Here is a 63,415-nt window from a genome sequence, read left to right on the forward strand (position 1 = left end):
AGACACAAAGAATTTCACGCAAATAAACAACTTTAAATACTATACCTATCAACTCAAGAACTTCAAATATACCACAAACACAAGGATCACCCAATTTAAAGAAAACAAATATCACATATGGACTGGATAATAAACTATCACAATAAAGAGAAATGCAACTCACAAAATGACTCAAATTGACACTAGAAAGATTAACATAAAGCAAATAAACAACTCTATGGAAATAGAAAACAAACATAATTGACTGAAGATGATGCACATAGAAAACATTAAAAACAATGCCAATTAACTCAAGAATTTTATCATATGTCAATGAATCAAGAAACACAACTCTTAATGTGCACAAAGGATACTCAATCAAAGCATCAAGATAAACACTAGAAAGAATCAGTACCTTCATATTTAAATTAAGCTCCTCCCTGATAACTAAGAACTTTAGGTAGAAAACTTACCTTGTCAATGGTTAATTGAACAATAACAAATTTACCATGTGTACTCGACTCAATAAACCATTGATCAATAATGTCCATGAGAGAATTAGTAGGCATATCACCAAGACTAAACCTACCTTGTAGCACATTCATTAGTCCTCTAATTATTGAACATATCTCAACGTACATTGCTTCAAAACCTGCATTCAAAACAAAATAATCAACTTTCAATGTTCTATCAAAAATATATAAAGACAACAAAGGTACTCTAACTTGATTGAATCTAATTGATAGGAACGATGTAGCTGTGAACTCTCTCCAAGGTAGATGTCCATCAACTTTGTTAGATAGGACGGTGATTGTCATGATTTCCCTTAAGCAGATAGCAAGGATGTATAACTCCATGATTTAGCACACCAATTACTTCATGAACTTGCCAAAAATCAATAAACACACTAGGTAAAAAAAAGGTAAGGATGGTTAGTCAAAAGAAACACAAAAGAGTCACTAAGTGTACTAATAACTAACCCTCTCTTATTTGTTTAAACACACAAACTCAACATTTTTTCTTTCTAGCTGAAATCACTTGATTTTTCACTCTTGTTTTCTTGAACACTTCCTTTGATTTTCACATCTTGCTCACCCTCAAATTCTACATCACTACTTACATTCTCGTTTAGTACATAATTTTTCTCACTTAAATCCTTTCCAATTGGCTCTTGATAACTAGCTAGTGTAGGTTGAAAGACAAGAACTTTGGGCTTATTGCTTGATGTCACTTCAATGCCAATCTTCCCATACTCCTCCTCAATCAATGGTAGGATGGAATTAGAATCTCTTTTATTGGCATCGGACTCAACAGATTCCTCCATAAGAATTTCATCTTGATGGTAACATTTTGATTCCTTCACCCAACTTTATTGTTCAATGTATGGAGCTAGATAGGTCTCCCAATATATGCTCAAGTGATTCCTCTATGGATGGCTCAGCTGTAAACTTGGTTTGCAAAGTTTTTAAATGAACCTTTTCCTCTCTCCTTGAATAGGTCAGTTTTGAAGAAGTAGATTGCGCATTGGAACTAGATTGTATGGAACCCATTTTCTTGACAATCTTATTCTTCATTCGATCAAGTCGTCTATGAAAAGGTTCAAAAGCTTCATCCAAAATCTACGTAAATTCTCCCCTCATTGCATCCATCATGGACTCCATCATAGGATTAGGATCAAAAGTTGAAGATTGTTCTCCATTAGACATAATAAAGTGAACTACAATAAAAGTTAGCAAAATGAAGAAAGTTTACTTCACTTCACTCCCTCACGTGTTTATACTCAATACTCGTGTATGTCACTCAACAGTCTATTAGTATCACCAAATGAGTTCTCAAGGCCCTTGATCACTTTCCTTGAAGAAATTAGAGTTTTTTTAAGGTAATCAATCAAACTTACCAATTGAACTACTAGAGTGTAGTTATTTAGGGTTTTTGAGGTGACTCAAGAAACGAACTATAAGATCAATTTTGGTCCAATGACTCAACTTTTAGATGCAAAAACTACAGGAAAGCTGCTGGAATTCTATTGGAAATAATGACTCTAAGGAATGGAAATTAACAATGAAACACAGAGGAAGAAAAGGAAACTATTTTGTAACCTGATGACTCAAACGATGGAATTTATATGTGTGATCTTGAAATTGGATAAGAAATCTAGAAATCTACCCTTTTTCCTAGCTAAAAAAGGATTTAGAATCCCATTTGGCTGTTTCCAATGAGTTTTAGGATAATGGTGAACAATCAAGCAAGTTGGAAAGTGTAATCTGATTGGAATTTGGAAAACTAAGGGGCAGCTATTTTAATTCCTTTTTCCAGCCAACTTTCAAGCTTCCAAAACACAATTTACACTTGTTTTTTGAAGTGTTTGGAAGATCAAAATTTTGTGGCTGCTATTTCTCTTTTTATTTTCACACAATTAGCCAAGAATTGGAAATTAGGGTTTTTGACAAAATTAGGATTTCGCATAAGCTTGCTTGAAACAGATTGATGTTTTGATCAAGATTCCAAACCCAAACAACACTTCAGGATATTCAAGATTTGTTAAATTTTGCCCAAGAAATTCAAGAAGCTGAAGAAAGTTGTAAGAGCCAATCATATTTTTCAAGAACTTAAAGAACCAAAATTAGGATTTAAAGAAACTTCAAGATTGATTATTGCTGAATCAAGAAATTCAAGAAATCCACAACCTTGATTTAAGATTTCAAGAAACAAGTTTCAACAGCCCCCACAACCCAAGAAACAACACAATTGATGAAGAAACCCTAAGGTACTCTTCGGATTTCACAAAATAAATTTGGACAGAATTTTTTTTTAATGATGAACTAAGACACAAAACACACAAGAAAGATAACACACAAATAGAAAATTTTCTTTTTTGGATGAACAATAACCATAGATGAATAGCACCCATGGGTGTATAGTAACGATAAACAATAACAACGAATGAACAATAATAATAAACAGTATTTTTTTTTACTCGAAATAGAAAACAAGAAGAGACACAACACAAAACCTAGAAACTTTAGAATAAGAACGACAAAGACATGAACAAGAAACGAAAATTAATAACTAGTGCAAAGTTAAATATGACATTTTTCTAACATTTCACATGCTAAACTGTTGATCTTGATCCCTATCTTTTGATGTTTACAAAACAAATGGATGATACTAATATCTCTTCAAGATATATTTTCAGTTATGAAGTCATTTGATTCCATGAACAAGTGCAATTGAAAAAAGACAAAGTATGCTGAAGCTGTCGGACGCTCAAGAAGTCAGGATCGGACGTCCGATAATCATTGCGCAATTTCGGACACAGAAAACCAGCCTACCGGACGTCCGAAAGAATTGAAGAAAATCCTCTAACTCTCTGCCTGCTGTCGGACGCATAAAACAGGGCTATCGGACGTCCGACACTCCAACGACTAGTTGACTCTTCAGCTACTTTCTATCCGTTGGAAGCATTAATGGGGCACTTTCTTGGTCCTATATAAATAGTGGTTGGTCAGATATTTCAAACAACTTTGGCACACTGAAGATACAAAAGATCTAGAGAGATTTTAGTGAGAAAATACTCTTCAAAGAAGATTTGTAGTCTTAGTGGTGTGAGGTTCATTGTAAGTTTTTCATTTGTGAGTGAATACTTCATGAGTGTAGCTCTGTGAGGGTTGTCCTGAGGGATAGTAAAACGTCCTGGCTTGACCGAGAGAGTTCGGGGCAAGGAGGAGGTGAACCTTCCTTTGTACACAAGAGTGATTGTAATTCATCAATTTGAAGTAGCTTGTTTGAAACTCAAGAGGAGCTGGGTAGTTAATTGGTTTGCAATTCTTTCCTTTTACTTATTGTTACATTTATGATCTTTAAATTGTTTATCTCTTCTACTCACAAGCACTTGTGCTTTCTTATCAACTGCTCCATTGTGTGGTCGCCTAGAAAAGGGTTGTTTTCGGGCCTTACATAAACACTTCTAGCTTTGGGCGTAAATAGGTGAAATAATAATCAAATTAACGTGTTTTTATTGAATATGAAAAAATCATAATTAGTTTATTTCAACTAGGAAATTAATGAGAGTTTAGAATATAATTTATTCCTTTAGAATATCATTATATTGATAAGTTAAATGGTCAAATGAAAGTTTGATCCACCAATATGAGTTGTAGTCTGCTTCAAAATGCATCTAGACTTTTATTAAGGGTAGGCAATCACCCTACTAATCAAGTTGAGAAAACTATAAAATAATCTAAAAAGTTGTGTTTAATTGTAATATACTCTAGCAATTACCTGACAGCGCTCCATTTCAAAACCACTTGTAATTTCCATTATATTATACCTGTAGAAAATGTCAAATTGTTTGAACAACCTATGGAACTTAAATTATTTTAAATATAAAAATGAGATAAGAAGGTGATTAAAAATTTTGAACTTTTTATTTGAAGGCATTACATTGTCAAACATTAACAATTTGCTTTTATATGCACATGAGAAGCTTTAGGTGCTAATTGCACCTTATATATATATATTATAAAAATGAAATTGAAAAAACAATCATATTTTTTCTCAACAAAAGTCTATATTAACCTTTCAAAAATATTTCTAGGCATATCAAAGATCTAAAAATACAAAAACAGCATATATACCATTCTACCATGTCATCACCCCATCATTACTATCCCCACCACACTCTTATTCTACTTCCTTCCACTATCATCCCACCACATCTGCCCTTAGCAACCCATTCTCGGTCCTTATTCTATTCCTTCCCTCTCCTCCCTCCGTTCTTTTCCACCATCGCCCTTACGACCAACACCATTCTTTGTACCCTCCTTCATCTCCTTCCCATCATCCCCCTCCCCCACACCTCTTCTTTCCTCTCTTCCTACCCCTACCCTATTAGTTTTTATCTTTCTCAACTATATTCTTCTTGTACATTCCCATCTCCCTTAACCATGCCTAGAGAGAGGGAAATGGGGTAAGAGAGAATTTGTAAGGAAGAATGAGAAATGTGTAGATAGAATGGGAAAGGTGGTAGGAGCAGTGATTCACCAGTATGATGAGGAAAGTGGGAGAGTGGTAGTTTCCAAAAGCAACCTAAAAAACTTGAAAACATCCTATCAATAGAATTTTCAAAACACAAAATCTACACTAAAGTTTTGAAAATATCCCCCCCCCAAAAAATCCCAATCCAAAGGGACTCTATAGATTGAATAGTTATCCAGCATCATTGAAGTAGTACTTACTCGAACACATTAATCCAAACTTTTTTATTGAAATATATTACAAATTTAAACCTTTATCTTTTACTCTTATATACCAATATGATTCTTTAAATTACTATGGTTATGATATTTATAAGTAATTGTTATCACTAACAATTGTGATCAGTACAATATTACCTCTGATCCAAGAGTTCTAACTTCTCTAGTATTTGATTAAATTATAAGTAAACATGTTGATATTCTCATACTATTATAAAAAAATTTAATTGATAAAATGGTAATGAAAAAACAAAAACATATATTAAATTTAAATTTAATGGTGATAAATTGTTGGAGGAATAAATTTACTCCATCCTCAACCTTAAAATTCAAAACGTAAATTTTGAATCGGAAAAAGATCCTATGACCTTGAATTTGTTTTTGCATTTTGAATACATGCTTAACTTTAACTATCATAATATGAAACAAAAAATAAAAGAAACAGAATTGATCTTTCAATTGCAAGTTAATATTGCGTCCAAAAAAATCAAACGCAAAACTAACAATCTCTAATGTTTACATTCAAAAAGGTACATTACTCTATTGCATATATGTATATAAAGAAAAAAAAGAAAATAAGATCGCAAAAAAGTAGTTAATGCCCATTACTACTCAAAATCCATTTTGGCTTTTTTAGGCTCTTCTTATAGTATACCTGCTATAATAAAGAAAATATTGAACAAAAATTTTGGAATTTAGTCACTAAAAAAGTATGATGCTTGGAAAGAACGCATAAATTATACTTAACCTCATGCAACCATTTCTTTGATCTTATTCTATCATTTTTTTTTCTCATAGTATAGATTGCATGATAATCTAAAAACAAAAGTCAAGTATGTGTATGTTATTTTCTCATTTTTCATTGAAAGACATACACCTAAAAAATATTTAAAAATTAGGAGGAACATACTTGCATTTATTTATGTTAGAGATAGTTTCTTGAGAAAAAGAAAGAAGTTTGCTTGGTAAGTACTAATATATAAGTAAGAATAAAGGTTTCATACTATTCTCTTTACATTATGATTCTTATTTTGAATTTTTCGATAACCACATTTTATGTTATGTCTTCGGTAGAATCTACATACTTTATCTCATGTGGCTTTTTTTAAAGACCGATGAATTGTTGTTTCCTTTTAAAATTTGTTTTTTAATTTGTTAATTTGTTAAATTCTTTCAACTTGAATAAATTGAACTACTATTGTTACTTTTTTAATTGAAGTTTATAAATTTTGTAGGTTTTCATGTTGTACTTTATGTTGAATAGTGTTTACTTATTTATGTTAGGTTTACCCAAAAAACGGATTGGAATATAAATGGTGTTTCCTTCTCGAAATTGATACTACTTTATAATTTTGGTAATTTGCTAAGTTGTTTTAATCTAGTTGTTGCCAAAATTGAAGGATTTAAAATTTTGTTATTTCTTTTTTTCAATACTATAACACATATCCTTTTCAATTATAGTCATATATAAATTCAATAGGTATTTGAACTTGTGCTAGCATGTTAGGTTTTTTTTAATGTGTTTGGTTTTAGAAAAATAGTTCTAATTGATAAACGTACATAGTACGTAATGGAACCATTTAATGTATTTTATAGAATTAAAATAAATCAAAATTCTGAAAATGAGGATGGGATGTTGGGAGCTCTCTAAGAGGTGAAATCTAAATAGTAATTTTCAACATATATATATATATATCTGTGTCTGTGTGTGAAGAGGGGCTTCCAAGTCTCTATTCTTTTTCTTAGAATTTTGAATTTTTTTAAGAAATTGATTCATGTCTTATGTTTAGATTGGTCACAATATCATGCATCTCTTTTTCATATTTAGTTCTCTAAATTTAATGACTTTCCAAACATGTCACACAATGTTCACTTTCTTAATTAATGCAATTGACTAATCATAACAAAAATAACATTTAGATTAGATATGGTATCATACCTTAGTCAGTGTTATTTGCTTTCATATTTTACTTAATTCCAAACATGCCCTACAATATTTAACCCTATAATAATGTAATTAAATAGAAGTACCAAATGAAACTATGGACATCCAAAACTAAAAATAATTATATCCACAATAATCAATATAAAAATTGACTAAATGACACCTTTTGACCAACTTAAACTAATAACTTAAGTTCTAATTCTCCATGGAAACAACAATATTCCAAATTATACAAACTGAAGCAATTTAGTAAATTAGCAAAATCGACTAACAAATACAACAAGAAAATGGAAAAAAAATTTACCTGTTGTGTGTTTGTGTGTACACACCCCTCCCACCCAACCACCCTAGCTTTTTGTCTGGTGCTATGCACAAAAACCAAAAACTACATATGGTTTAAAATATTTTAAATTTTATGACAAAGTATTCAAATTTTGGTATTATTTGTTTGTTGAAGTTGAAATTAGTCCAAGAATTAGTAGAACTAACACATAGTGTATTAGAAAATGACCAAATTCAATCTAACAAGTAAGGTATTAGAAAAATGATAGTACTTACCTTCACTTATTAAAAAGTTTCTTAAAGATATCAATTGGTAAATATTATAATAGAAATGTACACATGAGAAACTATCGTCCCTTTAACAAAAGCAAGAAATATAAGTTGCAACATTTGTCAAATGACTCTAAACATACAGGCTTTCAATAACTCCCCGTTGGATTGGACTATTTTTCACAAATTAGTTTTTGACAGACAATGCTAGCAATTTCAAAAACACTTCAAGTTTTTCAAATATACCTAATTAAAAAAATTAACACCCTTCCCCCCCCCCACCCCTTCTTCTTTCACCCATCACCCATCATCACTACCACCCACTGCCACCGCAGATCATTTCCCGCCACCACCTCTACCCACCACTGTCATTACTATCTCTCCCCCCTTCTCTCTTCTCCCTCTTTCTCTTGCTCCCCCTCCTTCTTTCTCGTCTTTCTACTCCCTCTTCCTCTCCCCTCTTTCCTCCCTTTCTTCTTCCCTTCTCTTGCTCCCTTCCCCGCCCATCCTCCTTTCTCCCCTCCCTTTCCCCCTCTTTCTGGTCGCAACCCGTGATCAAATCTGGTCGCTTGCTGCTCAATGGCTATCAACTAGTTTTCGATACTAACCTGCAATCAAAAGAGGAGAGAGGAATTGTAGGAGAGGAAAAGGGAAGGGAGAAGGGAGGAGGAAAGAGAGGAGAGGAGAGAAGAAAAAAAGGAGAGAGAGGAGTGAGGAGAAGGGAGGAAAGGGAAAGGTTGGTGGTGGTGGGTGGTGGTGAAATTATTTAAATTTTTAAAAATACCTTACTAAAATTTTAAATTTTAAAAATACTTCAAAATATATCTTCAAAAACACTCTAAAAAATAGCTAACCATCTACAATAAAGGGTGGTGGTGGTGGTTGATGGTGCTAATGGGTGGTGGTGAAGTTTTTTAAAATTTAAAAAATACCTCATTAAAATTTTAAATCCTAAAAATATTTCAAAATATATATTTTCAAAAATACCTCTAAAAACACTCTAAAAAATAGCTAACCATCTACAGTAAAATTTTTTTACACACATCGCTATAATAAAAATTTTTAAAAAACACTCCCAAAAACACTTATACGGAACCTTCGGGGATTCATAGGGAAAAAAAAAGAGGAAAGGTAAGACCAAACAGAAAGGTTACAATCATATGCACAACAGTTATACTTTGCCTACTTTTCCATCTTGGGACTAAATCCATAACCGAATCAAATTTATTTTTCTTGCTACCAAAATCCGATAGAGATGGAGTTACAATCGACTGACTCCAGTTTAAGTTTTCTTAGTTAAAGAAAAACTGCGCAAAGTAGATCTCGAGAATGTGAGAGCATGGCAATGGGCCTGTTGAGTACCGGTGATTAGATCAAAGTCTAGGAATTGTTGGGTTTGGCCTCTGAGAGTGATTGGGCTTAAACTGATTTTGTTCTGAATCCCGAACAAAGGATCAAAGTCAGGTAATTGTTGGGTTCGGCCTCCGAGAGTGATTGGGCGTAGACCGGTTTTGTTCTGAATCCCAAATAAAGGATTCTGCCCCAAAAAAACTAATTATTCTGTAGTATTTCATTTTTCTCGGGTTTAATTGCATTTACCTGCTTTGTCTGATCCATCTCCTCCTATCAAATTTCCCATCCACTTTTTTTAATATGCTTTTCATTGAAAAGCCTATAGCTTTTTTTCTTGTTTTTCTCAAAAAAAAAAAATTACATTTACCTGCTTTGAGGTTCATCTAAATTATGAGATTACACCCTCAAGTTTGGCCAAATTACATCTAACTCCCTTGTCTATTACTCCATCCAAAGCCACCTGACACTGTTGACACAATGACGAAAGTACCCTCTTATCTTAATGGACAAGATATTGAAAGAAATTTATTTATCTTTTGTTTTGTTGGGAAATAAAAAGAATATCACAATTCTAGGAAAAAAAGGAGAGTTATAGAAAAAGAGTTAAAATGATAAATAAAAGACAAAAGGAAATAGTACCTTGGAAATTCAAGAAGAGTAACTCAATGGAGAAATTTAAAAAGACTACCACCTACTAGGGGGAGAGTGAAAAAAGGGTAAATTACCTTTTACCCCTCTGTGGTTTATATTTTACCACATAACGCTCCTATGATTTAAAAACCTATATAACCTCCTCATAATTTGGACTAATGTGTCACCGTTAGTTTTTTAGTTAAAACTAATTGTAAATAGTAAAAAATCAAAATCAAACTAACAAATTAGATGAACAAAGACCAAGAATTATGGTGATGAATGCAGCAATTGCAAGTCTCTTCGCTAGAATTCGTGATGGAGGATGATACCATGGCTAGATGTGGTCTAATATTAGTTGTTAGCTAGGGAAAGAAAGAAGAAGAGGTTTGATTTTTTGTGAGTAATTTAGGCCTTTCATTATAATCGTTGGCTGATATCATTCAACGTTAGGTGACTAACAGTAAGGGTGTATCTGTTATGATGTTTTGAGATTTGAGGACTTTTTTGTAGTTTGGCTGAATCTGAGGGCCTAACTCGTAATTTGTCCAAACCCTCAAGGAAAGGTAAATATAATTAACCCTCATTCTTATCTAAGTTTTCAAGGATTATTTTGCTCACGTAATTTTTTTTTTGATAAAACGTTATAAGATATTTCATTCAACCAAAAATCTAGAGAGCATAACTAAGGAAACAATAGAAGGTGAATTTCTCCACCATAGCTCTAAGTCATTAACAAACTTAGCATATCTAGCCAACTTATGTGCCATGTTATAATTGTTATTGCAAGATATTGGTACTTAATCAAAGTGCAAAGAATGGAACTGGTTCTTTGCAAACTAGATATGATCTATCAGAGAAATCTGCAAGACAGAAAATGTAATTAGGGAATCAAACTCCCTTCTCTAATTATTTAACTTTTCTAAACAAGAAACCAAACAAAAAAGAAAAGGGGAAGCTAGCCAGAAAGACGTCGACAAGAGTAGAGGACTATGCCTTTAATTTCCAGAAGGTAATGTGGCTGAAACAAAGAGAGGTGCATATGATTTTAATGCGGACTTCCTAAGATTTAGGAGATGCCACTACTTTCATTTACTCTATCACCAGCGGTTTTCCTTCTTCCCTTGCCGCTGCAGTTGCACCACCACCACCGCTACTCCCCCGACATGACTATCAATTCACGTATGTTTTACTTGTAATATGTAGTACTATTATATTTCACCATTCAGAACTTGATAATGCACCATGCATACACAGTTAATATGCCCAGAAAATAGTAGTACTGGTTATCTGTTTGAGATAGACCTCTGCATCTTATGGGCTTGTCGGTAGTTTTGCTGAATTCAACTTGTCTGCCATTCATGCAATATCTCCTACTGTGTGTAGTGGGTGTTCTGACTCAACTGGACCACAGCACTATATTGAGTGGCAAACATGATAGTGAATGTTAGCTAGTCCCAGCAATTTATAAGCAACACCAATGGCATTGGAGAGGGTGTCGGCAGGAAGGCAGGCAGGTAAACGTCTTCAACAGGGTTGGGATTTTGCTAGTGAAAGCAGCCCTTCACTCTGCTGGTGGGATTTCGTTTAGGGTTTGGAAAGATAGAGTTTTCAAGTGTGTTGTCCGAATTTGGAGAATAGGGATGAAATAGGTCTTTCATATTTGAAGTCAACAAAATAATTGATTTGCCAAATTTACTCTTAAAAATTGGCGCACGTATTAGGTCCATAGCTAATTGCAGATAGAATTGGCTGGAAAAGACATCGAAGGACTACAATATGAATCACTGTTTATGTGTGTCGAATTAAAATCGCTCGTTTTTTCATTCGGAAGGACTGAATTTTAACATCTGCAACATGTGAGGGAAGATTTATGCAATTTTTCCTATTTTTGGTTTTGTTGGGAAATAAAAAGAATATCACAATTCTAAGACCCACATAAGACACCTCTCTTGCTAGTTCCTTTGGCGTATTCCAATTTTTTATTTTTTTCCTTTCACACACATGCAGTATGCTGGAAAATGGATTAGACTGAATCGAATTTGCTTTCGGGATTTCAAAACCATGAAATGATATTTGAAATTATTGGGTTCTATGAATTTGAATTTGGTGTTATCAATATGCAAATCTACCTTAATTTGCCAAATGGGTATTTGTAGTTGAATTTATTTATTTATTTTTTTTTGGAATTTATTTATTTATTTGAGCATTGAACTTGGGCACCTTTTTGTTTTTGATATTGAGGTTTGTCATCTATCATACAAGGAAACAAAATATTAGATGAACAAAGACCAAGAATTATGGTGATGAATGCAGCAATTGCATGTCCCTTCGCTAGATTTCGTGATGGAGGATGATACCATGGCTAGATGTGGTCCTATATTGGTGTTAGCTAGGGAAAGAAGGAAGAAGAAGAGGTTTGGTTTTTTTTGTGGGTAATTTAGGCCTTTCATTATAATCGTCAGCTAATATCATTCAACGTTATTAGGTCAACATTAAGTGACTAACGGTAAGGGTGTACTTGTTATGATGTTTTGAGATTTGAGAACTATTTCGTAGTTTAGCTGAATCTGAGGGTCTGACTTGTAATTTGGTCAGACCCTCAAGGGAGGTAAATATAAGTAACCCTCTTTCTTATCTAAGTTTTCAAGGATTATTTTGCTCATGTAATTTTTTTTTTTTTGATAAAACATTACAAGACATTTCATTCCCGTTGCGGATTTAAGGTGGGTGCACGGCCCCCACTATCCCCCTTAAATTGCTATAGTACTCATAGAATTTTGATATAATTTCAAGTGTGCCCTCGAAACTTTCTTATAAAGGAAGTGAAAGAATTACGTGATCTTTTAAATTGATTCATGAACTAATATTCTAAAAGGATATGTTGGCCACAAAATTCCATTTGAAGTGACATAAAAAAAGACTTTTCATTTCAACTTGTTGGTGAATATTTTTTTGCTTAAAAAATTAGAAAAAGAGTAGTTAAAAAATTTTAGTGTTGTTTTTGCCCCCATTGAGAATATTTTCTGGCTCCGCCAGTTTTTCATTCATCCAAAAATTCAGAATGTATAAATGAGGAAACAATAGAAGGTGGATTTCTCCACCATATCTCCAAGTCACCAACAAACTTAGGATATCTAGCCAACTTATGTGCCATGTTATTGCAAGATATTGGTACATAATCAAAGTGCAAAGAATGGAACTGATTCTTTGCAAACTGGATATCATCTGTCAGAGGACCCAAATCACAAAGATCTTCATTCTTCTCATTTAGCATCCTGGTAGTATTTAAAGAGTCACTTTCAAAAATGCATCTGCTTCAACCTTCTTACACACAGTCCAACTGATTTTGTGGCCTCCATAATCTCAACTACTACTTCTGGAGGTAGTAAACCATCAAATCTCTTCCACAAGCCAACTAGAAACTTTCCTTCATACTCCCTGACCACTGCTACCACACACAGGCATTTAACTATTTAAATAAAGCACCATTAAAATTTTTTCTGCTAATGTAATTTTGCTTTTTGAGTTGGAAAACATAATATATGCATGAAAATATTTTGTATGTGATGAAATCTATATAATCATAGCAAAGTTAAAATAGCTTGGACAAAGTTAAATCTTACATTATTTTAGTGTGGACAAAGTGGAAAAAGAAATACATACTTGACCTAATGGAGGTTAATTTGTAAGTTATTTTTTTGCCTTATTTCATAAGCTAATGTCCATTAGCTATTTTATTTTATTAGTCAATGGTATTAATTGTTGGTGTTCTATAAATTATCTTTATCAACCATTGATTAAAGTCCCCGTGTAAATTTTGTTTCTTTGTTAGCTAAAAGTTATAATATCTCCTTAGATCGACAAACAACTATGTTGCCTTCTTATTGTAGGCAATCTACTTCTTTTTTTTTTTGTTGTTGATAAAATATAGTATTTCATTGCATATTATCTTTGCTTTAATCACGAAAAACACAATGAACATGTCACAGATACTACTAATATGAAAAATCATTGAATTTGACGGATCTAGAAAATACCAAAAATTACACCGTAAAATTCCAACGGATCAGATAAATCATGTGCAGCCCAACGAATATCTGTACAAATCAACACTATCAGATCTACTATTTAATTAGTTCAAACTCAAAATCAATGCTGAGATGTGACAAAATGACCGAAAAAACTTCAAATCTGACATATAGATCTGAAAAAAACATCTTAGATCTAGTAAACAAACAAAAAAACTCCCACCAAATGTTAATCTACTGGAAGAACAAACATGTTTTTAACATTTCTTTCAGCTCGTGCACTTTAGGATCGACAATTCGTAAACCAATTGCCTAAATCAAATATTTTATTATGCAGCCTGACAATTTAGTCCGGCTATAACGTACAGGAATTCAGAATCCCCTCCCAAACACGTAAATACTATTACATGATAAACAATCTAGGTTTCATGACTTTCTTCTTATCTCAAAACTATTTGGTAATGACTGAAAAATCTTATTAATATAACTGGAATGACTACTTACGTCATCATAGAACAACATACTGTGATTTATCTAAGACAAAAAATATACTGATAATTATTTGTGATTGTGATGGTCCAATCACTTTTTCCCAATTCTTTAGTCCGTACTAGTTTAAGATGACCAATTAACTTGTGTACGTAATTGGTTTGAGAATACATCGTCTTACTATCATTAAATTACTAAGTTCAAGTCTCCACATATTTGATTTTCCCAATTAAAGAAATTTGATTTTCTTTTATTTTGGAAAGGAAAGATCACTTTAATGTGGACTAACTGCACATTGCACCAACAATAATTTCAATGAATTCCACTTTGCATACTCAATTTTTATTTTGGACAACATTGCACCTTAAAAGTAATTAATTGCGGTCACATTGCACTTCACACTTCTATTTTGAAGACTTCAAACCTTTTAAGTTATCAATTCATCACAAATTTCAGTAATTTCATACATTACCATTTAAAAATATAAACAAATAATATGCGCCTATATACTATGACATTTTTCTTAATTCATTCTGAAAAAGGGTATGAATCCTTAAGAATCTCAAAAGATGTGTTAAACCACATCATTATATCTAGTACTTTCAACAAGAAAAGAAGCAATTGAAGTGATTTACTGTGCTAATAAATGTTAGGGGTATAAAGTGGCCGCAGCAAATATTAGGGTGCAAACTGGAATTATTCCTTAAGGTTTTCTGAACTAAACTTGCAGTCTTGAATATGTGAGTTCTTTTTTTTTCAAATATGTGAAGTTGACTCCAATGTCTTCGAACATCAGGAAAGCAATTTTCAGGGGTTGGAACAAAGTCACTATTCTCTCCAAAGTATAAACAAAGAGTATACTAATATTTAAATTTATGAAGCAATATCAAACTGCAAAAACTTATAATTATTGTGTTTGGATAATCATGATTTGGCAAAAAATTATTTGTTTGCATTACAACCACAATTTTCAACACACCTTTTTATTCATATAAATCATATCACAAAACATATTACGGTAATTATTTCAAATAATCTCTTATCCAAACACATGCGAAATATCAAACTGCAAAAACTTAGTAAATCCAAGAGATTTGCCGACAAGAGGCACATTTCTAAGTACCATATGATCAATGAGGTGCGCCACCTTATTAGAATTCATGTAGCAAACAAGGATTTCAAGTGAAGACTGACATACGGCACGGTCCAAGAACACTAAAATGGTTTCTTCTCAACGAATTGCACATGTAAAAGAATAACTAGAAAGTGATAGATATAGAGGTTGTATGATTTCGAGTTTGGAATCCAGGTTATTCTGTCTTTTTGTTTTTGGAAGCCGGGGGACGTTCACATTGGCCTCAAAAAAATGCCTTGACCGAAAAACAATACAAACAAGAATAGGAACGAAACAAAGAAAGCCGAAAAGTACTCGCAAGCTTATGGTTTGAAGAAGCAATTAGTCAATCCATACAGAGATTCAGAAATGAGAGCCATGATTGTCTTATTTGGGGCCAATATATATTTAAGTAAAATTTCAGGCTTTTACAATTTTTTTCTTTCTTTGTTTTTTTGGGATTTTCTTTTGAGACCATAAAATCTGCATTAGCTGAAAACGTTATCCATCTTATTGAATGTATGGTTTCTTGTTGGAAAGGTTACAATAACATATTTTGTTAGTCGTCTGGTTTAGCCACTTGGCGCCTCACAGGTTCAAATTTTAAGCTTTTAGTTTTTTTTTTTAAATGTACATTCAGATTTATATAGAACAAAACTTGAAAGTTATTTCAAAAGAAATAATCTAAACAGCAGCAGAATCCATTGCTTTAGTCCCATACTACATTAAACGTGAAATAGTCAGCTGGCTTGTCTTTCGTGCTATATTTGTCTGATATTTCCTGCACCAAAAGGTTCTAATATACCATCAGTTCGATGTTGAAAATATTTCTTGACCTTGCATCACCTTACTACATCGGATTGACATCGATTAGAACCTACTTTGACGAAGGGAGATGCAGAAAGTATACTGTATTTATGGTCCAATAGCGGGATCCTTGAAGATACATCATTCACACAAGAAATCCACAAGATAATACCTAATCCAACTGGCTATGAGCTGATCAATGAAGTTTCTGTCTTAACACAGAAAAATAAGGAAATGGACACACAAATAATATATTTGTTCTGTTTTTCTTTTGTGTTAGGTCAGTCGTATATATTTTACTGTTCCAGTATATATATATATAGTACGATAAAACGTTCTAATGGTAATAGCACTTTCTAATGGTAATAGCGCTGTAAAAACCTGAATAGAGAAATGCATATTATGCGAAATAGAGTAAAGGGCTAAATTTGAGTGGTGCAGTTCCTGCATTGAGTACTAGGGAAAAAGGGAAAACGGGAAAAGATAAGAAAAGAAAAGAATATTGCTGTTTAGTTAAACAATCTCGACAGTGATTTTATTGCATGTTACTGATGTGTTATGAGTGATTTTCTTTTCTTTTTTTTAAATCCATGCCTGAAGAAAAACACAAACATACAAGTAAATCTGTTCAAAACAAACAAAACCAAGTGTTTCCATCAAACATATATATTAAGTCACATAAGCATAAAAAAGAATGTAAACAAGCCGGCATCTAAATACCAAGTAAACTGATTCATTACATAGAGGCAAAGTAACACTAGCTAGGTACATAAAATATCTGAAACTAATGGTGAAGATATTTGATGGGTGGACGCTTCACCTGGGCTTTTCATATCTCACATAATCTCCCGGTTACTAGGCGAATCGATGAAGTTAAAAAAAGAAGGATAAAAAAAAAAAGAAAATTAAAAATTGACCTTCATCCATAAACTACAGACAAGATATCAATGAGGGGTTAGATTCACCATTCAGGGCTCTTGTTTAAAAAACATAGAGGGAACTATGTCCTGAAGAAGCCCATAGTCATGAAACTGAAGCTGCTGAAGTGGGGTTAGATTTTGCTGATACATAGAGCTAGTATTGGCACTAGCCTGGCTGTAAAATTGAGGCATCTGAACAATCAGTTCTTGTGGAAAATTTGGTACCCCTAACGGCATCGGTGTTAGCATGGAAGGAGGCAACATTCCGGCCACATTTCCTCTTAGAGTTGCTGGAACATGGTGATTGTGTGTTCCTTCATATGTTGTGATCACAATTGCTGGATCTTGAAACGATCTTTCGACGCGCTTCTTGACCGGACATTTTTGTGTCGTGCAACGATAGTAACTCCTACAATGACAATGTGAACAAGAATAGACAAGCACCTGTTGTTAAAGCAGATTTTACACTTGCAATATAGTGCATTTAGACAATTGAGGAAGTCAACAAATACAATAGATTAGTAAAGGAGATGAATGTGAACATCGTGTTGGAATTTCACAAGCAAAGACTAAGTGTTTCCGTCTTGTTAGGCAACAAATACTGCGCCAAGTCTTTGCTAAGAAGAGCAGGAAACCAAAGACCAATCGTAAGAGAGCATGATTTTGAGGAGAATATTGTTAAAGAAAACAGAAAGTGAAGTATATGATTTTCAAATAATTGCCATGTTAATGAATTTGTCAAATTACTGGAGATTTTAACAAATGAAAGTACCTTGGATAAGGGCTATTCTTGACAGCTTTCTGTCCATATTTTCTCCATCTATATCCATCTTCTAGATGATCTACCTCACTTTTTGTCATGAAAGCAAAACGCGGCTGTCTTTCCTTCTTCTCCCCTTTCTTCTTAGGCTTGTTCCTGTTGTTATATGAAATCAATTTTGCACCCATACGAAACTAACAATTCCATATACATATCAAAAAAGAAAACAAGAAAACAAATGATTCCATATATAAAAGGATTTTTTGTCTCGGGGCAAAGGAAATGACCATGGGAACATGCAAATGTTGACTATAATGGCTGATAATGAACATCTAACATGAAGATTATTCAACAACAAAATCAAATGCTGATTATGACCTAAGTATGTTGCTAAAAACACTTTTTGAATAGTTGAACAAATAGCAAAAGGAAATAGAAAAAAAATACCCGTGTTCTAAATAGTATAGAGTAGAACCAAAAGTAAAATAAGGAATTCAGAACTTACTCTTTCTTGGGGCTAAGAGCATCTTCCTCCTGTGTTTCCTTCAACTGCTTATCTTTCTTTCCCTTGTTTGAATCTTCATCACCGACCGCCTCAGTTGAAGAAGAGGAAATTGAAGAGTTGGGTGTAACTGGAGTTTCATGACTAGCACAGGCTTGATGGTCTCCTGCAACCTCAATAACAACTGGTTTTTGCTCATCTTTGACTAGAGAAAATGCCTCAGAAGATGATGGCGACAAGCCAAAAGCTCTGGCAAATGTGCCCTGATCAGATGATCCTTGCAACAAGCAGTCAGTGAAGCTCATGTATGCGGGATCAAGCATGTGTGAACTGTTTAATACTGAAGAATTATCAGTCAAGGAGGATGAAGCCATGTGATGAGGGAAAGGAAAATTAGCACTCATGTTTATGCTGCCATGTCTGTCATCTTGATAGGGTTGATGGTAGTAAAGATCTCTGAAATCTTCAGACATGGCCAAGAAATCAAGATTGAAGTGAAAGATGATGAAGAAGAAGTAAGTGAAGAGAGGAAGAGAAGAAGAAGAAGAAGGACAGGTTTGACAAGAGCTTTGGTAATGTGTCTTTATTTAAGCTTTGACAAGCAGATTTGATGAGTTTTTTTTTTTCACAATTTCTTTCATTGGAGAGAGGTTGAAACACAACTGCCGACCCCACTTTGTAAAGAAGGTTTGAAAAAAAAGCGGAGATCAGTGTATTTTAGGTGGTGGCGTCTTTGTCACTACAAGAAGTACTTGTCATCACATTTTCCTTCTAATTTCCCTCTTCATATTTACAGCATGAAAATTCAATTTTTGGAGCTACTTTTGAGCCAAAAGTAGCTTATTATACGTAATCATCGAGACACAATTCTCTGGAAAGGTTTTCTTGCATTCAGACAAGTTTAGAGTCAATTTGAGATAATCTCCGGCCGGAAACAAAATTTTGAAAAAGATTAAGTGCTGTTTGACGTACAACAAAAAATAATTAGAGCGGTTGATTTTTGTCTAAATGTGTTAGTTACCATTTTTTTTGGCATTCGAAATGTTCTAACAATATAGATTACCAAAAGATTAATAAGACATAATTTCACTTGATGACCTTAAACTGACAGAACTAAGCTTAATATCTTGAAAAGAGAGACTTTTTAAGCATTTGGCTAATTTCTCCAAGTAGGGAGACAAGCGGCATCTTTTAGTTTAATCCAAGTTCAGTCCTAACAAAGGTCATTTGACTAACTAGGCAGGTTAGTTGAGTTCTCACTACTGATATTCAAGCAACCTAAATTATGGCTTTTGTTCTAAATGGTTTCTGCAAATCAAGATATTTTACTATAATATCAAGTTACTATTTGTCCCATTAAGGGCTTTTCTTTCTTTCTTTTTTTTTCAGTTACTCATCCTTTTAAGGATTAATAATAGTAGTAGTATAACCGAGAAAGTTTTATTTAGGGTGAAATTTTGCCAAAACAAATTAAGAGGCTAAAGTCAGCTAAAGGCTTGCAGTAATACCACGGCTCAAAAATAAATGCCAAAGCAACTTCTCTATAAATGTCAACTCCGTTCTCTTAAAAATCCTAAGCCTACCCTTCAACCTTTGAGAGGATACATAAATGTCTATATTTGAACAAAAAATAATTCTGGCATTACAACTTGAACGGTGACAAAACTCAAAAAAAAAAAAAAAAAAACTTGAACGGTGACAACATCATTTGCGAATTTAGTAAATTGATTCAAGCCCCAATACCACCGAAAAAATAATAATGTGTTTGGATAGAGGGTTATTTGATAAAAAGATTGTGTAAAAATTTTCATACTATAGTACTTCAGATGACGTGATATACGTGAAATAGAAGATTGATTTAAAGATATATTTGCAATTTAACTGAATTTTATTTTTCAAAAATATTGACATCCCAAAACAACAAAAACTACTCCTATTTGTATTTAAGCATGAGTTATCAAGCGACTAAAACCCTAATCAAAATAGAAATTTTTGGAAGAAAATATATGTCAATATGTCCTAGTTGAGCTCTCAAGGTGCATGTTGTGGAATGGCAAAAGTCAACGATGACTGTGGGGCAAATAAAGGGTTCAGTCACAGGTCCCCTTTATCTCTCCCTCTCACATAGCCCGGTCAATGTTTCAAACTTTGCTAAATCCAATCCATCTTATTCTCTACGACTATAATGAGCGGGTATTTTGAATAGGATGGGCTTAACACGTGTCCCCACTCGGCACCGTCTTTTGACCGTAGCCGACACGAGACTTGGCACGTGGGAGATCCTCCGTGGTTAGCTGCTGCCTATCACCGCCCGGTCCTGCTGATAGAGAGCCGACGTCATGGGACTCTGGTCACGTGCATCGCACGTGTTAATAAAAAATTTCCTTTCTTTTTTCCCCTTATTTGTTAATGTTGGTAGCATATAAATATATATATATATATAAATAAAAAATTTATTTCATCTATTGAGGAATATTTGTGTGGCAAGTGGGACTATATGAAAAATTGGTCATTCTATTATGGTAAGTGGGTACTGTGATTACTAGTCAAGCTATTGACATTTTCCACAAATTCTGTTTTATTACTTGTTAATTATTAACGAATTGATGGCAATATTGGTACTTTAATCTGGTTTGTCAAAATGATTTAAATATACAATCAAAAATGATATAAAATGACATTCAACGTTAAGTAATTGTTTGGTTACATAAAGAATTCTTTTATTGTCTTCAAGAAATTATGTTTTTGTATATGATCTTGCCTCTCTTATTAATATTCCATGACTATGGTTATTTACTTTATCCCGAATCATTTGCAAATTTGTGCATTCAAAAATTTAATTTTACTTTGAGAGGTTGAATAAGAAAGTAAATAACATTAATTTGAATATCAAACAACACTCACCAAATGCATGAATTAGTGGATCATAGAGTCAGAGTCATGGAACATGTGTAATGAGAATTTTTTTTTTTTTTTTGGGTCTAAGGCTTAGGGAACGATCACTTTGGTGTTTCAAGAAACCTAAATGTCTCTCTATTAACTTGCTCAATATGAGACAATAAAATTAGTAGAATGATCAGCAATTATTGAAACAACATATTGAAATTTAAGGTCTAATGGCAAGCTAACTTAGAAAACAACCAAATGTGATGTTGGTTAGTTAATCTCATTCTTTTAAAAATAAAATAAAATAAAGAGAATCGAATCTAGAACCTATTAATCACTTGTGAAATATCTTGCTAATTAAACTACATTCTTTATCAAAAAATTTCCCTTTCTCCAGTAGTATGTTCTAGTTTTCCGGAGGAAAGTTGGGTTGGATGGTAAAATTGGACAGATTGTAAATAAAAGATTTTAAATTCAAAATCTTCTACTTAACCAAAAAAAAAAAAAGGTTCTAGTTTTAAATTTTCAAATTCTTCTCCTTCCCCAAGTCAAATTTGATTTGTATTGTTTCTTTTTTTTTATTATTATTATGAAGAAACCAAACAAATATATAGATATACTTACAAATAAACCAAACATTATATATATATTTGTTTACGTGTTCACCATTGTATATCTTGCTCTTGAGGCTAGCATTCATTCTATTGCATATCTTAAATGGAAATGCGAATGCTAAACTAAAAAATGGTCTGCCTTCATTAGTTTTACATCAATTCAATTCAACTTTTGCTATTCATTAGTCAAACAACACCTGTAGTCCGCAGTACATAGTACAATTTTGTACACTCTTTGAATTTAACATAGAAGACCCTTGGGCTACTATTCAACTCCTTTTCAATTATTTCTCCATCAAATATCCTAAGACCTGGTTTTGATGAGAACTTTGTATTAGTGCTTTTTGCCTCGTTCTTAATTGGGGTGGTCTCAAATACGTACTTAATACATATTGCTTGTGTGTGCACGCAATGTACCATGATGTGCTAGACCTTTAAGAGATCTATACTAGTGCGATTTTGACCATTTATACCTATGCAGTCGTATTAATATATGAAACCTAAGTTAGGCAGGGCCTGTAACTAAAATATTTCGTAGACTGAGGTAGACCAAAAAGAATCTTTTCATATGTAACATACTCTAGATCAGATCTTGACTTTGGTGCAGTAGTCTCATTTTGAGACATTCTAGTCGGTAACTCTAGATCGCATTATCGTCGACAGAAAATGAGTTCTTTAAGAAAACATAATAAAAATTTGTGACGTAATATGTTGTAATTCATTGTTCCTATATGCATGTGATTTTCTTTTTTTTAATTTTATAGCTACAATCAAATGGAGGAAAGATACCAATTTTTTTTTTGTCAAACGTTCATATTAATTCTACATCTACTTCTATACTATAGGAGAAGGGAACAAGTCCAACAAAGTCATTGAAAACTCAGAAAGAGTAAATTTGTTTGGATAAAGTATTGTTTGAAATAATTACTGTAACACTTTTTGAAAGTCATTTTTTTTTTTTTTATCTTTTCTTCATATGAACCATTTCAAGAAAATAATATACTGCAAACTCCTGATATTTTAGATGACCTGGCCAAGGTGCAACAATCTTTAGAGTAATATGTAGTTCCAAAGTAAAGAACATTACTGCTAAGATCCAATAACACAAGCAATTCTTATCTTCATCCAACATTTCATAGAAATGAAAGCTTCTATCATGTTATTCCATTTTTTTTTTTCAAATAATCTTCTATCCAAACACATTAGATGGTATAAAGTATAACCATGTGACATATTGAGGATCAACTTCTCTGCCATTTTTCCTGCATTTTCATCTAAGTTAGATTTCTTAATTCAATTTCTTGTTAGCCATCGATTTATCGAAAAAATGAGAGTAATTTTTGCATTTTTTTTTATCAATCTCTTTGCCACTTTTGCTTACGGGTTGATTTTGTTACACTAAAGACTAAAATAAGGATGCAAGTATAATATTGAAAACCTTAAGAATGTTACGTGTGACTTTTAGAAACCTAAACGAGTGCTTTTAAAGTTTCAAAAGTATCCTATTTGAAATGTATCAAGCATACACAAGTAAATTGACCTACTGTTTTCTACTTTTTTTTTTTCCCTCTACTTCCTTCTTTTTCTGTTTTTTTTTTCCGTCAAAGCTATAGATGACAGTTCAAGAAAAACAGGCAAGGCAGGGAACACGCTTCAAAAGCAAAGAAATATAAATTGATCGAAGACTAGAAAAGGAGGACATAAGGCCTTACTTGCCTAACCAATTCTTAATAGTTGCATATCGTCTGTAAAACTCCAAAAAGGTTTCGAAGAGCAACGAAAACCATGTTGTTTTTGTACTGATCTTGAGAGAGATTCAAGTAGTACAACTCATATTCAAAACTCTTCTAATCATTGTCATGTTCACTGGAACCTCGGGCAAGAAAAATGGAACTTTACACAGAAATGGAAAAAGGAATGGAAAGAAGAACCAAAGAATTTTGCATAGTAGACAAAATTATTACAACATTCTCGTAGCTGTCCATGACCATTGCTTCATTTAAATTTCTACCTACCAAAGGAAAAGACAAATACAATGAGAGGAATGGTTTGAATATGTAGCACGCTTTTCGAGACTTGTTTTTTTTTATTATTATAAACATCAAAAATCCTTTTGAAATACGTGAAAAGAAAGATTAAAAAATTATCATTTCGAAAAAAAAAAGTGAAAAGAAAGATTAAAAAAGAAAAAGAAAAAGAGGAAGCAGAAGTAGGGTAAAATGCTGTAGAAGTTCTTGGGAGTTCTTTAATGTTAGGTTAATTTTGCTATTTAGTCCTTGAACTTCTCATTATTGATTTGTAACTATATGTTACAAATCAGTTGGGCTTTATTCTGAAAATAATGAAATTTGATTATAAAGTTTCATATGAATACCAACTATAGCACACAAACTTTTATGAAGAAATTTTTTTTACTATAGCTATGCATCATAGTAATAATTTAACATAACTAAGTGCATCACTATTTTAAATCATTAAAATGTTAGAAAGACTAATATTTGAGGGATGATAACATCGTACTCTACCCATTAATTTTTTTCACTGTGTAGTGGGCTAGTATGGTGACTTTCTATAAATTTCTCCCAATAGTGATATAATTCTATTCTAAAGGTTTTGTGGTTGGTAGGATCTTCTACCATTGACGGTCTAAAGGGAACTAGTAAATTAAAATAAAGTAAAATTAAATAATATTTATGATTTAGGAAAGCAATATTAGTTCAAAAGTTATATAAGTTTTGTAATTATGTCAAAAAGGACCAAATTGATATATTTGTAAATATTATGGGATCTAATAGGACGTTCCGAAAGTTTGAAAACCACATACAATCTTTTGACAGAAGTTTATGGACTTCAAAATAAATTTCTCCAACTTGGAAGATAGTACTAGGGTGTAGGGCGTTTGCTTCTGCCTTCTTTGGCAAGATAACTAAGATTAGACAGAATCAATATAACACTTTTCACAACCTCTTACGTTCTTTATTCTCAATAATTTTCTCATTTACTTTATTGTGTTACATGACATTTTTCCTACTATCTTCATTATTAATTACTAAGCAACAAAAATTAGGCACCAGTTTTACCAATGGGCTGTCTTGTTTGCTAACCAAAAGAGATCAATCAGGATGATAGACAGCCACCAAACTTAGTTATCTTACCAAACATATGCCACAATAATTTTGACTGTACAATATTTAATTCTTTAAACGTTTCATATATATAAAAGTTTGTTATCTTGAAAGAAGCAAAGTTTCACAGCTTAGACTTTCACATGGAGTCTTAGAGAGCGACTGAGAGTTGTTCAAAGGCAACCACAGTCCAATTCCTTAGTTTTGTTCATAGAGAAGCCCACTCAGTTTCAACGAGGCATCAAATTACTTCAAGTGACAAGCAAGGTAGTATAAATATATGAACTAGGGAAGACTAACAAAATATTTTGTTCTGTTAATGATATAAAATTTTGAAAAAGATTGAAAGGTCAACAGAGATAGCAAAACAATAACATTATGGACAAGGGCTATGGAGCCGAGTCGAGCCTGCAAACTGTAACAACTAAAATTAAAAGGTAAAGTAAATGGGTACCTAAGTCATCGAAGAGTTTTAGTCAAAATTCCATGAACAATTTGTTCTCATTGGAATTAGAAAAAGTAGGAAGAGTGATTGGAGGTGTCAAAATGGGAGTTAATTCATCACTTCTCAATACATACTTCCATTTTAACGTAAAGGTTTAAGTCTTTTACATCGCTTAATTATGTAGTCCAATTTATTTGCATCTAAAACGCAACGGATCTTCTGTCCCACATCCTATGCCACTCTCTGTCTAGGGACTGATTCGTGCCTCTTCATAGATGGTGTTTAGTTTTTGCCCCAAGATATATAACATTTCTGTCGACAAACAAATTCTACACCAATGAGATCTAAAAGAATCTTAATTGGAAAGTTTTAGCATGTTACATACGATATTACTATTGCCATATGAGTCGGCTATACAAAGTGAAAACAAGTCATTTTCGCGTGTAAAATGGACCAAAGTTAAACAAAAGACTCCAATTCTTGTTGCATAATGAGCTTGTTCTTGGATGATGTGTAGACTGACCAATGGTGGAGTTTATATATGATGAGTTAATACTCTCAAGTATATAGAAAAAATTTACATAATAAGGATAATTGAATGAATAGGATACAATAATATTTTTTTAATAGAACTAGATTTGAGGAAATTGATTTAGCACCTTTGATATAAAAGTTAATAAATGTCTTTACCAACTTAACTAAATTGTCAAATACAAGGGTAGACCTTTGTACCCGCAAAACCTCTAGGGTGACTACGGTCGGTGTAGGTTTCTCTGGCAATTCTTCTCTCATCATGCAGCCAAAAAAAAAAAAAAAAAGCTTTATTGCATCATGCACACATCATTTTCCTCTCTTCATCTACAAGACTACAAGAACAACAAATTCCAATGGCCACTATATTTCACATTTATTGGCATCTATCTATGGGGTTAATTAGTCTGACAAAGACTTGCTATCTAGAAGAATGGCATTTTTCTTATTTATGTGGCGACATATGTGAGGAAGGTATTAGGTATAGGAATATATGGTGTGAGGTAAAGCTTATGGATGCAAACTTGAGTAGGTTTTAGCTCAAGAGAACTGTTAAACCATAAATGAAGATGTAGAGAGAAATAGATCATTTTTTTTTGTTTTGGGGGGGGGGGGGGGAGGTTGCTTAAACAGAAAGACTTTTGATGAAGTTGATAGAAATTAAAAGCAGGCTTGAGATTGTTGACCTTGCTTGTGTTTCCATTTTTTCATAATTATGTGTTTGTGAGTCTGAGCAAGACAATAAAAGTGTGTATTATGTGTGTGTCTCAGGCTCTAAGTTGGAAATGTTATTGGAGGTCTCCATCAATTTGGAAGAGGGCAGGTTAATTGTTAGGTACATTTACTGAAAAAAAAGAATCTTTCAGATGTTGACACAATAATTTGTGTATATATTATTGGCAAACCCTTGAATTGATGATAAAACCTAGTCTCTATGCAGTATGAAAAAGAAGCTTTCCATTTCCATAATTGTTGAGCGTGTATGTGATGCTGCTCAGAAAAAGGTATACCACTGATCATTCTAAGTCAGATGCCAAGACTATTTCAAATGTCACAATAGTTTCATCAATTTGCTGCTGCAAATATAAATGGCTTTGTAGGGCAGTGCCCACTAGTCAAAGCTATTTGGATAATCCACCTACTTCCGTAAAGCTACACTAACCTACATAATTTTATTAATGCTAATCTACGTTTCTAACTTTCTTATAAAACTTGCAAATTCAAAGTTCTTAGATGATTCTTTAAATTCAATTGGCTTGTTTACTCCGCAAACCGAACTACCATTTAACACGATGACTCTCTCTCTCTCTCTCTCATGGACTTAAATTTAATTAAGTTACGAGGAGTCCCTTTCCCTCTTTCTTTCTTTTTTTTTTTTCCAGTTTTTGTTTTGATAAAAAGTGAATTGCATTAATGAAATTGATGGAAATTGTCCAGTACGATGTGATTTATATCATAGAAATTTGCATTATTGGCAAGGTAAACATGTACTAGAAATAACATATATATGTCAATACAAGTTGGTTCAATTGGTAAGTACAGACCATTTTCTCACAAAAAGTCATGTATTTGAATACCGTTATTGATGTGAGAGCTGTGTTGATGGGCAATCTGTAAAAATCTCTGTAGGTGACTAAAACTGAATCCACCCATACTTTTATTTATCAAAAATAAAAAATATATGCAATTTAATAGATAGAAAAATCTTAAAAATTATGCTAATCAACTAATTTAAACTCCAATAATAATGATGAGATCTATTTAGATAGATCCAAAATTCAAAAAATTTTCATATCTAATAATCAAATTTGAAATAAATTGAGATCTGATAACAAAATAATTAAGAGAAAACTAGACAAAAATCTCACTAGTAACTCCTAAGAGAATAAAAAATTCTCACAAGGAACCTGTAGGAAAAACAAAGAATTCTCACTAAGAAATCTTAGAGAGATTTTATTAGAAAAAAATAAAGTAAAAACAAAATCTAACATGGTGGTCTCCCTTCCGAAAAAGAAGGCCTTTTGAAAAGAGAAGAAGAAGTGGAGAGAAGTTAGAGAAAATGAGAGGAAGAGAGAATTTTTTTTTCTTTTCAGCGTTTTATAGCCTTGCCAATTGATTGGTTAGACTTGCAGGTAGCTTATTGCTATGAAGGTTATAAGGTATTTGAACAATTGAATAATTCATTTTACCGAGAACTTCAAGCCATTATTTCGCCTCTTTGCCTCCCGGATATTCCTAAATCTAGAATTCTTAGCAATAGATATGTTGATTTTTCAAGCTGTATTAAAGATTCAACCAAATAATCTTAACTAGCTCGCTTGATTTTATTAGAGATGCATAAGACAATGCTTGAAACCGTTGAAGTTGATATTTTTCAAGGCAAAATGCATTAATAATCAATAAACTTTTATAGATGTTTAAACTTTTTTTCTTTTGGTCTCAATATCGTCATCAAACTTCATAAGTTCACATTCTACTTCCAACAAGTTTAATACAATCAACAGAAAGCCCTAATCCAACTACCAATTTTAGGGCATCTTTGTCTACTTGCATATCCCAGATGCTGATTTTTTAACAGTAGTGTGGTATAGGGATGAAGACTGGGTATCTAAGCGAAGTAAAAGGACAAAAATGCCCTGAAGAAGATACATAATTTACATATATAACCTTGAGTAAACGAAGCTAATGGATGAAATTGGGTAAAATATGGCATTTATTCATTGCTTGTGATGAATTTGAAGGGGAAATATACATATATGAAAGTTCAATTATCTTTGATGCATTTTATCCTATTTTTCAAGTAACATTGGGGTAGCAGTTTCCTTTCTAGTCTATTAACAATGAGGGTGGAAAATTGTTCCCTTGTTTAGAGAAAGTATATTAAAAATGAAGCTGCAAATTTGTTCACTTACAGCTAAGAATAAAAAATATCCAAACCATGATCAATGTCCTTTTTCCTTGTTTTAGAAGGGGTTTCATTTCTACAATCGCAATTTGCTTCCAACTTTTTTACTATCTTCAAATGTTGAAAAATTTACAGCAACAAACAAAAAGAATAATAAAAACAATGTTTGCCTTGAGTCAACATATTACGATCATGTCAGATCAATGACTTAAGAAAACAACCTCCGATTTGCTATATTTGGTGGTTTCCTGTATTTTGATTGTCAATATTCATGACAATTATAGGAATCCAAGGTAATTCGACAATAGTTATTCTAAGACATTAAAGAAAACTAAAATTCCCATTATCCTGAATCAAGATAGCAATGTTTCCCACTAACCAAGAAAAGATTTCTATATAATGGATCAGCCTTTGCTTTTTTGTGTATTTTACTTAATTACAAAAAAAATTGCGCAAATGAAGTTTCTGGTATTGATATTGCACAATTGTGAACATAAGTAAAAAGTGAAATGAAAAAAAAAAAGGTAGTCTTACACAGACTCAGGAATAAGTTAAAAACCCATATTATTAAACTTTACTCCAAATTCTTCAATACAGAATTGAGTGTTAGAGACTTTGCATACTGAAAATTTAGCTTGAGAATACAAAAATATTTATCCTGTCTATCGAAAGGAATTTAACAGCTCTCTGCAAAATCTTTAAGGCACATCTTTAAGGCACATCTTTGGTCGATACTTGTGACAACTTGAAGATGATGCAGATCTATATTGGAAAAAATAATTGTAAACCCTCATACGTGGAATGACTCCACCAGTTATATATTTAGTCCGCCCTATCTCCCAAAAAAAAAGCACTAAGTCCTCCAGGAGGCTATGACTAGCTGCTTGTGTGCATATATGTATATAAAAACACTATGTATAATATTTGATGGTAAATTATGCAAAGGTTCTTCGAATTTAGGGACGGCATAAAAGGAAACAAAGATGGACTAAAAAAAAATTAATTGCAATTACAATCTATTTATACTATAGACTTGTTCTCAAATACTTCTAATTTTGTAAAAACTGATTTCGTAAAGTTGATTATTGAAAATTAGATTTCTCATAATGACTCACGTATTCTTTTTGGTCGTTAAAAGTGCCGTTCAAATAAATGCATCAGTGTTCTTAAAAAACCTAGAAAAGTTGATTTTGATTAGTTGATGATCAAATTGCCCTTATAAGCTGCATATCGGCAAATAGGTCAAGTATTACCTAGACTCAACCTAGATCCGTCTTATTTTTCTTGAGTTTCACCTAGGGCTATGGTCTAAATTTTATTTTAATTCTAGGTCTGGCCGTTAATAAATTTCATAAGTTTGGGAAGAATTTGGGGTCTGGATCAAGTGGATCCAATTCAGACCTTACTCATTGTTAGACATGTCAATGGATCAAGTATACCTAAATTGAATCCAAATCTATCATAATTTTTCTTAGGTTTGCTTTAATTTTTCAAATCTATTTTTTATCCATATCTAGACCATATGAAAAAATCATGGGTATGGATAGGATCCAATTTTGTATGATCCATTCTCGAATCCAATTTTGCAAGAGGTTTTTTGGTTTTTTGTTTTTGAGAAGGTTCAAACTATAAGTTCTAAATTCTAAGTACTTCCATGCGGTGGTGGCAGAGGGGAGGAGCAGGGCGGTCATTCATAGGATCCGTGGTTCTAATGGCGAATGGGTAGAGTCTGAGAAACTCATCAGTGGGGAGGCAATTTCCTTCTTCCAGCAGCTTTTCATAGCAGAGTCGTGTTCTTCCTCTTATGAGTTCTTAGACACTATCCCGAAGTTGGTGACGGACCAGGATACACCCGGCTTATGAAGCCCCCCACCATGGCTGAAGTCAAGAAGGTTGTTTTTTCGATGGATGGGGAGAGTACCGCTGGCCTAGATGGGTTTACAGGGAAGTTCTTCACGTTTGCTTGGGAAGTGGTTGCGGAGGACGTGTATAAGGCTGTCTTAAGTTTCTTCTGTGAGGCGGCGCTGCCACGAAGCATTACCGCCACTACCGCTGTTTTGATTCCTAAGGTTCAATGTCCCCAGGACTTCACACAATACCGTCCGATAAGCCTATGTAATTTTATCAATAAAGTGATTTCACGCATTCTTTCGGATCAGCTAGCTCAGATTTTACCCAGACTCGTCTCCGCCCAACAGAGTGGTTTTGTCAAAGGGCGACAGATCGCAGACAACTTTTTGCTGGCGCAGGAGTTGGTGTTCAATATCGGGAAGCCGTCCCGCGGAGGAAATGTTGTGATTAAGCTGGACATGATGAAAGCCTATGATAGGGTGTCATGGTGCTTTCTTTTGCAGGTGTTGTGGCGGGTTCGGATTTTCTGAGACATGGATCGATGCTGTTTGGCGGTTGGTTTCCAACGTTTGGTTCTCAGTACTGATCAATGGGGTGCCACAGGGGTTCTTCCGATCCACATGTGGGTTGAGGCAGGGCGACCCATTATCTCCAGCCTTGTTTGTCATTGGGGCTGAAGCCCTCTCTAGGGCTTTGAAGGCTTTGGTAAAGCAGCGCCAATTTCTCCCGCATAAGGTTCCGATTGGCTACCCGATTGTCACACATTTGTCTTTGGCCGACGACGTGGTCATTTTCACCAACTGGTTGAAGTCTTCTTTGTGTCTCTTAGTGAGCGTCCTAGAAGATTATTGTGTAGTCTCGGGTCAGAAGATTAATAAGCAAAAGAGCTGTTTTCTAGTGCATCCCCGGCTCTCCCGCACCGCTGCAGAATTATCAGGCATTTAACGGGATTTCAGAGGAGGGAGTTTCCGGTCAGATACCTGGGATGCCCGTTATTCACTGGTCGACGAAAGAAGGAGTACTTTGAGGAGATTTGCAAGTGCGTTGTCAATAGAATCTTATCTTGGAAGCAGCGAATTCTATCGCCGGGGGGAAGAGTAGTGCTACTCAAGCATGTTCTATCCTCTCTGCCGATTCACTTATTGGCGGCAGCGTCGCCTCCCAAGGGAGTCTTGTGGGAGATGGAGAGAGTTATGGCTGCGTTTCTGTGGGGTGTGTCAGAGTTTGGCCCGAGGTTTCATTGGATGAAATGGGTAGACCTGTGTCGGCCATATAGCGAAGGGGGGTTGGGCGTCCGGCGGCCAACTGAGGTTTTTCAAGCATTCTCCATGACGCTATGGTGGAGTTTCAGACAGGGTCGCTCTCTTTGGGCTTCCTTTCTTGGGGCCAAGTATTGTAGAGGTCGGCACCCTTGTCTGGTGGAGAAGAGGATAGGGAGTTCGTACACTTGGAGACGGATGTGTGCGGTCCAGGGTTTAGTGGAGGACAACATCGGTTGGATTGTTCGGTCAGGGACAATGGACTTATGTCCGGTTACTCTCACAAGTTCTGCAGCCGGAGTTGGTTCACTGGTGACGGCGATCACGCCTCTAACACTTCAGGGGGAGGATAGGATGGTGTGGATGTTAACCCCCAATGGGGAGTTCTCGGTTGCCTCAGTTCTGTCGCTTGTTCGCTCCCATTCTAATGGGTCTCTCGGCGCCGCTTGCATTTGGCACAAGTCCTTGCCAATAACAATCTCTTTTTTCATGCTTTGCCTACTTTCAGATAGGCTCCCCCTACTTGAGCAGTTACGACGCTTTGGAGTCCAGGGTCCTTCTCGATGCTGCTGCTACGCTGACCCCCAGGAGGAACGATTGAACCATGTGTTTTGCATAAGGGAAGCTGCTCGACAAGTGTGGAAGGCGTTCGAAATTCAGGAAGGGATGACTTCTCGTATCAGCTCGGCTCGCCATATGGCAATCGCGTGGTGGATACGCCCTGCTCCGAATCGGTATTTGGCTATCGCCTCTTGCCTTCTCTGATATGCTGGGAATTGTGGAGAGCAAGAACTAGTGCTTTAATGCAAGGGGGAGGTCAGATGAGGGAGTGGTGGTAGCCCGGACCTTGTCTCAGATTAGGGATCTATGGCACTTACAATTTCCTTCGCTATCATGGGCCCATGGCTCTTGGGGGAGCTTGCACGCGGACTTGGAAGTTCGGCCAAAACGGATGCTCATTTGGCTTGTAAAGTGGGTGGTCCCGACGGCAAGTTATAAGCTTAATACGGACGGGTGTTCGCTTGGCAATCCAAGGTTGAGTGGAGGGGGAGGGCTTTTGCGGGACTCCCAAGGGGGATTTCTCTTTGGCTTTTCCTGTTTCTTTGGTGTCACCACCAGCCTGCACGCCGAGTTACAGGCCTTGGTGTATGGGGTAAAACAGTGTGTAGTTCGGGGTTACATGGATTTGCACCTGGAGGTGAACTCCCTAACACTGGTTCAGATCATATCAGGGGATCATGCATGCCCCTGGCGTTTGCAGGTGGAATTGGACGATCTATTGCGGTTTCAGAGTTTGTTTCGGTTAATAACACATTGCTTTAGAGAGGCAAATAAACCATCGGACAGGCTGGCCAAGATGGGTGCGAACTGGGGAAGTGATGCTTTGTTTGACTCCTTTGTAAAGCTACCCCCTATGGCTCGCGGTGATATATGGATGGATAGGTTAGGCTTTCCTAGCTTTCGGAGAAGGATCTTGTAGCTTGCACTTTTTGATGTAATTGCTTGTGGTGTGATTGAATGAATAAAATAGATCTTGATTAAAAAAAAAAACTTACTGAAATGAACAAACAAGTTTAAACACTAGATTGTTTTACTTGTTTAGCTTCATTTATATCGCTACTTATATTAGCTATTTTTGAGGTTTTTTTTTTAATTTTGCTATACCTATATATATGAAAGGCTTTGCTATAAATGTTTGTGGAGGGTACTTTTAGGAGATTTTTCTGAATGTATTTTTGGGAATTTTTAGAATTTAAAATTTTTTGAGGTATTTTTTTAAAAAATTTATGCCACCTACAACTACCACCTACCGCAACCACACCCTACCTCCTCCTCTCTCCTCTCTCCTCTCTCTCCTCTCTCTCTCTTTCTCCTCCTCCTCCCTCTCCTTGTCCTTCCTCCTCTCCCTTCTCTCTACTCTCTCCCTTCCTCCCCTCCCTTAGATTCCCCTCGCTCTATCATGGCCAAATCTAGTCACGACCAAAAAGGTCACAACCACCAGGGGGATTTGAGAGGCGAAGGGAGGTGGTGGTGGTAGGGGAGGGGAGGGAAGGGGGAAGAAGAAGAAGAGGGAGGGAGGAGAGGGGAGGGGAAGGTGGTGGTGGTGCAATGGAGAGTGATTGGCTGTGGTAGTGCAATGGAGGGTGATGGATGTGGTGCCAATAGAGGGTGATGAAACAAGAAAGGTGGGAAATTTTTTTTGGATTATTTTTAGGTGTATTTGAGATATTGTATTTTTGGAGATGTTTTTGAAGTTATTGACTTGAAAGGCAAAATATAACTTTTCAAAAACACCTTAACCCAAACAGAGTACATGTATGTTCTTTTAGTCATTAGACACTCCCCCAAACTTTATCATTGTGCTTTGAATGATTGACTTCCTCCAAACTTTACCATTTGTTATAATTTTTATTTTTTTTAACTAGTGTATGTTCGATCATTCGACACATCTTACCCAAAAGGAAAAAAAAAAACTAAATTCCTGGTTTTGTCTATGTTCGAATTCTAGCAACAGGTTTGCTTTACTTGTCGATATATGAAACCCTACAATTAACTCCCAAAACTACCACATTACTTCCCATTAGTCCTTTGGTAAATGTGCTTTAAAGGTTCAGATTCATTTGGCCAATTTCAATAACGTCGAAAACTTTACGATAAAAAAGAAAAAAAGAAAAAAATTTCACGCTCTCATCTATGTCAATTTTCCTTCACTTTGATTTTATTTATAATTGACTGCGAATGCGAAAGTCAGCAACTCCAATCATCATTTGCCATCTACTCCACTTGGAATGTTTCAAGTTTAGTCAAAATTAGTATTAGTTTTATAACCCGTATATGTATATTATATTTACAAGACCAATAATTAGATACGCAAAAAGATAGCATCTGTAATTCGTCGCTTTCATTTATTTATTTGAACCTCCAAATGTGAATGATCTTGGCTTAATTTATTAGACTCCATCCATATAATTGACCAATTCTAACAACTGGATCATTCATTGTCCTATATGGTATATCATAAAATATAGATTACTATAAGCTCTATTTATAGGGTCTTTCTAGATTGTAAAAATCTTTATTTGTTGTTATCAGTCCCACTATCTAGCAAGCAAAAGAAATTCACAAAGAAGAAGAAGAAAGGCGTGGAAGGTTTTCACCTGACAATTAATTTATTGTATCCTAGTTGATTTACAGAATAAAAAATTAGAACTTGATCGGGATAAAAGTCTATTGGATTAATAGTGACATTATCAACTAGCACAATGTATGATAAAAATTTCCAGAGGTTGACGCGGTCATGCCGCAATGTATGCTTGCTTTTTCGTATTCTTAATTAGGGAATCTTTTCATCATGATGGACTACTTTTTTTACTCTTAACGTTTTGCACACAAGTCAAGTTTTGTGACGACCATCTATACCTCATCAAAAATTCCATTCTACAGAGTGCTTAATGATCAAATTGATCTATTATTAACGTAGGAGATTTGATCTAGTGACTAAGGTTGAAACCTTAGAAAATAGAGGTTTTGAATTCAAATTTTTCTCCTTCATTGATGTATTATTAACGTAGGAGATTTTGATCTACTGACTAAAGTGGAAACCTTAGAAAATAGAGATTTTGAAGTCAAAATCTTCTTCTTCCTTCCCGTTTTTTAAATCTTACCCCTTCCTTCTCAGAAAAAAAGGAGAAAAAAAAATTCATGTATTGTCGATTTCATTGAGAAAGAGAGAGACATCATAGTGGGTTTTGTTGAGTTTGATCCTTCCTGTTTTTTAAATCTTACCCCTTCCTTTCCGGAAAAAAAGGAGAAAAAAAATTCATGTATTGTCAATTTCACTGAGAAAGAAAGAGACATCATAGTGGGTTTTGTTGAGTTTGATCAACCAATGCCATAATGATGGGATGAAAAGTTGGAACTTGACTAGGGTTTTGCTTGGTTGGACATATAACTTCTTCATAAGTAGTTTTCCTTCTAGACCATATAACAAATGAGAATTGCTTTGCTTTCGTCTTTTATAAATACCCTTCTTTGCACAATTTTACGAAAAAATAGTATTTTTATAACCGCAGTTCTCAATCATTTCTTGTCGAAAGAAAGGAAAAAAAGACTAATTTTGTACACCATTAGACCCAAAAAACTTAGACAACTTCTCTAAAATACACTTGTGCCCCAACAAATGGAGCCATAAAAAAAGGAGAAAATTGATTGCAATATTGGAGAGGAGCCTTGAGGATCACCAAGTGGGGGAAAAAAAGGTATCTTAGATGCGTATACCTCTTGGAAGTCTTTCTAGGTTTGTTGGTAGACTGAAGAGAAAGCTGATGAGACTTGACTTGGTCTAAAAACAAACTTTATGGATTCATTGTCATCGGATCATGGCACAATTGGACTTCTTGCTTATCTAGAACCGGCTTTAATTGAATTGATGAAGACTGCTGTGGCATTGTAACGCCAAGAAAAAATAAATAAAGTAGAAAAATTGATACCAAAACAAAGAGAAATGTAGCGAAAGAACCTTTTTGGGGCATTATTATACCTCAGGGATAATTTCACAAACCTTCCTTGAGATTTGACTTAATATCACTTAGCACTATAGTTTTAAAATTCTCATTTACCTCCCCATGTCAGATTTTTTTTTTTTTTTTTTTTGTCTATACAGGGGTGTCCGGGTCAATCCTTACGGGGCCGACTAATCCCCATGTCAGATTGATAAGATAAGACGTCTCCATTATGGATGGTGAATTGACAATATTACTCTACTGAAAATCCTTAATATATTATCTGAAATTGCCAAAAAAAAAGAATTTGGAAAGCAAAAAAACGAGGAAAACGAATATCAAAATTGCAATTCAAATTGACTTTGCGCCATTGGCTGAGAACCTCATCACCTTCATTATATCATTGTAAATAGTTGCATCTTAAATAGCTAAATAGCTTGTTTGGATTCGTTTCTCTCTCCGATTTCCTGATTGTCGCCTTTCTATTGCAACCACAATATCGATTCTTTATAGTACCCTTTTGTTGGCAAATTATAAGAGTGCCCTTCTATGTTGGAACTTGCCATGATTTCTTCTCCCAATTCCTATTTTAAGACACCCCTTTTGTGCTAAACCTGTGTTCATTGTTTAATTGTCGAGCTGCCTTTATAATTCTAGAGTTGGAAAACTAATCATTTCAATGTGTACTGCGTTGTTGAACTATTGCAAGTTTTCAATCCCACAGTTAGAAGTAAAATGTTCTCTCTCCTCTGATATGAATTTTTTTAACGCTAATTGAACCCTCAAGCGCGGACAATCAATTAAGGGAGGTAAGCAAGATTTTTGAAACCACGGAGGTGCTAATTGATATTAACCCAAACCTCAAGGGAGGTTTGTGAGATTATCCATATACCTAATGTACTTGCAGACCATGGACAAATTGAGTGGAATCCTAAATTATCTTTTCCATTGTTAAAATGTTAGTTCTAATTCAGGAAACATATTAGGTGCTTTGACCAATTCATAGACGCACTCTCTCTTTAATCAATCAGGCAACCACCCGAACAGACTGTTGGAAATGTACAGAGTGTGAAGGTCAAGATTGTGATGGAGTTTGTCATTTTCTTGCTAAAATGTATAATTTGATTATTAATACCACTAAACTGTGAGCACATACAGGTGCACGCAGACAAACATGCCTTTCATGCTATTTTTCTTTCACAAAATACATTGCAGCTAAAACAAGAAAAAGATAAAAAAAAAAAAAAAAAAAAAAAAAAAAAAAAAAGAAGTCATCCAATTCTCTTTTGTGTCGTCAAGGGCTGAGACCTTTAAATTCTGATATTTTCATTAGTTTTGTTATTTAATTACCTTCCAAGCTCTACTAGGAGTCTTTACTGATCAGTCTTAACTCTTAAGTACTATGTTTAATTTGTCTTCAATAAAAAAAAAGTTAATATCTCAGTAATAAAAATCATGTTAAAACCCAGAAATTATGCTCTTGAACTTTATATCTAGAGATCAGAATTCTACTCTTCCATAATCAGTTTTCCAGGTTTAGCCACTTAAAAGTCGCCAGCACATGAGTTAGGCCTAATTCAGCCACCCGAACACTTTGGATGGAAATTAGCCCACTGAGGATAAAAATTCTTTCCAAAGAAACAAAACCAAACTTAGCGAGAAGCTATCACTTTCTACCGCAGATACCAAGCTTTTGGAACCAAAGACAAGAAGGCAAGGCTTAATCTTCAGGAAGGAACAGTATCAGCTAAAGGGTTCGAGATTGTGGAGAATAAGATGTACAGAGCATTTTGATTTCCAAAAAATATCCATCAAAAAATGTAATTTGAACATTGCTGCTTATTCGAAGAGCAGGCTTGAGCTGAAGCAGCAAAGTTACCATATCTGCAGCCAACAGAATAAAAGTGCCAAATATGAGAGAGCAGTGAAAAACAAGACCAGGTCACCTATTATCTGCATCGATGTATTTGCCAAAAAATGAAGTCACTTTCGTATGAACATGTTGGACCAGTTGGGTCACCATGCCAGTTCACAGCTACCAATCTAAGTCTATGTTATCAAGGAGATAATCTCGAATGGCTATAAGCAAAATCTTTGATAGACTGTTTCTAGCATGGGGTATCTGATTCTGCTAGCAATGAATATTTACAGACTTTGAGAACTTCTGTTGCATAGAGAATCTAGGATGATTGAATGGGGCTCAAACGGGAGCAGTTGTAGAGTTGGGCTTACACGGGAGCATCGATTTATAAGTGACTTTTGTCTTTCATCATCATGACAACGCACAATGTTTCCCGTGGGCGGGTCTAACAACATGAAATTTGCGTTCGAGTCGCACTGCTTTCTTGACAAATCAGTGATGATTTTCCATGAGATCTGCAAGAGTAATTTTCCCACAATTTCCCGTGTCTAGCCGTTCAAATTTTTTACATACCTGCAAGATATCCATCTCCGAAATTTTTCCCATCGCCTTGAGCTTGTATATTACAAACTCTGATTTGCTGCCGGATAATATAAAAGGAAAGAGAAATCAGGATAAAGATTATCATCGCTTCTATTGGCACAACTGGAAAAATATGCAAAAGGACAGCAGTCATTTGAATGCCATTAAAGCAGAATGCTTAAGACTAAAACCATAAGAAATTACGACGACCCTTTAATCACGAATCCAACTAGGATGTAGAATCTTACAAAAACAATGTTAAAACAACTCAAATATGCTCCAAGATATTAAAATCCTTTTTCTCTTTGTTATTCTTTTCAATCAGGTTTCTCCCCCATCAATCTTCCTCAGTAAAACTATTTTGACTCCGTATTATATAGGATGCCAATCCTTCCACCCATTAATCATTCTCCAAACTTGAATTGTGTAAACTAAGAAAAAGGGAGAGAAAATACTCTTCTTCATATTTTTGGACTACACAATATACAAATATATATACACAAGTGTAACCTAATTTAGATCCTAAAATCATGCTAATCTAAATCAATCTACTACCTAATTAATATATGATACTATAATCATATGATACTATAATCAAATCTTTCCTAATATTTACAATATCAAATCTTTCCATAATATCAGATCACATATCTTCAACAAATTGCAATGAACTACTACAATTGCCATGATCGTAGTTCTCTCCAGCATCGTGAGTATAAGATTACGATCTAGGAATTATTTAACTTTTGGCTCCACCAGCTCATCGACAAAGTATAGAGGTGGGTTCTCCCAGGGGTCAGAAAGATGACCTTCAACAAGTGGTCTAAATAACAAGTAGTGTGTTAAACTCAATCACTGTGCATCAAATTTAGTTGGCAGACAGAATTTGGTTTTTACAGCTAAATCAAAGGACTACAAGAAGAACCACAATCATACTCTTCATTGCTGTTAATCTACGCAAACACTTCCGCAATTGACACATTCTAAAAGTTTCATGGCATTAGGTTGCTTGCTAGTTCTTAATTTATCTATATTTTATATTTATCCAAGTCCAGTTGGCGGTTTCATTCACTAGCACTTATTCACCACTATAGTATGGATAATCACTTGAAAACTTTTGCCATGTATCTCTGTTATTCCCATCAACTGCATTAGTCTTTTGACTTCCCTTAAACACTGCAACTGCAACATTAGTTCCATGAGAATAAGAAAATAATTATTAAACATGACCAAGGAATTTTCCTTCATCTATCTCAAATGAGCAGAGCTGAGCTCTCCACAATTCTTGTCTAGGAGACATCATATTTCAGGGAAAAATCGCTTCTCAACTACCTTTTGAGATGCTTGAAGACTCTTGGCAATCTACTTTAGTTAGCTTTTGGATCCCTGCCAGCTAGCATGATTGGCACTTGAAAGTCAATTATTGCAAACTAAAAAACAGATTGTCCTTGATCTAAACCCAATTATTGCAAACTAAAAAACAAGGGGAGAGAATAATTAACTTTCACATTTTTATAATTATAAATTAATTTACCCTTGGAGTTCCAGGATGCTACCAAAAGATTTAACCAGAAACAGGGGCTTGTTTCAGCACGACCACAATGTCTGTTGAGGGTAAGTTAACAGGTGGCAAGTTCTACTCCAAGTTGAACAGGGATACTACTAAAATGCAGAAACAAAGACTTCAGAAGTCTAAATCTAGATTAGATTAATTTGGAAACCTTATCCTGGGAGCACACAAAATAAATACTCCCTCGGTCCCATTTTATTAGTCTTGATTTCTATTTTGGTTTGTCCCAAATTATTTGTCATGGTCTTAAAAGGGAAATAAAAAAAGACTAACCTCCCCATTTTATCCTTAATTCAATTTTCAAAAAGAGCATTAAAGCTATGTTCCAACATTAAATGCTCTAACAAACTAATGTAAAATTCAAAAACAACTAACAAAATTTGAATTTAAGTTAATGGGTAATCATGGAAAGAGTTATTTGATGGTTGGTCAAAGATTAAATTTCTTAAACTCTGTGCAAAATTGACCATGACAAGTAAAATGGGTCGGAGGGAGCACAAAACAAAACAGTGCTGGAACCCTGAGCTAACATGAAAGAAAATAGGAGAGTATCAATCCTAAAAATATATAATTAATGGTGTAGGCATTTACTGCTAATTGCACTTTTATGAATAACAAATCATCCTCTTACTTCAGATTTTTAAATCATGTTTCAAACTGTCCCATAAGCTTCACAAAAATCTGTTTGAATCAACAAACTCCAAAATCTTGAGCCTAATCAAATGTCACAGAAATTGTTAGAGCAAAACTGATTGAAATCAAATCCCTTACCAACAAAATTACCATGGAACAAGTTTGATAAAGACAGCATTTAATCCAAACTATTAGTCACTATACCAACACTGCATTTCAGTTCCCCCGTGTGCTATGTAGACTGAATATATCTATCATAATTAACTCATTCAGCCATCCCAAAAAAACAGACCCATATTCTGTATCCCCATTGTTTGAAATCAGTACAATAATGCCTAGAAAGTACAGAAGTTGGACTATATGCCTTCATTGTAGTCAGAAAAATAAACTAGGCAACAGTGTAACAGACTCAGATCACATGCTGTAGCATGACTTGTCCTAGAAATATTGCATTGTTCTAACACTTGTTTGGTAAACAAAGTACCCTAAAATTATTCTTAATTTTTCATACATTTGGAAACTTCTCCTTCTTTGCTTTAGATTAATTCTTATGGAGCTCATATTGTTTTCCCTCAATACCTGTTTCTGGATGCCAAAATGATGCAAATTTTACTACTTAAGGGGGGAAAAGCACAATGAAGAGGCTAAGGAACCCTAAAGAGTGATGTACAACATTTATGCTTAAGGGGGAAACATGTACAACAAAGAGGCTAAGGAACCCTAAGAGAATGTGCAACATATATACTTAACTGCCAATCCATTTTCAATTCTGTTAGTAAAATCTCCAGAAAAGAAACATGGCAACTGGATAGAAGAAAAGATCTTACCAACATTCTTTTCTACTAACTTCCAAATTTATAAGATACATGTTAACCTCCACAAATTCAGTAGAATTCTGCCACTCTAATTCATGTTTGACATGCATTGTAGCTTTTGTAATTTAAATGTTCAGTAGAAAAGGAACTTGGAATGTCTAATACCTGTCTTTACACCTGGATTTATCATGCTTCCTTTTTAAACGAGTCAGTACTATATCTTCCAATGTTATAAAAGACAAGTCTGTCCATTGCTCTTCTGTTAATTATATTTTTTCTTTTTAGCACTGATACAAATGAGTATGCAACACCAAAAAAGCTATCCTTGTCCATAAGAGACTGTCAATTTTGAAGTTAATTCAATGACTCCAGAATATATATGTCAAACTCATATGTAAAAGATATTCACACAGTAAACATGAATAGATATTCTTTAAAGAGATTCACACGTCATGCATGACAAGTCAAGCGAAAGTTTCTGCTTAAGGTGCAGAGAGGAAAATAGAAGCCAACATCTTCAATATCACACAATAAAGCCTATCCACTGCTCATTTGTTTTCCTCACATCTCCAAATATATTTTGGTATTGAAAACGTTCTGAATTTATTCCTCACGTAAAATTGCTCTTATTCATACATTCCACTTTTTTACAAGTAAAATTTACCTATTTCATTCAATTCATCATCACCAAATGCCAATAGATGTCGAAGTAAGATCCAGTCACTGGTAAGCCCAGACACCTAAGTTTTAGGGGAATAAGAGTATACACCCAAAATAGCTGTCTTGACCATGGGAATCCAATATAGTCAATAGCTAAGGATTTTGTTCACTCATTTTAGATCAACATTTAAAGTCTGATGTTCCCATGCCTTGTTCCTCTTTCTCTTCCTCTCCCTCCTCTAAAAACAAAACAAGAAAAAAGGGATAACTTGTTTCAATCCCATATTAGTGTCATCTTTTCTTCATTAAAAAGTCAAATTCTTGTAAGGTTTTTTTAATTTACTAAACACCTAAGAAAATAAGATTGTTTAAAGGTCTATGAAATTTACAATGGACGAGGGATTAACTAATAAAGTCAGATCACACTACTGAACTAACAAATTGAATCTACCATTCAAACAAAAAAAAAAAGTTATTTGGCTTGAACATATGAAAACTCAGAGAACCTCAGCAACTCATTAAATAAAGAAAACCATCAACATATCCATTTTATTCATTTAAAATAAGGTGCTAAATCTTTAAAGGTCTGCCATTTGATCCATATAAAGAGGAGACACCCAATACCTACTCAACATTTAGCACTCTTGCAGCTTAAAAGGAAGAGTCATTTATCACAAAATAAATCAGAGTAAAACACATAGGTTCCAGAGTCCGATAATCATAAAACTCAGTGGATAGATTGATGAATCAAAACAAAAAAAAAAATTCTTGCAGCAAAGACACAGATAACAAGCAACTTATCTGCCTTTCAGTGTGAATCTATACAAAGAATAGAAGATCTTCTATGCAGGTTTTTCACCACAAACTCAGAAATACTCGGAGCCAAAGACTTTTGTGCAGGTTGATCATAACTTATCTGCTAGCAAAACTATGGCCGCTAACTTCTTCAAACTTGTTAAATATCATGATGAATTAAACATCAGCAGTGATCCACAGACCAAACTTGGCTTATATATCAACAACTTTCACAATGACACAAATCGTTGTATGCAACATAAATTGGTCAATAAGATATTTAAATATTGAGAAAAGGCACATGATCTTACGTCACAAAGCCATTGTTATCAATATCAGCAGCAAGAAACTGTGCCACAGTCATATCCTGTCCAAGTACCCATTTTGCCATGCTTCTATGCCGCTTATCCACCCTTGCCTCAGCCAAGTAAAGAAATGCACGAGCCACAGCAAGTGTAGACACAAGCAACCAAATGGATGCAAAAATCCGACCAGGCAAGGAAGTAAATGCCCTATCCCCATATCCAACAGTAGTGACGGACATAACTGACAAATAGAAGGAATCTAACCAGCCAAGCCTCTCAACATAATGCATAACAGCAACTCCAATTCCAATACAAAGAATCACAACCCCCAAAGCTAATGCCACCTTCATTCGAATTCTCATCCTCCCCTTCTTAACATCAATTACAAACCGCCCGGGATCATGAGCTCCCCCATTCTTAAGTGTCCTCAACAGATAATTTTCTTGCAAATCAAGAACATAACTAACCATCCCAGTAAGCAAAATATCAACAAACCCAAAGCCCACAAGCACGAACATGATAGAGAACAGCTTAGTAGAAGCACTATCAGGGGTTATATCACCATATCCAATAGTACACATAGTAACAATGCAGAAGTACAAAGCATCAACAACAGGGTGTGTTTCAGTGGCCTTGAAATGATCCGTATTAAAAGCATAAATAACAACACCGAGAGACAAATATATGATCAATAGAACCACAGCTTGTCTTACAATTGACTGAGAACCGAACACGGGTGGCTTGGGAGTTGATGAATGATCAAAATCATTGATAACAGCCATAGCAGGGGCAGTCTTGGACCTGTGCAAATTCCCTTTGGTCCATGGAATATTGGGATCGGTCAACCAAGACTGCTGACTATTTTGCTGGTCAAGATTGCATTTTTCTCCAACAATATTGGATTTTAGGTCCTCAGACGAAGTTTTTCTTGGAGAATTGATGCTTAAAGCCAATGCATCAACAAGAGTTGAAGAAGAGGAGTCCATTAAAGGGGTGGAAGAGGATGAAGGAGATGTGCCAAAGATAAGCCTATCTTTGAATTCTGATGGAGTGAGACAACCATTGGGTGGTGGGATTGTGATTTCATCGTTTTCCGGTAAAGGGCACAGAGAAAGTGGGGGTGGTGGTGGAGGCTGAGGGGAATAGGGCTGTCTTCTGGTGTTGACATAAGGGAGGAGAGGCTCTTTCTCCATTTGGGTTCGCCGGAAAACCAGGTTTTGGATGGCCGGAATACCAGGAAACGGGTGGGTTTCGGTTTTTGTTTCATAAGGCGGCTAATGATTGAGGTGCGTGTTTTATCTTTTATGAATTAGGCTGAGATCAGTCTGAAATTTATATATTACCAAAATGGGAACAAATTACAAACAGAGCGGAAGAAGCTATTATGATTTGAGGAGATGAAGAACCAACTTTGTACATCACATATGAATATGATAGAGAGAACTATAGGGAATGTTTGTCTTGGCTGCTTCATTGTGGCAACTGGCAAGGCAGGAAACCCAAATTTAATTTGTTAAATTTGGAGTGGGGGCCACCTTTTGATGAAACTTTTGATATATTTTCTTTTAATGCTCCTTTTCTAGGAAAGCATGAGGCCTCGAAAGTGCTAGAATATTTGTACGAGTAATTTTGATAATGATCAGTATTTGGTTTGACATATTTTCAAGAATACGTCTTCTTCTTTGTGTTTTAAACACGAATTGAATATGGATATTTTTATAATATCATACAAAATGTCTCTCACACTGTACTAAAAGATTTTTCACGTCTCCTGCAATTGAAATACTAATTTTATGTCCCTCACAAAAGCAAGTTAGTCTAATTTGGCCAAAACCTCTAATTGCAATCTATTTTTTGGCTTTGAAATCAACACGTGATTAATTTTAAAGGAGCAAAAGAGTCATATCAGAGAGAGTAATTAGAAATTTTTTCAAAAAAACTACTTAGAAAAAATTACAAAATTACAAAATTCAAGGAGAAATATTGAGGTCTCCTGGGAAAGAGAAGGGATTCGAGTCACGGGGAAAGGAGAGGAAAAGGGCTAAGGATTAGAGGACAAGAATGGTGGAGGGTGAAGGGGGTTAGAAGCAAGACTTATTTGGAATAAAAGTCGAATTATAAAAATTGTAAATTGTAAATTTAGTTTGTCACTTTTCTTTCCTTCTATTTTGTCTTTTTCAGGAGATTTTGTAGTTTTTGAATTTGTCCTCTAGTAGATTGTTTGAAAAGGTTTTAAATTAGTAATTAAGATATGACATTTTTGCCCCTTTAAAATTGTTCACATATGGCTATTTCAGGAAAAAAAAAGTAGTGGAATTAGAGTTTCGAACCAAATTGAATAGATTTGTTTTTGTGAGTGATATAAAATCAGCATTTGAAATATAACGGACATGAAAGTTCTTTTGGCAACAAGTGAGAGACATTTTGTGTAATTTTCTTATAGTTGAATGGTCAAATTTATCTTAAAATTATTTAAAAGCACTAATCTCTATTGTGTGCTAAAAATATTTTGGATACTAAAAATTCTACTCTTAGATTTGTGAAACGAAATAGATCACAAAAACATCTCTAAAGTGCCTTTATTGCACAAAAATTGTAATTTTTTTTTTTTTGTAGAAATAGGTAATTTTGAAAGGGGCCTTAGTACAACTAAAAATCTAAAGTGTGGGATCTTTTTGTAGGGACCCCTTGACAAAATTTGTAAATTCTTTAGATTCATAAGAGAGAAATGATACTCTCATTGAATTTCAACATCCTAAAGGTGTAATGTCTGATTTATCTTTTTCCTCACTTAAATATAGTCACTTGCAAGCTAAATCACATGCCATAGAATTCTATTCAAACTGTTAGAGTTCAGGATGTACATCAAGATTCATCTAAAAATGTCACAATTTCTTTTATCTCAAATTTGTGGAAATTTACGAAGTTTGAAAAATTCCCATCCATAAAACCTTGTCTAAAATTCTTCCTCTTTTGCAAAACAACTTCTTCCTCCTCGAAAGGACACCCTGTCTCCTTTGCTATAGTATTCTTTTCCTATATAAATGTTTAAATTAAAGTCTCTTTTCGGTTTTCCTAATGAGTGTTTCGTCTCTCCTAAAATGTTTTAACAAGAGTTTCTTCTCTATTATATTCTTCTAGTGAAAATTCTTTCCTCCTCTCTTAGGATTTCTTTACAATAGTTTCTTTTTATTTCTTTTGGTTAGATATGAGAAATCTAACTTTTTAAATTTAGCAATTTTGAGACCTCTCTTGTCACATTTAAGCTTTCTTTTTGAATTTGAAACAGTTACACATCAGAGTGTGAAACTTGAAAAATATAAAATAATTATGATATCATGTTGATATCAGCGAGTTTTTCTGAACAGTCCGAAACGACCCGATCAGTTGACCTGTGATCCACTAATTTAGTCAAATCGCTTTTCGGTCCGAGTTTAATGACATTGTATCAGATATGAAGATCCGACTACTGAAACCCATTTTCTTGTTCAAGCGCCAAACGCACCTTTAGTGATAAGGCGCCAATAGTCGTTGGTGTCTGACTAGTAGAGAGAATCTACGAGTTGCCGTTTTCCAACTAAAAAAAAAGACTAGTGGCTGGCATCTGAGTCTGAATGGTTGGATAAAGGTCGTTTATTTTGCGTTTTGATTTGGTCACAGGTATTTCATTATGACCTCCTGCCCTTTTTGTACTTTCCTTACATCCGATTCCCATAAGTGCTGTCTACCGTCAATATTTTATTGCGAATGGTGACGGCGCCAGTTCTCCTGATTCCGCCCCACATTTTGCTTCATAAAGTACAAGGAAAAGAGAAATGTAACTGCTGGAATTTGGGGCCACCGGGTTTGGGTTTGGGCAAGTTGGGGTATTTTAATTTCCAGATTTGCGCATTAAGCGAAAGTTGTCGACACGTTTTTAACAAATGTTGTGCCAAACCGACGACATATGCGGGTAGTATTAATTTTTATTTATTGTAGTCCTAGGTAATGAAAATTCGTATCATATCGATATAATGCACGTTTTTAAGAAGATTTAGAAAAATCTTTGAATTTTGCATATTTAAAAGTATTCTGGATGATATTCGTACTATTCAACTAATCCCATAAATTAAGTAATGAATTTTTGGCGTATTATACTTCATGAATAATACTTCAACTTTTGAAACAGCTTATAATTTTGTGGAAGGATGGTAGCATATCTTCTGAGTTATATACAATTAGCAACAATGTATATCATGATTTTTTTTTATAAATTTATACATATAAAACAAATACGATCATAAAGTGTTAATCAATTTAATGTCTTATATTGATTTGTGATAATTGCTAAAACATATTTCTAAACTTTTAGTTCTGTAAATTTTAAAATGTATTCGCACTATTTAGGTATAGATATTATAGCAGCAACTTTTAGTCGTTCTTCTGAAAAAAAAAAATTCGTATAGTATGTGAACTGATAATACGCTGTGTTATGCACATACTTATTTTACTATGTTTTGAATTTGTAGTATAACTTTATGCTTCATTTTCGTGGATGCCTTCTGAGGTGTTATTTACGAAATTGTAACGATAATACTTTTATATGTACATGGATAAATGTGAGACAAAAAAAATTGATTAAAAACACGTTTAAAATTTATCACAAAGATGGCCTTGTTTGGCAACCAAGCTTTTTGCCAAGTTTATCTGCTACAAGTTTTTTAAAAACTTTAGCTATAGTAACCTCAAAAAACTTCTCAAAGTTTTTAAACTATACACTTCAAAAATTTTTTAAAAAACTTCTATAGTAAGCTACAGTAAAGTTTTAGACAAGCACCCGAAAAACTCACTTGCCAAATTAAAAACTTAGCCATTCAAACAAAGCCTAATTTTTCCTCTTATCCCCAAACTAGTATCGTTATATACTGAGTGGAAACTAGACAAGCAACTTTTCGTACTAGAAAAAACATGTAGATTCAACACCTAAAACTTATTCATATTTTACACTTTGATTTGATAATTTTCTATGTTACGCGATACGAGAAATTGTTAACATTTCACTTCATCATAGCCTAGCTTTGCATGCACATATATTTCTAAGATATAGAATTGTAAATTATTCAAATATAAGTTTTTTAATTCAAATATATAAGTTTTTAGTTCAAAGGTTGAGTTAAAAGCGAATTAATGATCATGAAAGTAGTAATTATGTCATTATTACGCGCCTTTAGAAAATTAGCATTTTTTCTTTGTAATTAATTATGGCATGCACACATATTAATTGTTACAATATGCACATTATTGCTGCTTTTATATATTTTCTAATAAAATAATTATTCTAATGTTGGACTTGCTAGCAAGTTGAATGATGAATTTGTCAAGTCTGGGATGATCCGAGTTGAACGCCAATGAATTATGGTGATAATGCGGTGTTGATGTTGATGCAAATCCAATTCTTGATTTGCCCATGGGACAATTTGCTTTGTCATTGTCAAAACACTAGAAAATTCAAGAATACTTGTGATCAGAAATTTTTCAAGAGTCACAAGTCCATTTCACAGGAAAAGATTTCTTGGATGGTTGTCCACTTCTTACATAGCATTATTGCACACAAAATATTTTTCGTGGCACACAGTTTACCTACATGGAAAAGTGACCTCTCTAATTAGTGATCAGCTTAATTTCATTATTAATGTACTAGCAAAATCAGCCGTGGAATGCGGGTGTAAAGTATAACGAGGATTATGCTCCTCTCCATTGATTGGAGAAGATTTTCTCTCCATCATACCTAAATAAACATAATTATAATATTATTTTTGAAAATAAAAACCATTGATATTATATTTCTCTAGTTGTTTAAAGAATATGCAAAAAATTGAAATTAAATTGAGTAAATTTTACATTTGGATCAAATTTTACAACTTTCATCATAATTTTGACCTATTTTGCAGTCTAGGGTTCCCACTCTTATTATATTTTGTTCTCTCCAAAAAAAAATCTCTCTCGCCTCGCTTCTCCTGCTTTCTTCTTATCATAATTCTCATTTTTTTTCCTGTTGGCCTGGCCTCGAGTCCATCAACGACATCTCAGGTAGGGGTGAGCAAATTCGGTTCGAACCGAATTCATAACCGATTTCAAATTCAATTCGGTAATTTGAAATCGGGTATTTGGTAATTCGGTACCAATTCGGTACATACCGAATTCTAATATGGTATGAAATAGGTAATGAGATTATGAATTTGGTAATAACCGATTTCGAATTCAAATTCGGTAATTGAAATCGGGTACCGCATTACTGCATTCGAATACCAAATTGGTATATAAAATTATATAATATATAGATAAATGCTATTTAGTATTAGTATATACTACTAATACTTTATTATATTATATAGGTAAATGCTATTAATAATAATTAGTATATGGTATTATCATCATATCATGTACTTATAATAATAATAATATATAATAATGTACAATATATTATTTTAGTTTTTGTTAATTGTTATATGACTATAATAATGCAAATATATAGTAATACATAACAATATAAGATAACTATAATACTTATTATTTTATACATGAGTAACATGACTAGAATTAGATAATAATTAATTCATTAATGTATAATACTAAATATTAAACAATAAACATAATTAGTAATTAGAATTTAGATATTGGTAATTTGATACATCATTCATGTTTGAATTATTGAATATTTGAATGCGTAATCTGTGACTTGCAAGTGTTAGTGTGCTCTAAATTTACATTACATATTTAACATAAAAATTTACATTATCTATTAACTAATCTTAAGGTTTTAAGTATAGATAAGACAACTAAGCAGTTAGCAGTGTAAGTGAATGCATATGAATTGCAAATCAATATATTAGTGTATTGAAGTTCACAATAACATATGTAAGTAAATACGTTTTATTTTGATTTGAAATAAATTATAAGTTTGTAACTAACATAACTTATCACTGATCATTGTAATTTGTAAGTTTGTAACTAATATTACTTATTATTAATCATTGTAAATTATAAATTCATAAATTATTACTAATCATTGTACAGTCTAAGGTTTATTCTAGTTTAAATTAATCACTTTTTATGTGTTCCTTAAATCATAGGCTAAGGATTGTAGGTATAAGTGATCAAATAAGTTAAAATTCATATTATCTGTAGACACCAAATTTTTGGTGTTTTATTATTTATTTATTTACTATTCGTTTTTTATTTGTTCTATTTTTATTTGTCACAATTAGTTTTATTTACTTTTAGTTTTAGTTATTTTAGCCATTTTAGTGTAGAATTTCTCAAAGAAAAAAGAGAAGTGTTCAAACAATATGTTTTAGTTGTTTTGGATTTAGTTTCATTATTTAAAAAATGAAGAAAAGAAAAGAAAAATGGAAAAATTGCAACTGTGATTGTTTATTACTTCTAGTTTGTTTCTTTTTGTTTGATGTTTCTTAAATTAGTGTTTTTCTTTATTTAAATATCATTTTTCATTTTTTTTGTATTAAATTATTATTTAAAAAAAAAAAAAAAGAAAAGAAGAAAAAGAAGACCGACATGCAGAAGGCTACGTTTTGCCGCAGCTTGCAAAAGATGATTGCAGGAGGTCCTTAAAGGAGAAATTTTGGCTACAAATGGCCAGGTGTCTAGGACACTTGGAGGGGGGAGATGAATCCAGGATGATAGCTAGGTTTTAGAAAGAACAGAAGAGGGACGGCTGAAAAAAAAAGAGAGGTTCTTTGGGGGCCGTAGGATGAAGGGTTGGAGGTTCCGGTATAAAAAGAAAAGAAAAGGCAGCCGCAAGGGGGATACAAGGAGCTAACGGAAAGGAAAACGGGAGCAAGAGGGGAGAGCAAGAAAGAAACCATAGGAGGGAATCACGGCTGGGCAAAAGCTTGGAGATTTCGGAGGGAGAGGGGCCGCTACTCAAGTTTGCTGCTGAAACCCATCAGAAAATAGCACCTGCAGTAGCAAGACTCCAGCTTTTAAAAAATGAGGGACGGCTGAAATGGAGGTCAGAGATAGAATCCAAGTGACAGTTGATGAAAAATGAGGTGAAGGCTGAAAGCGAAGCCTGATGAAGTGGGCGGCTAAAAATCTAAAAGGAAAACAGGAGCAAAGAAAGATTAGAGGGGAAGGGCTTCGGCCAAAGAAAAGAAAGAGAGCCACGGTTCAAGGGAGGAAAAGCTTTTACGGGCTGAGAGCTGGAGGAGAATCAGCAAGGTTGAGGGTGGAAAGGAACGGTCTTTGAACTGGAACAAAAAGAAGAGAGCTTCGGTAGTAGCGGCCGGAAGGAAAAGGGAAACACAGAGCAGCCGCAACCCCAGAGGATCTCATTGTCGACATTAACTGAAGTGGTGGCGCTGTCATTTCTGCTGCCACTCTCCTTCTACTGCCGTGCACTCCATAACCACCTCCCGCGAACCTCCCACCACCAGTCCACATTTGCTGTTGCTGCTGTCCGACGACCATCACCAGCACCACCACCACTCCGGGTTCAAGATAACTTCAGAAACTGAGAAGCACTGTAAGTTGTCTCCTTAAGATTCAGTTCCTTTCAAGCTTTTGAAGCATGTCTTCCGTGATTTTGCTTATGGCTACATTTCTGTTGGGGTACTCATTTTCTGGGCTGGGTTAAATATCTTTAAGGGGCTAGAATTGAAGTTTTTGACGGGTTTCATGGTTCTTAGTGGTGTTGCTTTGTTGCATTCTGTTTTGCTGCTATCCCTGATGGCCATCACTCCAGATTTGCTGATTTAAATCTTGCAATAAAAGAGTAGATTTTGGTTTGATGATTGAAGGAGGGGGGGGCTGGATCTTAGATTTGTTTGATTCAGGAGTTAATGATATGTTCGGTTAGAAATGGATCGATGCCTAATGCAGAAGAGAAAAAATCTGAAACAAAAGAAATGTTTTGTATGCTGTTAGCCCCTCTCTGCCCAGATTTTTTCTTCCCCTTGGCATGATATCTTGAGGATGAGTTTGTTATACTAAATGAGAGCTGGGAGATTAGATTTTTGTTGCTAGCCTTTTGTCTTGAAATGTTGCGCAAATCCCTGGAAATCAGAATTGCAGAAAACTGCGGCACTTCTCCTCTTTCTTTCCATTACCGTTTTGCTGTTTTCTTTCATACCTGGATGGTATTTACACATCAGCCTTCATGGTTGCAAGATGTTCTGATGCTTTGTTTGTTTCATGGTCCAAAATATTTGAATCACACTTAAACACTTGCTAAACATGAACCATTGAGGCTGCCGAACCATTTGAGCTTTATTCCAGAATTTTGTATGACATCTTCTTGAGTTTCCAGCTTGTTAGGATCATGGTGGTGGTATAGTTAATGGCTTGGTTTAGAGCTGTGATGTTGGGTTTTAAAAACATCTAAATCAAAGCTTTGATAAAAATCTGAATTGGTAAGAAAGATGCAGCAAGTTTCATCTTTGTTTGCTGCAGAATGCTTCTCACGGCTTTGCATAAATTAATTGCAGAAATTTGCAGCAAAGAGCCCTTCCCTATGGCCACTCTCTGTTTTTTTTTTTTTTTTTTTGTGTTTTGCGTGATTAGTTTTTGTGCATGATGATGGCCTTGAAGAAACAAATAAATGTTGAGTTTGAAGCTTTGTTTAAGATGTTTGGGTGGCTAATGAGAAGCATTGGCAGAAACATAGTAACCAGAAATGAAGAAGGCATGTTGCATTTTAGTTGCAGAAGTTTAAGTCATACGTAGCTGCATGTTTTGCATGAAAATATTTTCTGAAATTTGCACTTTGACCCCCCAAGTCTCCCCTTGTCCTACTATGACCCAATCAATTGAATAATCTCCTCAATTTGGTCCTTGGTAGTTTTAATTTTACAACTTCATTGCTTGTTTGTTTCAATTGTCTACCATGCTTCGCTTCAATTGCGCTTAATTCATGACTTTAGGGGCTTTATGGCCAAGTGAGCTGGTGTTTGCCTATTTTCTTTATTTTTCTTAAATAAAGTGGTGCCTTGACCTTTTTATTGTTTTGAAGCCATTTTACTTCATTTGATTCCAAACGGGGGGAGGTACAACTTCTTTTATCCCTTTTTGTCTCTCCTATGTGATCCAACGTGCTAAGTGTGAATTGCATGTCTACGTTGCTTTCCTTGCCTTTCTTTAATTCCTTTCATTTATTTCATTTACTTTTGCTTTATTTAAGTTATTCATTATGGGGTATGTGTACACCTCTTGGCTTGTAATAGATAGGGCCTGGCGAGCATTTTGTCCATTTTCCCTTCCCCTTTTGTTTTAGTTAGCAAATGTAATAGGTTCATTAGCTTGATTGCTTGCTTTTGTTGCTATGTGTTAATTTGCTTTATTAGGTTCTTGCATCTAGTCGAGCATGCTAATTGTTATGTGCTATGTGTTTATAGGTGTTTGGCATGTCTAATCGCTTTCCATAGCCATGAATGAATGTGATGGATGAATGTACGTCACCACACTAGTCCAATGCTAGTTGTGGCTCATTATTTCATTAGGAATTCATAGAAAGGGCTAGTCCAACGCTAGACCCAATAGGCCATCCCCTTTTGTTAGTGCATATTTGCATGTTCACTACATGTCATGCATTTTTCTTAGTTTTATCATTGGCATGCTCCTCGAACCCCTTTTTCCCCTCATTTTTAGGTTTTGCATCTCATACTAGTTATAGGGTCCATTTGCTTGAGAGTCCCCTTCTGATAAGGGAAACGAGCGAGTGTGGCTACTCGATAGCCTTAGCACGCTAGTTCCTCCTTCTAATCAAAGGGAAAATTAAGTCACAAAGTTAGGACTCCCCGTTCCCATCTTGATGCATTCCTATAGGATTCATGCATTTTTCATTCACGATCACATGCACTTACTTTATATTCTCTCTCTTTTTCTACATTCTCACTTCACACTACTTTTACACGTTTTCATTCAAATACTCACACTCTATACCATATCACTCGCACACATGCACTTTATATTATTTTCACATTATCATTCTTTACTCACCTTACCTTGTGAATACATTTGCACACCTCCACTTTTCTCACTTCACATAAACTTACATTTTCACATGACATGCACTCCATTCATTTTTACGTCATTTAGAATTACGTGTGACCTCTCCAAAGGCTCATTAGGGGGCTTCACAATTAATGTGATTGGCACCACTCAACCTTTGAAGAGAAATTTTCCCCATGTCCCCTTAGGTCTAGGTTTTTGCATTCATATAGTCATATCCAACACGCGATACATACCTTGGGTAGAAAAATTAGGAAAGGTAGGGCTAAATCACGCAACTAGCCTTGGCTAGGTCAAAGGGGTGCCTTGGATTTTTATCCTTGCCTTCCCCTTCGTCAAATGTGACTCCCGAACCTTTTTCGTTGGTTTACGTGGACTAGGAGTCGTTCAAAAGGGGTTTCTTTCTATCTTTCCTTTAGAAAATTTCTTTTTGGGTGACTTGGTACACCCTAAACTCTATACCAAGTGGCGACTCCATTTTTCATTAAAAACCCCCTTTTGAACTTTGTTTGGCCAAATCGTCGCATTCTCAAGTCCCATGGCCTTTTACTTTTCATTTACACACGTTCACATTTCACTACACACTTTCACACCGCAACACAACACGAATCAAAAAGTGGGGCGCGACAGTTGGCGACTCCACTGGGGACTTCTAAGTGGGTCCAAGCATTTGATTTGGCTATTCTTTTCCCTTTTCTGCCCTTTTTATGCATTGCATTTGGATATTAGGGTTGCATTTTCTATTTTAGGACTTTTCGCCTCGCGCACATACCAAACTACTCCCTCACTCACGTATGATTGGTTGTTTGGATGTATATTTACTTGCTTTATCTCGCGCTTTGCATTGCATTTGGGTAGGGGACATACCCTAGAGCCTCGCGTTGGTTCTTGATCCCTCCCCTCCAAACGAGCACTAGCATACGTGCATACGCTTTAAATTATTCACCCCTCTTTTATTTTTCTTTTAGTGGCTTGTCACGCCACTCCACCCTATTAGGATTTTAGGCGACTCACTTGGACTTGTGATCGCGACACGATGTGTGCGTAGCATGATCCGAGGAGTCACTCGATCTTCCATTTTAAGCTTTGAGTTCATAGCCTTTAGCTTTTGATTGAAGATTGAGGAGTTTTGATAGATTCACTCATGACATGTAGCCGTGACACGATGTGTGCGTAGCAATGTCTGGGGAATCGCTCGAGCCACCGACAAAGGACCTTGGGATTGATAACCCTTGGTTTCCAAGTCTGAAGGCTCGGGGACCTAAAACCTATCGAGTCTAGTTGCATTAGTGAACCAATACCTCATGCATCCATGGTAGTTTACCTAGGGTAGAGTCGGCCTTACCCTATTAGGGACACTATTCACGAGGGGAGGGGTCCAACCCCTTTCTCCTTTTTATTGCTTTATTTCTTTGTGTTGATTTCATTGCTACAATGTGTTATGTGTATTTATCTGGCTGAACTAACTTTTTCTTGGTTTTGTGTCCCCATTGCATTCACAAATCCTAGCAAATAAGAGGTCTGGCGTGACCTTCTTTTAGAACCTACCCCCGTAGATAGGTTATTGCACGTTTGAAGATTTTGGGATATTGCATTCATAGATTAATAATTGCATAGCATTCTAAGCCTACCTTGGCGTATAAAAGGTCCTTTTAGGTCATGATTTCATTTTAAATTGCATGTTTTACTGCTTTAATAAATGACATCATGCATAAACCATAGAAAGGGAATGCCACATAGGGAATCCCGTGTTTAGGAATAAGCCACCTTGTGTCTCGGATACTTAATCCAGTGAGACTTGCACGTTTACATTTTGTACCATCCAAAGGGGTAGTGCACAAGGTAAGGTGGGATCCGATCATTTTCATGGAGTGATCTTTGGAATATGAGCATCTAATAATCATTTTTTTGGCCATTTTATCAAAAATTGGTAAAAATCCCTTGCGTGAAGGACATTAATTTGAAGAAATTCACAAATGATTCCTCCTATTGAGACGATAAATAAATTGAGGCCAAAATTTGATTTTTAGAAGGTCATAGACTAATGCACCTCAATAATTTTGAAATAACCAATGGCCGGACAATTCAACCAATCCATTTTGCCAATTCATTCAATAAATCATCAATTCATTTGACCAACTTACCCTTTTTTAGGGTCACCTAGTCGATTTTGAATAAATCGTCAATTTATGTGACCAATTTACCCTTTTTAGGGTCATTCGGCCGATTTTTGAATAAATCACTAATTCAATTTCATTCATTTGGCCAATTTACCCATTTTTATGGCAACCGAGCCGATTTTGAATAAATCAAGTTTCGTTCAATCTATTTGATCAATTTACCCTTTTTAGGGTGATCTGATTAATTTTGGATAAATTGAATTTCATTCAATTCGTTTGACCTGTTTCCCTTTTTAGGGTAATCCGGTCGATTTTTAATAAATTGTCAATTTCATTTGACCAATTAGGGTTTCAATGTCGAATTTCAAAATGGAAAACCTAGTCGATTTTGAGAAAAACATCCATTGCATCCAGCCATTTGATCAGTCGGAGTTTTGACCCGTGCTTCACTGAGAAAAGTTGTCAAAACGAATTCCAATCTCTTCGATTGGAAGTTTGTCAAGGTCAAACCCGTGCGTTTTTGCAAGTTCTTGTATCGATCAAAAGTGCTCAATCCCTTCGGACGAGGTCCTCATTTTGACAAACGTCTCTTCTCATTCCAATGGGTCAAATTTTTCAAATTATTTTTCACTCCATAAGCTGATTGGATCCATCAGGTATTGTATAGTGCCTGCTCTGGAGGATTGCATTTTCATGTTAGGCCTACCCTTGGCACAAAAAGGGTTCCCCCATATGACATGCATACTGTTTTTGTAGTCTTGCCTACTAACTCTGGGTATTTTTCTTTTTTTCCCCCCTCCCCTGCATTCATAAAAATGTGTCAATAAGGTGAAAATATTTCCCTATATTGAATAACAATTTTTGATCCGATAAAGTTCAGAAAGTATTATTTGATTCTTGGGCAGATCCAACAATGGCAACATGAAAGATCCATCTGAAAGCTCTAGGCTAAGAGCTTCTAAGAGATTTCATAATTGCTTTCAAGGAAGATTCTGTATATTTGACTTGTTAATATATTTTTGTGCCAAAAGAAAAGGAGACAAAAGGGATATATATGTGGAGCTCTTTAGAAACTTTCTATTCTCATTTGTATCATAATTGAACGAGAAATTTTGTTTCAAACTTTTTCAGCAATAAAATTTTTGGACAATTATTGTTTTGTGTATATTCATGTACATTTCATTCTTTATTGAGCTCATTAAGAGATTTCATGGTGAATTTTAAGAAATAAGCTCAAATTGAGATTTTTCAACCTTTGGCCTGAAAACTCACAAATGTCTACACCAGATTGGTGATCCGAGCTACACAATAAGAGTGCTCAAAAATTGAAAGAGGTCATTCAGAAGGCCCATGAGATACCTTTTCTCCTGCACTTAATCCCAAAATAAAATCAGTCACATTGATTGATAAATTGCAAATTCGGGCAACTTTTGCTTGAAAATGTTCGCGGTGTCTAATCCGATTCAATCACATCTAAGTGAAAGCAAAAATGTGCATTATTCTTGTTTATTTTGAAAATTTGGAGTGATACTTTGAGCATTCTTTTCTCTACCTATACACATTTTATCATTTGCTCTCCCATTTGAGCCTTTAAAAGAATAATTTCGTTTCAAATAAGGGCTTTAATGATCACTACCCTACATTGGGAAGATTTTCAAAAGAGAATGTATTCTTAACAAGCAATTTCTTTACTTGGTTGTCATGAGGCGTAAGAATGATACTTTGGCCATCGTTTCTATAACCTAAACACTATTTATCCCTTGCATCCTCATTTGAGCTAAAATTGGTGGTTCTTTTCGAGTGCACATATGATCGCACCCCACATTGGGGAGGGAGATTGGAGAATTTTCCAAAAAGGGGAAAAGCAAAATGCTAGGATAAAGAGGGAACCACGAATTGGGGGGAATTTGATTCTACCTGGATTCCAATTTTGAAAAAAGAAAAGGAAGAGATTTTGTCCGCACGGACCGCCTATGTTTCACAGATATGGATGAACAAGGGTCTTCCTCAGTCAGTTAATTCAGATACATGCCAGAAATTTCCCATTAATGAAAGTTTCTTTTCAGAGTTATTGTAGGGGACGGAATAAAAAGTCAGGCCCTCTTCTTTTCCAATCAAACATTCTACCTCTAGTTATCCCTTTTGAGCCTTCAGAACAAATTATTTCGTTTGGCAACCCCTGAGAATCGCAAACCCCACACTGGGGCAAGTTTGAGTTGAAAAAGGAAAATTTCAAGAAGTGAAAAGTGAAAAGCCACAAAAACAAAAGAAGAAAAGAGAACCTCAGTTCAAAAATAAACTGGGGCAAATTTTGTGAAAATTTCAAAGAATGGCAAAAAGCCGGAAAGTCAAAAAAAGAAAGAAAATGAAAGTGAAAAGCCTCAATTGAGCATAAATTGGGGCAAATTCTGATTTAACCCTAAAATAGGGTTGACGCAACAATGCGATCTCAGATTTTTCAAACCGCTTTTGGAATCCGCTTTCAAGCCTTAACTTTTCTAAGCACCCCACCTGACCCCACTACAAAAGCCGAAAGCCCTGACTTCTGTTCTTTGCAATGGCCCTATCAAGAAAATTTTTGATGCCGGAAAATTTTAGCTGTATTCTGAATTGATTAGGTGTGAGGTTGACACTGCTCTACATGTGAAACCCCGCAAGGGTATTTCTGGAAAAGGGGGAAAAGAAAAGAAGAAACGAGCGAAATGAATAAGAAAGATGCAAAAAGATTTGATGCTGTTGGGTGATGATAAAAAGTCAAACAAAGTCCAAGAATTTGGAGTCCAGATGAGGGCAATGTTGAAAAATGCGATCTTCGGTGCAATGTCCTTTGAAAATTATTTCTTTAGCTATCGTTTTCAAGCCAAATTACAAGCTAATAAAGTCCATCGTTGACTTATTCCTTCATGACAATCCAAAGTGAGGATTATGCTCATAAAAATTCATCGATCACTCATGATCATAAGGGTATAACCAGATTTCACATGTTTAGCTATCATTTCTACCCAAAATTTTGCAAACCCATGAAGCTTATACGTTGACTAAGTTTTCTTAAGAAATAAGGGTGACAAACTCTTTGCTTTCGCTAAGATGTGGTATTGAAGGGATTACATACCATCTGAGCACATGAATAAGACAAATCTTGACCTCCCATTTCCAAATCAGAAATAACGCCCATTACCTAAAGCTTCGATGCTAAGGTAAGGAAGAAATCTCTTGTAATTTGGCATTATTTTGAGAAATTCATCATGGAATTTTCTTTGTGGTTTTAAGCAAGACGTTCAGTTTCTTACTTTGTTCAGATAAATGGAGGGGCATTCAAACCAATTTTTGCATTCAAATGGGCCCATACTGGGGCAAAATTTTTATTTGCAAAATTTCGCAAAACAAGCCCACACTGGGGCAAATTTTTTATAGCTTGTTTGAGGAATTCATCAAAAGGGTCAAGCAAGACTTTCAAATCAATCACGCTGCCCTTTTCATGAAAATTTAAATGCATGTAAGCTCCTGTGCAGGTATTCACAGTTGAAGTCGACGAAAAGCTTCTGAGTTGTGGAAGGCCGATGCCGAAGAAAGAGAAGAAGGAGGGAAAAATGGCCCGACACTGGGGCAAATTATTTTGGAAAAATTCTCTCGGGAAAAAAAGGAAAAAGAGGGAAAAAGCAGGAAAAAGGAAAAAAAAAAGGAAAAATCAAAGATCACGTTGGGCCTGGATTTCGTGCCGCCAACATTCCAAAGATCAAGTTGGGCCAGAGTTTCGTGCCGCCAACATTTCAAAAATCACGTTGGGCCTGGACTTTATGCCGCCAACATTCCAAAAATCAAGTTAGGCCTGAGTTTCGTGCCGCCAATCTCACAAATGTCACATTGGGCCTGGATTTAGTGCCGCCAACTTCGCTTTTCACGTTGGAACTGGGTTTTATCCCGCCAATCTCGGCAGAACTGGGTCTTATCCCACTGACCATTCACAAACTTCACAAAAATCACGTTGGAGCCGGGTTTTATCCCGCCAACCTCGGCAGGCTCGGGTTTGATCCCACTGTCCGATTGTCAAGACATTTTCAATGCCACTGGAGCAGAGGTTAGTCCCGCCAGTGTGCATGTCATTTACATAGCCACTGGAGCAGAGGTTAGTCCCGCCAGTGTACATTTCATTTACAGCCACTGGAGCAGAGGTTAGTCCCGCCAGTGTGCATTTCATTCACAGCCACTGGAGCTTGAGGTTAGTCCCGCCAGTGCATTTCATTTTTCACAGCCACTGGAGCGTGAGCGAGTACCGAGGTGAGCTGCCCGTTGTTTGTCACTAGTGAGCTTTTATTAATTGTATTTGCCGCCACTAGCCGTTGGGTTTGTCCCACTAGTGGTCTTTCCCACTATTGCGCCTTTCATTTATTCGCCGCTAGCCGTTGGGTTTGTCCCACTAGTGAGCCTTTTAATTGCATTCGCCGCTAGCCGTTGGGTTCGTCCCACTAGTGTGCCTTTCATTTGCATTCGCCACTAGCCGTTGGGTTTGTCCCACTAGTGTGCCTTTCATTTGCATCGCCGCTAGCCGTTGGGTTTGTCCCACTAGTGTGCCTTTCAATTGCATTCGCCGCTAGCCGTTGGGTTTGTCCCACTAGTGTGCCTTTCATTTGCATTCGCCGCTAGCCGTTGGGTTTGTCCCACTAGTGTGTCTTTCATTTGTCATTGCCATTAGCCGTGGGTCTGTCCCACTAGTGTGCACCATGATTTCAGATTTTATTCGGGCCAGTCCCATGATTTTCATTTTATTCGGGCCAGTCCCATGATTTTCATTTTATTCGGGTCAGTCCCATGATTTTTAATTTTATTCGGGCCAGTCCCATGATTTAAATTCTTGCTCGGGTCAGTCCCGTTTAAATTCTGTTCGGGTCAGTCCCGTTTAAATTTCTGTTCGGGTCAGTCCGCTGTTCGGGTCAGTCCCGTTCGTCAGTCCCGTTTTAAATTCTGTTCGGGTCAGTCCCGGTTCGGGTCAGTCCCTTGTTCGGGTCAGTCCCGTTTAAATTTCTGTTCGGGTCAGTCCCGTCAGTCCCGTTTAAATTCCTGTTCGGGTCAGTCCCGTTTAAAATTCTGTTCGGGTCAGTCCCGTTTTAAATTTCTGTTCGGGTCAGTCCCGTTTAAATTTCTGTTCGGGTCAGTCCCATTTAAATTCCTGTTCGGGTCAGTCCCGTTTAAATTCCTGTCTCGGGTCAGTCCCCATCGTTTGAGTAATTCACAGCCAAATAACACAGGTAAGTATTTGGTGTCTACTTCTTTGTCTCAAGTTTTTTCAAAACTCAGACAAAGAGGGGCAAACTGTAGACACCAAATTTTTGGTGTTTTATTATTTATTTATTTACTATTCGTTTTTTATTTGTTCTATTTTTATTTGTCACAATTAGTTTTATTTACTTTTAGTTTTAGTTATTTTAGCCATTTTAGTGTAGAATTTCTCAAAGAAAAAAGAGAAGTGTTCAAACAATATGTTTTAGTTGTTTTGGATTTAGTTTCATTATTTAAAAAATGAAGAAAAGAAAAGAAAAATGGAAAAATTGCAACTGTGATTGTTTATTACTTCTAGTTTGTTTCTTTTTGTTTGATGTTTCTTAAATTAGTGTTTTTCTTTATTTAAATATCATTTTTCATTTTTTTTGTATTAAATTATTATTTAAAAAAAAAAAAAAAGAAAAGAAGAAAAAGAAGACCGACATGCAGAAGGCTACGTTTTGCCGCAGCTTGCAAAAGATGATTGCAGGAGGTCCTTAAAGGAGAAATTTTGGCTACAAATGGCCAGGTGTCTAGGACACTTGGAGGGGGGAGATGAATCCAGGATGATAGCTAGGTTTTAGAAAGAACAGAAGAGGGACGGCTGAAAAAAAAAGAGAGGTTCTTTGGGGGCCGTAGGATGAAGGGTTGGAGGTTCCGGTATAAAAAGAAAAGAAAAGGCAGCCGCAAGGGGGATACAAGGAGCTAACGGAAAGGAAAACGGGAGCAAGAGGGGAGAGCAAGAAAGAAACCATAGGAGGGAATCACGGCTGGGCAAAAGCTTGGAGATTTCGGAGGGAGAGGGGCCGCTACTCAAGTTTGCTGCTGAAACCCATCAGAAAATAGCACCTGCAGTAGCAAGACTCCAGCTTTTAAAAAATGAGGGACGGCTGAAATGGAGGTCAGAGATAGAATCCAAGTGACAGTTGATGAAAAATGAGGTGAAGGCTGAAAGCGAAGCCTGATGAAGTGGGCGGCTAAAAATCTAAAAGGAAAACAGGAGCAAAGAAAGATTAGAGGGGAAGGGCTTCGGCCAAAGAAAAGAAAGAGAGCCACGGTTCAAGGGAGGAAAAGCTTTTACGGGCTGAGAGCTGGAGGAGAATCAGCAAGGTTGAGGGTGGAAAGGAACGGTCTTTGAACTGGAACAAAAAGAAGAGAGCTTCGGTAGTAGCGGCCGGAAGGAAAAGGGAAACACAGAGCAGCCGCAACCCCAGAGGATCTCATTGTCGACATTAACTGAAGTGGTGGCGCTGTCATTTCTGCTGCCACTCTCCTTCTACTGCCGTGCACTCCATAACCACCTCCCGCGAACCTCCCACCACCAGTCCACATTTGCTGTTGCTGCTGTCCGAC

At 35.2% G+C, this 63,415-nt stretch overlaps 2 protein-coding genes across 3 annotated transcripts; both read right to left on the bottom strand.

Annotated features, from left to right (window-relative positions):
• Window positions 1-16,852: 16,852 nt before the first annotated feature.
• On the bottom strand, window positions 16,853-18,864 carry LOC113783595 (WRKY transcription factor 28-like). The gene is made up of 3 exons (XM_027329781.1): window positions 18,341-18,864; window positions 17,848-17,991; window positions 16,853-17,484 (listed from the first exon to the last, which is right to left on the bottom strand). The coding sequence occupies exons 1-3, from the start codon at window positions 18,808-18,810 to the stop codon at window positions 17,124-17,126; spliced, it is 975 nt and encodes a 324-aa protein (XP_027185582.1). The 5' UTR covers window positions 18,811-18,864; the 3' UTR covers window positions 16,853-17,123.
• Window positions 18,865-38,181: 19,317 nt separating this feature from the next.
• Window positions 38,182-45,083, bottom strand: LOC113781968 (two-pore potassium channel 3-like). 2 transcript variants are annotated; one of them, XR_003469781.1, is made up of 3 exons: window positions 43,683-45,083; window positions 38,688-38,956; window positions 38,182-38,339 (listed from the first exon to the last, which is right to left on the bottom strand). XR_003469781.1 is itself a non-coding variant. In XM_027327866.1 (2 exons), exons 1-2 carry the CDS (start codon window positions 44,867-44,869, stop codon window positions 38,809-38,811), a joined length of 1,335 nt encoding a protein of 444 aa, XP_027183667.1. In that variant the 5' UTR covers window positions 44,870-45,083; the 3' UTR covers window positions 38,182-38,808. The 2 variants fall into 2 exon arrangements, 1 of the variants encoding a protein (XP_027183667.1); XM_027327866.1 differs by having other exon boundaries at window positions 38,182-38,956.
• Between the last annotated feature and the right edge of the window lie 18,332 nt (window positions 45,084-63,415).

This window comes from Coffea eugenioides, chromosome 9, assembly GCF_003713205.1.
Source record: "Coffea eugenioides isolate CCC68of chromosome 9, Ceug_1.0, whole genome shotgun sequence".
Classification (NCBI taxonomy): Eukaryota; Viridiplantae; Streptophyta; class Magnoliopsida; order Gentianales; family Rubiaceae; genus Coffea; species Coffea eugenioides.

Coding starts and splice junctions, on each gene's coding strand:
- LOC113783595 (XM_027329781.1), bottom strand. CDS start 18,810: ATGTCTGAAGATTTCAGAGATCTTTACTACCATCAACCCTATCAAGAT. Junction 17,992..18,340: donor GCTCTTAGCCCCAAGAAAGA/GTAAGTTCTGAA, acceptor ATATAACAACAG/GAACAAGCCTAAGAAGAAAG. Junction 17,485..17,847: donor AAGAATAGCCCTTATCCAAG/GTACTTTCATTT, acceptor TTGTCATTGTAG/GAGTTACTATCGTTGCACGA.
- LOC113781968 (XM_027327866.1), bottom strand. CDS start 44,869: ATGGAGAAAGAGCCTCTCCTCCCTTATGTCAACACCAGAAGACAGCCC. Junction 38,957..43,682: donor GATAACAATGGCTTTGTGAC/GTAAGATCATGT, acceptor ATTATCCGGCAG/CAAATCAGAGTTTGTAATAT.